The sequence below is a fragment of the Oncorhynchus gorbuscha genome, linkage group LG03 (assembly GCF_021184085.1).
Source record: "Oncorhynchus gorbuscha isolate QuinsamMale2020 ecotype Even-year linkage group LG03, OgorEven_v1.0, whole genome shotgun sequence".
In the NCBI taxonomy this organism is placed as follows: domain Eukaryota; kingdom Metazoa; phylum Chordata; class Actinopteri; order Salmoniformes; family Salmonidae; genus Oncorhynchus; species Oncorhynchus gorbuscha.
The window spans coordinates 13,135,998-13,208,086 of NC_060175.1; the positions used below are offsets into that span (position 1 = coordinate 13,135,998).

General features: G+C 44.0%; 1 protein-coding gene across 2 annotated transcripts; it reads right to left on the reverse strand.

Moving 5' to 3' along the window:
• Positions 1 to 451: 451 nt before the first annotated feature.
• LOC124026069 (nuclear factor of activated T-cells, cytoplasmic 2-like) lies at positions 452 to 32,053 on the reverse strand. Of its 2 annotated transcripts, none has more exons than XM_046339248.1 (10): positions 31,806 to 32,053; positions 26,478 to 27,462; positions 25,368 to 25,539; positions 23,369 to 23,571; positions 23,044 to 23,216; positions 16,221 to 16,361; positions 12,530 to 12,585; positions 10,130 to 10,262; positions 9,207 to 9,896; positions 452 to 2,345 (listed from the first exon to the last, which is right to left on the reverse strand). In XM_046339248.1, exons 1-10 carry the CDS (start codon positions 31,942 to 31,944, stop codon positions 2,296 to 2,298), a joined length of 2,742 nt encoding a protein of 913 aa, XP_046195204.1. In that variant the 5' UTR covers positions 31,945 to 32,053; the 3' UTR covers positions 452 to 2,295. The 2 variants fall into 2 exon arrangements, with proteins under 2 accessions (XP_046195204.1, XP_046195199.1); XM_046339243.1 differs by having other exon boundaries at positions 26,478 to 27,465.
• Between the last annotated feature and the right edge of the window lie 40,036 nt (positions 32,054 to 72,089).

Genomic DNA, 72,089 nt, shown 5'->3' on the forward strand with positions numbered 1-72,089 from the left:
TTTTGAGGATTTTACATTTTGTCGTCGTCATCTTTAAAGTTGTTTCCGCGGGTCACAAAAATCTAAATTAGCATGACACAAACTGAATTAAATGTTAAAAGGCTTTGAAAATAAAATGTTTGGTATACGCTCAGTGGCGTGTATTCATGAATGCCAAGGGAAGCCAGGCTTCCCCAAATATTTGACCAATACATCTTTCTTCTCTCTGTGTTTTCATAATTTTCCTTCAATTCGCAAGTGGCTGAATCTCACCGGAGAAATCTCATCTGAGTGAGGGAAACAGCGCCCCCTCTGTCTCAGTATGTATCGCCCATGTATCTGATGCTGTCTGAACAGGGAAACAGCGCCCCCTCTGTCTCAGTATGTAGCGCCCATGTATCTGATGCTGTCTGAACAGGGAAACAGCGCCCCCTCTGTCTCAGTATGTATCACCCATGTATCTGATGCTGTCTGAACAGGGAAACAGCGCCCCTCTGTCTCAGTATGTATCGCCTATGTATCTGATTCTGTCTGAACAGGGAAACAGCGCCCCCTCTGTCTCAGTATGTATCGCCCATGTATCTGATGCTGTCTGGAACAAAAGAGTATTACATGTTGACGCTGTAGCAATTGATTAATTGATACCAGCAAGCATTTGGCCTTCCTCGATTTAAAAAAAATACAATAATTAGCCAATCATCGTTGAGCTAAGCTCAACTGTGGGTTGTCCTGGTGTAGCAAAACACCCCCCCCCCAAGGGAGGCCAGTTTAGATTTGGCTTCACACCAATCAAATCAGATCTTCTGATCTTCTTAATCTTTGTGTTGATGTACTGCAGTAACTAGCTTGCTAAATTGGCCCTTTCCTAAGCAATGGATGGAGATGTGGATTTAGACTTGTGGTTTTGACTTAATTCTCTGTACAGGCCAATGACGGCGATTCTGATCTAACCATAAATAAATATGTTGTACCACTAGCCTGAGATGATTGAAGTTCAATATGTAGCCTAGATGTAGTCTAGTAGGCTCAAATTAACTAGCTAGCTAACTTAGCTGTTTCATTGTTGCCCAAGCGAGGAAGTTAGGCTAGCAAGCATTTTAGCTAGGTAGCCTATGACAACAAAACTAAAAGTGTACTGTATGGCAGAGCCCTAGACCGTTGTGCCAACATGAAAGCGAGGAGGATGGCATTGGCGTTCAACTAGTCTACCAGTAGGTGGAGTCCACATTTTTTGTTTTACTTGCATGCGCACACACACATACATACATACAGACTGACAGAAATCAATACCATGGACATGATATTTAGCAACATTGATTGGACTAAATCGTTTTTGGTATCTTTAAGTTTGTTCAGTGTATTAAACTAAGCATACTGTGTATAGCCTTGTTGATTTGATGATGTTTAAATGTTTAAGTTGAAATGGTGCTGAAATAGCTTTTTTTGTCTTTGTGCTGACTTGTGGTAACTCTCTGCTTCTAAATCAGTAGAAAACATTAACTTGCTTGACGATACTGCAGGTGATATAACTGTTTGTTGCATGCAATATTTTCTTTGTGGACTTCACTAGACAGATGTTGCTCTCCGGTTTTGTGAAACAAACTTATGTGTAACTGAATATATTCCACCACTGTGTGACTATTTGTCTTTTTGTTGTCACGGGCCTTATTGTATATCACGGTGGCGTATGAACGAATGGGTTATAGAGCAAACAACGCAATTTTCAAAACGTAGGTTGTAATATGACTTTTTGACCTTCTTGGCTTGCTCAGTGATTTTACCCACTCACGGCTCCTGGTACACACTCAGTGAAATAAAAAAATAACAGTAAATTCAAATGAAACTGAAAAGCATATACTAAAATATGAAAATACAATATGTCTTCTCAAAATCGATATCCATCTTACCTCTAAATTGTTTTTTTTTGTCCCAATGGGAAAGTGAGCCTGTCAGGTAGCCAATAGCCCAGAGTCCAGCCTAGCCAAACCAATGCAATTTTCCTAATTTTATAACTTTTGAGATGTTTTTCTCTGGCGTCCATTGATTTAGTCACCGTAATTCTGACCATCCTTCAAGGGTAAAAACTCCAATAACTTGTGAACAAATTATGATAAAGACATGAAGTTTGGACCATTTGTTTTCTTAGAGGATTATCTACACAATTAACATATTAGTCTACCCATTTGTCAAAAGATGCGACTTTGACTTAAATAACACCCTATATACAGTACATATGAAGGGGGGCAATCAGACAGTAGAATGACGTCATGGCATTTCTGGAGCCCGTGTGATTGATGGTCACAATATAGATGATTTTTACTGCTCGTTACTGCGGACAGTCAGATCATTCCTTATGATGTCATTCACTGAAGAACAAGAAAGTGTGAGATAATGGTTAGGACAGTGTGTAACACATAGGCCTGTTGTGTACTAATGGTGTACTGCCAGTTTACAAATCGCATTGACACTTATGCTCCACAAGGTGTCATATCACTGTTTTTTCCTAGCAACCACAGGCAGAGATCATCTTTGCAACAGGTACTCACTTTATTTGGTAGTGCTTCCTGTGTCTGTACTACATAAGATCAAATGGAAACTTTTCTCTAGAGTGTACAGGGGTGTATATGTGTTTTCTGACACCTACAGTATAAGCTAACCAAGGGCATTGTTTCCATGTTAAACCACATTCTGTAGCAAACTAACTATTATAATGTATCAGCCCTGGGTTCAAATACACATGTATATGAGTATCTGGTATTTAAAATACTTTTTTTCTGTGTATTTGAGCAGTCCAAAACAAGTACTCTTCTTTGAGTATTGGAATGGTAATTTGTAAAAACGAAATAGTCTACCAATTTGTATTTGAGAGTATTTTCAAATGTTTTTTTTTCAAATACCTGGGTTAAATGCATGGGAGTGTATTTGGGTCAGTATATTTATTTTCAAATAAGTGAAAGTGTATTTCCAAAAACATTGACAGAATTTTTATTTTTATTGGTTTCTTTTTAATGAATTTTAATGGTTATATATTGTCCTTGATCTGTTAATAAAACAGAATTAATAAATTATACTGTAATGTACTATACTGTAATGTACTATACTGTAATGTATTATACTGTAATGTACTATACTGTAATGTACTATACTGTAATGTATTATACTGTAATGTACTATACTGTAATGTATTATACTGTAATGTATTATACTGTAATGTATTATACTGTAATGTACTATACTGTAATGTACTATACTGTAATGTATTATACTGTAATGTACTATACTGTAATGTACTATACTGTAATGTACTATACTGTAATGTATTATACTGTAATGTACTATACTGTAATGTACTATACTGTAATGTATTATACTCTAACATATGGCCTTTTTCTCTTTCCCTAACACAGTCCTCACCATATTTGAACAGTAAAGCTAACATTTTAATACTAACAATTAATACTTTTTTACTCTCCAGCATTTTGGATTTGAGATGAAATTATGAATATGAGGTCACAGTACACGTTTGTACTTGGTATAGTGATTGCGTGCAATGGATATGGGATCAAATATACTTCTGACTAATTATTTAAGTGAATTTGAATTTGTGGAGAACTAGATACATGAAGTGCTTTTACTTCTAAACGGTAAATCAGATATTTATGAAAATTGCCTCAAATAAAAGGTGACACTCTGTACTCTTGATCTCAAATCCAAAATACTGGAGTATAGAGACAAAATGTAAAATGTTAGTTTCACTGTCCAAATATATATGGTGAGAACTGCATGTCAATTCTGTCCAGATCACATGCTCAACTTCATTTTATTTACCTCTGAAAAGCAATGAATCATAAATGAACACACAAGGTAACAAGCCTCTGCAATAATCAACACAATACATGAATAACTAGATGTAATGGCAGACTTCGACACAACATGTAGAGAGAGTTCAGTCATGACGAAGGCTTACTAAATCGTCATTATTTGGATGCCAAAGCACATTTAGCGACTAGGGGAGTCTAATTGTATCCATTCTGAAATGATCGATAGCTTGTACTCTCACTGACCTTGCCAGGCTTAGTGTCGGTTCACACATAGATAAACAACTTCAGCTGGCTTTTAGCTGGGGACTATTTAAAACTTTGACCCACATAGCTGGACAAGCAAGGAAAGGGAGCATCCACAAAAAAAGTGTTACTCTGAATCCCACATCAACCCCTACACCCTTCCACCCTGCCTCCTGGGTCATATGTGTCAAACTCATTAGGCCGAGTGTCTTCTGGTTTTCGCTCCACCCTTATACTTGACACGCTAATTAGTGTTTACAGGTTTCGGTTTTTCTATTTTCGAGGTAGCACATTAGCATGTAGGGAGCACTGATTTGTGTCACCTTGTTAGTAAGAATGTGTTACACATGTGCTGGCTTGTCCATCTCGTTAGCCGGAAGGTGTTTCACCTGTGCTGGTTTGTCCATCTCGTTAGCCGGAAGGTGTTTCACCTGTCCTGGCTTGTCCATCTTGTTAGTGGGATCCTGTTTCACCTGTGCTGGCTTGTCCATCTCGTTAGTCAGAAGGTGTTTCACCTGTGCTGGTTTGTCCATCTCAAACACTTGTCCATCTCAAACGCTTGTCCATCTCCACTTAAACGCTTGAGAGATGTTGGGAAAGCTACACAAAGGTACACTTCACGGCAGCTGAGGTGCAGTTTCGAGCTCAATCGTTTAAGTTTGAAAGAAGGCAGATTTTTGTTATTATCTCTGTTTGTTTCGCTCCATATTCTTTTTACTCCCTGTCCTAAGTTGTTGTGGGTTTTTCCTCTTCGTTTGTCTTTTCGAGAGTCAAACCTAGTGGCCATGGGTGTCTTTTAGAACCCCTTACTAGTGGCTTTGCCAACATTCAGTGGGCACCCACATGGGTGCCTTTTCAGAACCCCTTTTGAACCCCTTTCTGTTTTGTTTTGGTTGTCAAAATGTATTTTTCTTTGTTTAGTTCCCTTTGTTGTGAGCGACACTGAGTTTGTCTTGTGGGAACGTAACATTAGTAAGGAACCCCAGTCTAGGTACTTGTAGATTTGAGAGAACTGAATAGGTGTATGCATCACCCTGGTAACTCCCTCTTGCCCTCTACTAAGTGGAATTGTCGCCATATTACTAGCTAGGTTTCCATCCAATTGGAAACAGATTTTCATGTGAATATCAAAAATATGCATAAAGAAAATATGCGCATTTTCCCACCAGTGGTTTGTTCCCACCAAGAGGATTTGTTGTGTATAAAAATCAGTGTGTGGTGACATAGTACATAGTAAAAATGTACTTTTTCGCTAAAGTCTTCAAGTACCAAATAGAAATCTGAAGTTCAATGTTTCCATCACATTCTGTCACAAACTATTGTGTTAAATAGCAAATGTGTCTACTACTTTGGCACGTGCTCTCTAGCCAACAGCTCACAGATGCAGTGTGGGTAGGCTAGTCTACATGATGAGACTAAAATGGATAATTATGGAATTTTTTATTTGTCAAATGGCAGTCAAGCATCGAATATGTCATCAGAATCAAAGCCTTGATATTTATTGGAAAGGAGCATCAAGGTCACCGTGCACTTTTACCACCCTGTGAAGTTCATCATAACTTGATTAATACAGTGGCTTGTGAAAGTATTCACCCCCTTGGCATTTTACCTATTTTGATGTCTTACAACCTGGAATTAAAAATATATTTTTTTGGGGGGGGGGCTTCTATCATTTGATTTACACAACATGCTTACCACTTTGAAGATGCAATATATATTTTTACTGTGAAACAAACAAGAAATAAGACAAAAAAAACAGAGAACTTGAGCGTGCATAACTATTCACCCTCCCAAAGTCAATACTTTGTAGAGCCACCTTTTGCAGCAATTACAGCTGCAAGTCTCTTGGGGTATGCCTCTATACGCTTGGCACATCTAGCCACTGGGATTTTTGCCCATTCTTCAAGGCAAAACTGCTCTAGGTTGGATGGGTTCCGCTGGTGTACAGCTATCTTTAAGTCACACCACAGATTCTCAATTGGATTGAGGTCTGGGCTTTGACTAGGCCAATCCAAGACATTTAAATGTTTCCCCTTAAACCACTCGAGTGTTGCTTTAGCAGTATGCTTATGGTCATTGTCCTGCTGGAAGGTGAACCTCTTTCCCAGTCTCAAATCTCTGGAAGACTGAAACAGGTTTCTATCACAAATTTCCCTGTATTTTAGTGCCATCCATCATTCCTTCAGTTCTGACCAGTTTCCCAGTAGCACCATTGAAAAACATCCCCACAGCATGATGCTGTGGGGATGGTGTTCTCGGGGTGATGAAAGGTGTTGGGTTTGCACCAGACATAGCGTGTTTGCTTATTTTATTCTTTAAGCAATGGCTTTTTTCTGGACACTCTTCTGTAAAGCTGAGCTCTGTGGAGTGTACGGCTTAAAGTGGTCCTATGGCAGGATACTCCAATCTCCGCTGTGGAGCTTTTCTCTCCTTAAGGGTTATCTTTGGTCTCTTTGTTGCCTCTCTGATTAATGCCCTCCTTGCCTGGTTCGTGAGTTTTGGTGGGCGGCCCTCTCTTGGCAGGTTTGTTGTGGTGACATATTCTTTCCATTTTTTAATAATGGATTTCATGATGCTTTGTGGGATGTTCAAAGTTTCTGATCTTTTTTATAACCCAACCCTGATCTGTACTTCTCCACCACTTTGTCCCTGACTTGTTTGGAGAGCTCCTTGGTCTTCATGGTGTCGCTTGCTTGGTGGTGCCCCTTGCTTAGTGGTGTTGCTGACTCTGGGGCCTTTCAGAACAGGTGTATATATACTGAGATCATGTGACAGATCGTGTGACACTTGGATTGCACACAGTTGGACTTTATTTAACTAATTATGTGACTTCTGAAGGTAATTGGTTGCACCAGATCTTATTTAGGGGCTTCATTGCAAAGGGGTGAATACATATGCAGGCCACACTTTTCCATTTTTGAATTCTTTGAAACAAGTCATTTTTTTCATTTCACTTCACCAATTTGGACTATTTTGTGTATGTCCATTACATGAAATCCAAATAAAATCTATTTAAATTACAGGTTGTAATGCAACAGAATAGTAAAAATGCCAAGTGGGATAAATACTTTTGCAAAGCACTGTATGTAGCCTAATAAACTGCATAGTTTCCCGAGTCGTAGTGGGAGGACCACACACCAAATCATTGCATGACTCCAAGTTTACTTCGATATGATGGTTATTATATCACTATTTAGCATGAAGGCGTTTCCACCACCATTTCTTGCATAATACATTTTACCGAAACAAAAAGATCACACCATGTCGAACAAACTAATGATCTCTCTGCATTTCAAAAATGAATGAAATGAAACTTCCTGTTTCCATCACAGCTGTCATGATTTTTTTTATACTTGTGACTTTACTCACATACGAACTGTGGATGGAAATGTGGTTACTCATAGCTATCCAATCCTTCAAAGGGATACTTGGGGATTTTGGCAATGAGGCCATTTATCTACTTCCCCTGAGTCAGATGAACTCATGGATACCATTATGTCTCTGTGTCCAGTATGAAGGAAGTTAGAGACCGTTAACTAAATGACTGGAAGTCTATGGGTATCTATGCTAACACAACTTCAAACTTGTACGCAAAGACATACAAATGGTATACATAAGTTCATCTGACTCTTAGGAAGTAGATAAAGGGCCTCATTGCCAAAACCCAGAATCTAGTGTTGGGTCTAAGAATTGATTTGAGGGATTCAGAGTAGAAGAGGCCCAAATGCTAGGGCAGTTTATAATGGGAGGCTACTGCTGGTACACATTCACATACTTGTCATGTTTTGTCTTATATCATCTTGTCATTTTGCTTTTCCCTCTTCGTTTTCCCCCTGCTGGTCTTTTTAGGTTCGTTCCCCTTGTTCTCTCTCCCTTCCTCTCTCTCTTCTCTCTATCGTTCCGTTCCTGCTCCCAGCTGTTCCTATTCCCCTAATCAATCATTTAGTCTTCCCACACCTGTTCCTTATCTTTTCCCCTGATTAGAGTCCCTATTTCTTTCCTTGGTTTCCGTTCCTGCCCTGTCGGATCCTTGTCTATTGTTCACCGTGCTGTGTCTATGTATCGCCCTGTCGTGTCGTGTTTCCCTCAGATGCTGCGTGGTGAGCAGGTGTCTGAGTCTGCTAAGTTCAAGTGCCTTCCCGAGGCAACCTGCAGTTCAAGATCAAGTCTCCAGTCGGTTCTCGTCATTACGAGTGGAAATTGTTTTATTTGATTGTATTTTTACTTTACTGGATTAAAGACTCTGTTTTCGCCAAGTTGCTTTTGGGTCCTCATTCACCTGCATAACAATACTGACTGTTTTCACATGTGCTCTACACACAAAGAAATTAAGGTTCCTCAAGGGTTCTTTGGGAAGGGTGATGGTTATATGTGGAACACTTGTTGCACTTCAATGGTTCTTTAAAGTTCATAAAAGGATTGTTTGCTCTTTTAGTGATAATGTATGGGAGGTGGCTTACTTGAATATTTTGTTGCATGGTTTGCTCACAGCTCTTTTTGTGCAACCTCGAATGAGAGTGTCCAGTTTACCTAAAGTGTTGTGTTATGCCATTGCATATTATATATGACTGCGGCCAGTGATGGTGTCTTGTGGTTATTTATAGATCCATTCTCCATAAAGGTTCTATAAATAACCATAGAAAAGGGTTGTAATCATTGCAAAACCCTTTTTTGCTACTATATGGAACCTTTTTAAATGGTTCATTATAGAACCTTAGGAAAACGTTTTATTTTTACAGGACCATACAGGTTCCATTTGGAACCTTATGAGCATGGTTCTTTATTGAACCTTAAAAACAGGCTTCCGCTATGGTTACAAGACAACGAACCCATATCTGGTACTATTTAGAATGTTTGTTTGTGTGTGTATATGTTCTGTTTCTGTTTGTTCATCATCAAATCAAAATCAAATCAAATTTATCTGTATCTCTTTTGTACAAACTGTAGTCAAGCTTAGGGATACGACTAAATAAGTTTCCTCTTAAAAACATATCAGAGTCTCTTTGAAGATGTTGCTGTGCACTGTGTATCAGTATAGTCCATCTCAAGTTCCAGCATCAATAACCATTTAACCATACACATTGTAACGAATTCAAAACAAGTTAGAGGAGCCTGGGGTACAGTACGTTTCTGCAGTATCCAATATGTTTTGTACTAACTCACCATCATCCAGATAGGCTTGGTTCAGGTTTTCTTGCTTTGCTGTCACTTTCCCAGGGACTGGCCCACTCTGGCTCCCTGTAGCGGCTGGACCTCTCTGGGTCAGGATGTGGCTGTGTCGTGGTGGAGACCTGCTCAAGACAGGCACCACCGTGTGCATGAAGCCCTGGTACTGGCCTTCTGAGGGACAGACCTCTGGCGAGTCACCAACCTTCCATAATGAAGCTGCAGCCCGGTACCCATCACCCACCATCGTGGCATGCTGGTGTTGGTCCAATGGGACAGCTACGTTGACAACTCGCTGATTGGTGGCCGAGCGAGAGGGGTGGAATGGTTGGGACACTTGGCTGGAGTAATGCTGGGTATAGGACATCTGAGATGGGGAACCACGGTGGATCATCACTGGGTGGTGGTTCATATCTTGATACTGGACAGGGGTGCTACCCAGGCTTCGGCTTTTACTGGGGTAATAGACAGATGGGTCCTGTGGTTGATAGGCATTGGGATCGTGATGGCTTGCACGCTGGAAGGATGCCAAGGATGTCATGCCAGCCACTATGTGGCTATTGGGGTTGAGATGGCTGCTGGGGGTGTGGTGGTAGGACTTGGATGACATTCCTAGGATTTGGGAGACAGCGCAGCCCAGCTGGCCAAACTGGAAGTCATCTATGGGTTCCGTTTTAATGGCGGGAACTGAAAAGGACATGAAATCTAAATCAAATTTTGGATTATAATTAACAGTTGGTGCTCAAAACAAGTTAAAGGGATAGTTCACACACGTTTTAAAAAATGACACTTGTCAATATGTAACTATTCCTTCAACTAGTAATCAATGGGATAGTGATGAAATTGTCAATGTAAGGTGTGGCCGTATTCAGTTCTAATGATGACTAAAAGATGTAAGGGTAGAGCAAGGATGGACTCACCGGTTAAAGGAGTGTAGGTGAAGTGCTGCGCCTGACTGCGTTTTCTCCTCCCGTTGATCACATAGAAGTTGACTTTAACCGCGTGATGAATGGTGGGATCTCGATACGGAGGGATCTCCACAAACAGCATGTTCTAGATATAACATATGGTGCAGATGAACGTCAATCAGTCATTTGTCATAGAGAGTATCACTGGCCGACGGTGTGGACATATCTATACTGAGACTGTATGACATCATGTAGAAGAACATTGACAAGGAAAAGTACACTGTTAAAATGAAGTGCTTTGTAACATCACAACTAGTGGCAACTGAGCTACCAAGAAGGAGACAAAACCATATCAAAAACACATCATCCTGAGATGTTCTGAAACATTACATGGTGTGTTGTAACACCACTTAATCAAGTGTTGTGCAACACCTTGCCAGGGACTGGCAGCACTAACAGAAAACATTGAAAACACTATTTTGGTGTTTCGAGTCCTGTTTAGTACAGAATTAGATATCTTCTATTTTGGTGTTGTTTCCACTCTCTAAAAGCTTCTAAACACCATTATGATATTTTAAGTCCCATTTAGGGCAGAATTAGATCCCTTTTTATGAAGTGTCTTAAAGCTTACATTTTTGGCCGGCATTGTCAAGTACAGTGTTCAAACAACCAGCACTAGCTGGAGGTTGAACTGCAAGAATATAATGTCAATTTGACTGACGGTTTTGATATGCGTTCATTATGATCCATTACACCTCATGGCACAACAAGCTTCATACTAATATACTTTTTTTTCTTCAAACATGCATACAACATTGTTTGAAAGAATCAAAAAGTCAACTTTTTTTTTATTACACACAATCACGTGGCAAGATAGGAAAAGCAAGGTGATTAAAACCAAAGACTTCCAATGAGTTCAATCCCTCAATTTTCTCTCTCAGTCTCTTTGGTTATCCTCATGAAAGAAATTGAGCAACTGTCATGATGTTCGGCAGCGTTCGGCGTTCAATGTCACTGGCCTTCTAGCCATCGCCGATCCACTTTTCATTTTCCATTTGTTTTGTCTTTGTTTTACACGCCTGGTTTCAATTCCCCAATTACACGTTCATTATTTAACCCTGTATTTTCCCCATGGTTTTTGTGCATGTTTGTTTATTGTAAGTTCGGTGTGATGTTTGTGGGCTTGGTGTTACTTCATGTATTTTGAATTTTTGAGTAAAATTCCTTTTGTTACTCATCTCTGCTGTCCTGCACCTGACTCCTCTGCACCAGCTACACCCAGATCCTTACAGCAACATATTCATTTCGATATATTCTAACATTATTTTGGTAAAATTAAATTAACAAAATCATTGAAATTAATGAAAAAAGTGAAAACATATTTAACACTTCATTGAGGCAGTTATGAAATGACAGAGGGGATACAGATAGGTGGGAGAAACAGAGTGAAGGGTTGTAGCAGGGAATTTAACCCCGGTCTTCAGTGTGGAAACGGGTGATGTGTCTATGCCAGAGGTGTTACCGCTAGACCACAGGCTCTGCACCACTTGGTCCATTTAAATTCACCCCAGAATAATTTCTTACATTGTGGCTGTGGTTGATTGAGTAAATGTACCATCTTTACTGCCCCTCCTGTTTATAATCTGTCTAATTAAAGCGTTGAACAAATAAAGGTGGAATTTCACAAAAAAAATATTGATATTTAGGCTATAAACTAGTAGCATTTGTAAACCATTGATCGTATGAGAAAACACAGTTTTTGTGTTTTGATGCTGACTTTTACATGCACTGAAACCCTAAAAAGTGTTTTCACAACACTCTCTTAAAAACACCAATATTCAGGTTGAAGGACCACTTTGAGTGTTTCAGAGTACTTCATTTATGTTTTAAAGGTGCAATATGCAGAAATTGCGCCGCCATTTCCTGGTTGCTAAAATTCAAATTGTTTGCCTAATTTCAGTTTAAGTGACAAAACAAGCAATGCATAGTGTAGAGAATCATTGTAACATCTAAACTGCTGAGAAATATATTTTCAATAACCACAAATATTGTATTTACAGCTGTTTGAAGCTGGTGTACAAAAACTTAAGAATGGGAAGCATAGAAATAGCTCACATAGAACAGATCTACTGTTCCTTAGAGTTGCGTTCAATGAGAATGATAGATCTTTAACTCACATTTCTATGTGAATTTGGTCGGGTCACCCCAGAAAGTTACATATTACAGCGTTAAAACACGATCATAACTCTTATATTGGGTTTAGATTGAAACACCCTCCAAACACCAGATTTCAGCTTAGGTGCACTACTTCTCATGGTTTCACTACACAGTCATGGTGTTGTGAGACTTTCTATTTTTACAGTGTATGAGTTAGCTAGTACAGTTGGTAAAGGTGATAGGACAGTAACTCACTTTCTGGCTCTTGTCTCGGTCTACTGTAGCTTCTGCTTCCCAGATTTGCACCCCGTCTGAAAGAAACACAATGCAGTGTACCTTAATCAGGAGGGGAGCAGAGATTGATATGAACAAACCATACAATAAGTAGAGAGGAATATGAAGGCAGGAATGTGAAGAAGGGAGTTTGAAGGCAGGAATGTGAAGGCAGGAATGTGAAGGAGGGAGTGTGAATGCAGGAATGTGAAGGCAGGTATGTGAAGGAAGGAATGTGAAGGCAGGAGTGTGAAGGCAGGAATGTGAAGGAGGGAGTGTGAAGGCAGGAATGTGAAGGCAGGAATGTGAAGGCAGGAATGTGAAGGAAGGAATGTGAAGACAGAAATGTGAAGGCAGGAGTGTGAAGCCAGGAATGTGAAGGCAGGAATGTGAAGGAGGGTGTGTGAAGGCAGGAATGTGAAGGCAGGTATGTGAAGGAAGGAGTGTGAAGACAGAAATGTGAAGGCAGGAGTGTGAAGGGAATGTGAAGGCAGGAATGTGAAGGCAGGAATGTGAAGGCAGGTATGTGAAGGAGGGAATGTGAAGGCAGGAGTGTGAAGGCAGGAATGTGAAGGCAGGTATGTGAAGGCAGCTAGAAACTAGAAATACAATTTATTGTTATTATTAAAAATATAAGTATATAAAACAAGTTAGCTGGTGTATTTACAGTCAAATAGAAGCTTTAACATCCCACAAACACTCACCAACAAACACAGGTCTGTGTTGGTAGCATCACATTTAGCAATTACAAAAACAATTGTCACAATGTTAAGCAAGCATCTGTAAACCTATAATGGTGATGAGGATTTATATGAAAACCCCATATCCACACCCACGTTCCTCTCAGAAACTGGTACGTAGGCAGTATCAGTAATGATTGCCATTGATCTCTGTTTTAGTATATTCCCATCTCAACGTTTACCTCCTGTTTAGAGACCACGTTTTGAGTAAAGTGAGATAGAAACGTCTGTCTGCTTGGAGATGGTATCGATGTTTGTCTAACCACATCCTCTCGCACTAAACCACATGCTAAACAAGAGAGCAGTTTACAAGCTCATAACAGTGCCTTTATTCTGCACCCAGGCCTTGTTAGCTAACACCTCTATGTTAGAAGACCCAGACCTTGTTACCTAACACCTCTATGTTAGAATACCCAGACCTTGTTACCTAACACCTTTATGTTAGAAGACCCAGATGTTGTTACCTAACACCTCTATGTTAGAAGACCCAGACCTTGTTACCTAACACCTCTATGTTAGAAGACCCAGACCTTGTTACCTAACACCTCTATGTTAGAAGACCCAGACCTTGTTACCTAACACCTCTATGTTAGAAGACCCAGACCTTGTTACCTAACACCTCTATGTTAGAATACCCAGACCTTGTTACCTAACACCTTTATGTTAGAAGACCCAGATGTTGTTACCTAACACCTCTATGTTAGAAGACCCAGACCTTGTTACCTAACACCTCTATGTTAGAAGACCCAGGTGTTGTTACCTAACAGCTCTATGTTAGAAGACCCAGGTGTTGTTACCTAACACATCTATGTTAGAAGACCCAGGTGTTGTTACCTAACACCTCTATGTTAGAAGACCCAGACCTTGTTACCTAACACCTCTATGTTAGAAGACCCAGGTGTTGTTACCTAACACCTCTATGTTAGAAGACCCAGACCTTGTTACTTAACACCTCTATGTTAGAAGACCCAGGTGTTGTTACCTAACACCTCTATGTTAGAAGACCCAGACCTTGTTACTTAACACCTCTATGTTAGAAGACCCAGGTAGTGCATCACTGTAAAACGATTATCTAGTTTCCCTTCCTGTATTGCAGTCAGGATGTTATTACGACGGAACTAGACATATCACTGCCCTGTACTATGGCTCCAGTGCTAACAGTTGCCTTGGCAATATGCAAACTGGATGGGAATACAAATAAACAAACTAGATGATAATAATCATATCCATGTTGGGCTAGTAGTGGTGGTCTGAAATAAATCTTTGTATTATACAGCCATGGTGATGATTGAGAGCTTGGAGTCCATTGAAACCAGTCCATTGAGAACAGTAATCTATACAAATCTAAGCAGGTCAAAGCGGAGCAGGTTGGTTTCAGAACATGCAGTACATTAATTCTGGATCACAACAGAGTAGAATTGCGAGAGAAAGAGCGAGCCAAAGGTTAAAAAAAATAATTCATAAATAAATAATGTTCTGGAAATTGTCCTCTCAATAGGACAACTATTAATAATGATCCATTAGAGCTGTAGGAACTCAGAGGCCTTGTGGTTTGAGTGTTTGCCCTGAGATCGGAAGGGTGGGAGTTTGATAGTCGTAAGAATCCGACCCGGTGCATCTCTACTTGGCACTCAGCATAAAGGAGATAGATTTGGAGTAGGGTTGAATATTTTACAAATGTTCCACCCCGAGAGTAAATCCCTTTTCTCTCAGGTAACCCAGTATTTCCCGCCAAAAGATACAGAGATTATACACTTATGAATAACCCATCCTTCAATAGATAAATGGCTAATACTGGATGAATGTATTGTCTGAAAGGGGTAAGCTAGGACATCTATATGAAACAAATGATCCCCTTACAAAAAAGATAGCAGTTAGAGTGCAGTATAACTGCAGTCGGAGTGCAGTGTAACTGTAGTATGCTGCAAATACTGCATCCACAATAACACTGTTTTTTTTTACCGCAGTAATTTTGTAGTGTAAGTGCAGTTAGAGTGTTGAAATAACACTGCAGTTATTATGCAATTACTGGGTCCAAAATACCACAGTAATTTACTGTACATTTACTGCGGTTTTAAAACTTTTTTTGTAAGGGTCTATTTGTTTTGGCTGGAATTTGAATGGAATTGTTGGAGAGAGCAAGACAGTGCTCCCGTATGCACTGATTTAAAACAACTAAAATACGGTACACTAAAAAACATATGGTGGCCCCCGAAAGCCAGACGGAGATGTGTAAATTAGATGCACATTCAGCCCTTATGTTACTGCAGCATAGGCAATTCTGGAGCAAATGTTGGGTCTACCTGTCACAAGAAAAAAAATGACCATGTTGAGATTAAACATGCGCTGTCTGTCCCCAGTGTTGATCATTGATCATGTAGATAGCAGAGTGAAGGGCATTGAGAAGAACATATTTAGACATCTCATATAATTTAACAGTTCCAATTCACGTCATACTGTTCATATAAATTATTTATTATCATTTACAGTTTGCTTGCAGTTATTTATCCCGGGAATAGGGAGTGGTTTTGGGAGGGAAATCTCGGTATATCTCGGTAACCCGTTTCCCGGCATTCAACCTACATTTGGGGTAAGGCCCTGCGATAGATTATAGATAGACTATAGCATCCTGTTCAGGGAGTGTACTTGTACATCAAGCTGCCTCACACTATGCTCCGGGCTCACACAACCCAAGGCTAATTACTAACTGCTCTATGAAGAAAAGACTTAAAGGCTTAGGCCATTTCTATAATTTACTACCATGATGCTGAACTAAAGGTAGTGTACAGTATGCCATTATTAGATTCAATTACTTTTGCCCTTCTGTTTGCTCTTAGGAGTCTAGGCAAGGCTACTGTAAAGTACAACTGTTGATATAAAAGGGCTTCATAAATATATTTGATTGATTGATTGATTGATTGTAAAGTCCTCACCAGGTGTCTTTTCTGTGAACACCACCTTGGAATCAGAGGTGAAGTTCTGTCCTGTCAGTATCACCTGCTGTCCCCCTAGAACCGAGCAGCGCTCCACGTCCTGGCGCTCTACAGTGGGAAGCTCGTGGGCCGACCTCTGGGCTGTGGAACGACAGTAGAACGTCTTTAGGAGAACATTAGAACAACCATATGAGAACATGAGTCACATTCTAAGGGCAACGTTTTGCACAAGCTGTGAGTAAAATAAGTGTCATTACCAGATTCAGCTGAGGTTTAGAACTTGAATTTGAACCACAATGCTCTTTTAGAGATGTTCAGGACCAGTTTATTACTGGCTACCCATTCCAAAACAGACTGCAACTCTTTGTTAAGAGTTTCAGTGACTTCATTAACTGTGGTTGCTGATGCGTATATGGTTGAATCATCAGCATACATGGACACACATGCTTTGTTTAATGCCTGTGGCAGGACATTGGTAAAAATAGAAAAGAGTAGAGGGCCTAGAGAGCTGCCCTGAGGTAGACCACACTTTACATGTTTGACATTAGAGAAGCTTAGATTAAGGAAACCCTTTGAGTTCAATTAGATAGATAGTGTCATGTTTTGTCTTATTTTGTCTTGTCATTTTGCTTTTCCCCTCTGTTCGTTTTCCCCCTGCTGGTCTTTTAGGTTCGTTCCCCTCTTTCTCTCTTCCTCCCTCTCTCTCTTCTCTCTATCGCTCCGTTCCTGCTCCCAGCTGTTCCTATTCCCCTAATCAATCATTTAGTCTTCCCACACCTGTTCCCTATCTTTCCCCCTGATTAGAGTCCCTATTTCTCCCCTTGTTTTCCGTTTCTGCCCTGTCGGATCCTTGTCTATTGTTCACCGTGCTGTGTCTGTGTATCGCCCTGTCGTGTCGTGTTTCCCTCAGATGCTGCGTGGTGAGCAGGTGTCTGAGTCTGCTACGTTCAAGTGCCTTCCCGAGGCAACCTGCAGTTATGATCGAGTCTCCAGTCGGTTCTCGTCATTACGAGTGGAATTATGCTTTATGATTGTAGATTTACTTTACTGGATTAAAGACTCTGTTTTCCAAGTCGCTTTTGGGTCCTCATTCACCTGCATAACAGAAGGATCCGACCAAGAATGGACCCAGCGACTATGGATTCTCTCTACTCTACTCTCGAGTTCCAGGGAGCGATGCTCGGCAGACACGAGCAGGAATTGTCTGCTGCTCGGCATGCCGTTGAGACCCTGGCCGCTCAGGTCTCCGACCTCTCAGGACAGTATCAGAGTCTTCGTCTCGTGTCACCAGCTACTTCCGGTTCTTCCGAGCCTCCGGAACCTAGGGTTAATAACCCACCATGTTATTCTGGGCAGCCCACTGAGTGCCGCTCCTTTCTCACCCAGTGTGATATAGTGTTCTCTCTCCAACCCAACACATACTCAAGAGAGAGAGCTCGGATTGCTTACGTCATATCACTCCTTACTGGTCGGGCTCGGCAGTGGGGCACAGCTATCTGGGAGGCAAGCGCTGAGTGTACTAACAATTATCTGAACTTTAAAGAGGAGATGATAAGGGTTTTTGATCGCTCAGTTTTTGGGAAAGAAGCTTCCTGGTCCCTGTCTTCCCTATGTCAAGGTAATCGATCCATAACGGATTACTCTATAGAGTTTCGCACTCTTGCTGCCTCCAGTAACTGGAACGAGCAGGCGTTGCTCGCTCGTTTTCTGGAGGGACTCCACGCTAAGGTTAAGGATGAGATTCTCTCTCGGGAGGTTCCATCCAGCGTGATTCTTTGATTGAACTCGCTATTCGCATTGAACGACGGGTAGATCTTCGTCACCGAGCTCATAGAAGAGAGCTCGCGTTAACTGTGTCTCCCCTCTCTCCGACACTACCGTCTTTCCCCACTGACTCAGGTGTTGAGCCCATGCAGCTGGGGGTATTCGCATCTCGACTAAGGAGAGGGAACGGAGAATCACCAACCGCCTCTGTCTCTATTGCGGTTCCGCTGGTCATTTTGTCATTTCATGTCCAGTTAAAGGCCAGAGCTCATCAGTAAGCGGAGGGTGACTGATAAGCGCTACTAGACGGTCCTCTCCGTCAAGTACCTGTACTACCTTACCGGTCCATCTACGCTGGACCGGATCGGCAGCTTCCTGCAGTGCATTAATAGACTCTGGGGCAGAGGGCTGTTTTATGGACGAAGCCTGGGCGCTCATGACATTCCTCTCAGACAGTTAGGGAGCCCACGGTCATGTTTGCCTTGGATGGTAGTCCTCTCCCCAGTATATTATATGAAACACTACCTTTAACCCTCACTGTATCTGGTAACCATAGTGAGACCATTTCTTTTTTGATTTTTTGTTCACCTTTTACACCTGTTGTTTTGGGTCATCCCTGGCTAGTGTGTCATAATCCTTCTTTTGATTGGTCTAGTGATTCTATCCTTTCCTGGAACGTTTCTTGTCATGTGACGTGTTTGGTGTCTGCTATTTCTCCTGTTTGTTCTGTCCCCTCTTCTCAGGAGGAGCCTGGTGATTTGACAGGAGTGCCGGAGGAATATCATGGTCTGCGCACGGTCTTCAGTCGGTCCAGAACCAACTCCCTTCCTCCTCACCGGTCGTATGATTGTTGTTCTGATCTCTTCAAGAAGCTTTTTGCATCCGCTCCTATCCTTGTTGCACCTGACGTCACTAAACAGTTTATTGTTGAGGTTGACGCGTCGGGGTGGGCGTGGGAGCCATTCTGTCCCAGCGCTCCGATACTGACGATGGGGTCCACCCTTGTGCGTATTTTTCTCATCGCCTGTCACCGTCGGAACGTAACTATGATGTGGCTAACCGCGAACTGCTCGCCATCCGTTTAGCCCTAGGCAAATGGCGACAGTGGTTGGAGGGGGCGACCGTTCTTTTGTCGTTTGGACTGACCAAAAGAACCTTGAGTACATCCGTTATGCCAAACGACTGAATGCGCGTCATGCTCGTTGGGCGTTGTTTTTCGCTCGTTTCGAGTTCGTTATTTCTTATTGCCCGGGTACTAAGAACACCAAGCCTCATGCTTTATCCCGTCTCTTTAGTTCTTCTGTGGCTTCTACCGATCCCGAGGGATCCTTCCTGTTGGGCGTGTTGTCGGGTTGACTGTCTGGGGAATTGAGAGACAGGTTAAGCAAGCACTCACGCACACTGCGTCGCCGCGCGCTTGTCCTAGTAACCTTCTTTTCGTTCCTGTTTCTACTCGTCTGGCTGTTCTTCAGTGGGCTCACTCTGCCAAGTTAGCTGGCCATCCCGGCGTTCGGGGTACGCTTGCTTCTATTCGCCAGCGGTTTTGGTGGCCTACTCAGGAGCGTGACACGCGCCGTTTCGTGGCTGCGTGTTCAGACTGCGCGCAGAAGAAGTCTGGTAATTTTTTTCTGCTTCTGCTCCTGGTCTTGCTGGGTCTCAGTCTGTTCCCTGCCATCGATCTCTCCTGTTCTTGTTCCTGCCCTTGCTGTGTCTCAGTCTGTCCCTAGTTGTTACTCTCCTGGCCTGTTTGGTCCTGTTTGCTCTAAAGCTTTCAGTTCTCTACCCGTGTCTCATTTTTTTTTTTTTTTTTAGAGTAGTACCCTAGTTTCCTTTTTATCGTTTTTCGCTACGGTCCTGAGGAGAGGAGTTGGGTTCACGTGCTGGACCGTTTGTGATCTATGATTTCCTCCGTTGCCGCCAGTGTTCCTCCTCGAGAGCGCCAGGAGGCGCTCGGTGAGTGGGGGTACTGTCATGTTTTGTCTTATTTTGTCTTGTCATTTTGCTTTTCCCTCTGTTCGTTTTCCCCTGCTGGTCTTTTTAGGTTCGTTCCCCTCTTTCTCTCTTCCTCCCTCTCTCTCTTCTCTCTATCGCTCCGTTCCTGCTCCCAGCTGTTCCTATTCCCCTAATCAATCATTTAGTCTTCCCACACCTGTTCCCTATCTTTCCCCCTGATTAGAGTCCCTATTTCTCCCCTTGTTTTCCGTTTCTGCCCTGTCGGATCCTTGTCTATTGTTCACCGTGCTGTGTCTGTGTATCGCCCTGTCGTGTCGTGTTTCCCTCAGATGCTGCGTGGTGAGCAGGTGTCTGAGTCTGCTACGTTCAAGTGCCTTCCCGAGGCAACCTGCAGTTATGATCGAGTCTCCAGTCGGTTCTCGTCATTACGAGTGGAATTATGCTTTATGATTGTAGATTTACTTTACTGGATTAAAGACTCTGTTTTCGCCAAGTCGCTTTTGGGTCCTCATTCACCTGCATAACAGATAGCTCTGAATCCAAGATATGGCAGAGGTTGAAAAGTTTTTCAACAACAGGTTATAATCAATAATATCAAAGGCTGCAGTGAAATCTAACAGTACAGCTCCCGCAATCTTATTATTATCAATTTCCTTCAACCAATCATCAGTAATTTGTGTCAGTGCAGTACATGTTGAGTGCCCTTCTCTATAAGCATGCTGAAAATCTATTGTTAATTTGTTTACAGAGAAATAGCATAGTATTTGGTTGAACACAATTTTTTCCAAAAGTTTGCTAAGAGCTGGCAGCAAGCTTATAGGTATGCAGTTAGAACCAGTAAAGGCAGCTTTACCACTCTTGGGTAGCATAGACTTTCCTCTAGGCTCAGATTAAAGATATGACGGATAGGAGTGGCTATAGATTCAGCTGTCATCCTCAGTAGCTTTCCATCTAAGATGTCAATGTCAGGAGGTTTGTCATTATTGATCAATAACAATAATTCTTCCACCTCTCCCACACCAACTTTACAACAGTCAATCTTGCAATGCTTTTCTTGCATTATTATTATAATATCCAGCGTCTGGATGCACCTTATTAATCACATCAGACCAACAAATATTTGTAACATCATCCACATAATAGTCACAGCTAAATATTTTGTATGATCTCCAATACACTATTTTAGGCCCAGCTTTTGGAACTTTGGCTTTCCTGGATATAGCCACTATACTGTGATCACTGCATCCAATGGGTACGGATACAGTTTAAGAACAAAGTTCTACAGTATTAGTAAAAATGTGATTGATACATGTAGATGATCTTGTTCATGTAGTGTTTGTAAACACCCTGGTAGGTTGATGGGGGAGGTGTTGCTTAATTGATTAATGACCTGAACCAGATAACAGGCACTGGTTACAAAAATAAGCTTCCTCTTGAGCAGACAGCTTGATGAAAATCAGTCAATATTCAGGTCCCCAAGAAATTAGACCTCTCTGTTCACATCACATACACTATTATTTAGATACTGACTGTTAGCACTTGGTGGCCTATAGCAACACCCCAAAAGAAAAGGCATTAGATGTGCCAGGTGAACCTGCAGCCACAACACTTCAATAACACTAGACATGAGATTTTCTCCAAGCATTACAGAGATATGGCTCTGAATATATATACTGTATATATACAGCAACACCTTCCCCATAAGCATTTCTGTGTCTTCTATAGATGGTATATCGTTATATTGCTACTGCTGTATCATCAAATGAATTATCTAAGTCTCAGAAATGGCTAATATAGCAAGTTATTGGTTTCATTAACCTTATTTCTAAGGCTACATATATTAATATGGGCTCTTTTCAGCCATTTCCTGTGTAGCTTATCAGAGATTTGAAAAATAGCAAACAAAGCAAGAGAAAAAATATATACATTGAGCAGTCCATTAATCAATTAGTATGTGTGTGCTGGCTTCCGTCTGGCCTGATTGGTGGAGTGCTGCAGAGATGGTTGTCCTTTTGGAAGGTTCTCCCATCTCCACAGAGGATCTCTGGAGCTCTGTCAGAGTGACCATTGTGTCCTTGGTCAGGGAGCTCTAGGAAGAGTTTTGGTGGTTCCAAACTTCTTCCTTTTAAGAATAATGGAAGCGACTGTAGACCTTCAAGAAAGGTTTTGGTAGCCTTCCCCAGATCTGTGCATTGACACAACCCTCTCTCTGAGCTTTCCGGATATTTCCTTCGACCTCATGGCTTGGTTTTTGCTCTGACATGCACTGTCAACTGTGGGACCTTATATACTGTAGGTGTGTGCATTTCCAAATCATGTCCAATCAATTGAATTTACCACAGGTGGACTGCAAGAAAGTTGTGGGATGATCAAAGGAAACAGGATGTGCCTGAGCCCAGTTCCGAGGCTCATAGCAAAGGGTCTAAATTCTTATGTAAATAAGGAATTTCTGTTTAAAATTTTTAATGAATGTGCAAAAAAATCTGAAAACCAGTTTTCACTTTGTTATTATGGGTTATTGTGATGTCACTATGGGTATTTTGTGTTAATTGATGAGGAAAAAATTATTGGATCAATTTTAGAATTCGGTTATAACATAACAAAATGTGGAAAAGGGGAAGGGGTCTGAATACTTTCCGAAAAAGGGATGGGGTCTGAATACCTTCCGAATGCACTGTATCTGTATAATCACATAGTGTTGCCCTATTATGTGGTCTGAACGTAGTGAAAAGTGGATCTTTTATTTAGGAAAATTAGAAACCAGAAGTTGTGCCGCTTGAGCAGTCAGCATATATATATTATAAATATTAATATTTATATATAAACTCAATACATTAATGACTTAAATTCAAAGATAACCTACCTACAGCACTAGACTACGCTTTACTTGCGTCCTCCTTGTGGTATTGAGAGATAATCATGGTAATGCCTTCACTGATTGCACATAAAGGAAGATAGTTCCCACATGCTTGCTTTGATATCCAACTGATCTTGTGTCCTTTCTGTCATCCTGTGAACCCCGTTCATTGCTGCTCGCAGCTATATTTATTATTATTATTTGTAGTAGTAATAGAATTTGGGGTTTCAGGAACAAAAGTTCACTTACAACACTCGATGGGAAGGGAGGCCACTTGAAGAGAGACATACTGTCCTCCTGGTTGAGGAATATGGACACGAAAGACAAGGCGCACACAGGTGTTTTTGCGTCCCATGTCTGTCTCGCCTGTCCTGAGCTCGATGTCAGCATTTCTCAGCTTTAGTATCCCAGCACAGTCAATCCTTTACAAGGGAAGTAAAACAATGTTTTATTCATTATTTTATACCCTAGCTCTGAAAACATATGTGTGTGTGCGCATGTATATGTACGTTTGTGTGTGTGTGTGCGTGCGTGCTTGTGTGTGTACTGTCTCTAACTTGACTGCTCTCCTTACACTGCTCTCATGTTGTTCTTGGGCTCCAGAGGGATCTCCAGGACCTTGGTGCCATGGACCTTTCTCTCTTGGCTTGGTGTGGTGACCGTTTTCCCAGTGATGCGGTGCACCTGGTAGAAGGCATGGGGTTTGAGGACCCTCTCGTCAGCCGTTCCGATGAACACCAGCAGACCCAGTGGAGCAGTGCCTCTGTACCCATGAAGCTGTCGAGAGATACAACCAAACAAACCGTTTTACCTTTAAGGGGACGTTACACTCCAAAAAACAACGTTTTCAGACCTCAATAGTGGTCTTGTGTTGAGATATGTCCACATCCCAAGACATCTATTGTGTAGAATCACCTATGTGCCAAAACTCCAAATGAATGGAAAAGATAAACACCATGTAATATACAAATCTTATTGGCTGCTTATCTTTTCCATTCATTTGTGGTTGAGGCAGAGCTGACTCTACGCAATCAATGACATTGGATGTGGGGTCTAAAAACAACTGACACACTTCGATCTTGGAGTGTATCCATTTAACATGTTTTGATACCGTTGAATTCGACACTGTGTCCTCTGTACTGCAGAGCTACACTAATCTTACAGCTTTTAAACATGACAGTAAATCATCATATCTCTAACTAAAAGTGTTACTTTTGAACTGTGCACCTCCTTCTAATATGTAATCCACGGGACCATAATTCATTCTACACTCTTAGAACAAGAAGGTGCTATCTAGAATCTTAAAGGGTTCTTCGGCTGTCCCCATAGGAGAACCCTTTTTCTTGGAACCCTTTTTTCTAAATGTACTTATCAAAATATGAACTGATAAAACTGTTGAACGTCCATAATTACTTTGAGAACATCAAGGGTTAACTACCTTCAACAATATCACAGTTGAATTCTGTTACATAATGAGGAAAATGACTTGATAGGTTACGAAAGGCCAACTCCCGACATAATTATTTGCATATGTAGCGTGTGGCTAATGGTTAGCAGAAGGATAGCATCACTACTGTTGCCCTGGACCCAGAAATGGCTTTCACATCCTGAGATGAGAAGACAGCTCACTGCGTTAGTAACTATACATTAAAACCAGTATGGCTTAGTCAATATGTCCCTGAACTTTATACTTCATATGGGTGGATCTTCCATCATTTAAAATACACTCGAAAGTTAACCTCCATCCCAGGCTTAATTGGTAAAGAGCCGGGAGCGTTTGGTACCCTGGTCCGCTCTATGTAGCGTGTGTGAAACACAAAAGTACCCTGGAACCCTGCGTCAGTAGCAGTTCCAGGATTCAGGACTGGCGTGTCAGGTATTGGGTTAATCGCGTGGAACTGTTTTCACCCTTGTAAACAAGCTAGCTTGCTAATGTCATGTTGAATTTGCGTCTCGCAAATCATACCCTGAATCGGTTATTATCAGGTCATGTGAAACCAAAATGTAATTCTCACAAATGCTCCAGGAAACTAAACCAGCGTACCGATTTTCATATGAAAACGTCCTATGGTGGTTTAACTGTGCTGGTTTTGTGGTTGAATGGGTTTAGTCATAATAATGCAGGCTGATACATTTGTTCATTTACATATTGTTGCTGGGCACCTGAGACAGACATGGTGATGTAATGACAAGGAAATACCACCACAGACACATTCATACACACAAGAGTAAAAGCTGCACTGTACACTGAGTATAACAAATTTGGGTCAGCAACAAGGTGTCGAAAGCATTCCACTTGTCAACACCCATACATACATACATGCATACATACATACATACATGCATACATGCACACACACACACACACACACACACACACACACACACACACACACACACACACACACACACACACACACACACACACACACACACACACACACACACACACACACACACACACACACACACACACACACACACACACACACACACACACACACACACACACACACACACACACACACACAAAGGTTAAACAAACACACACTCCCCCATCCCACACCCAGTACCTGAACCACAGTGTGACCTCCATTGGCCGCTTTGACTGCTCCCCTGCTGCCCTCTGTCTCGTAGTGGGCCCGGTGGTGCTGTTTAGGCTGCTGCTCCAAACAGAGCTCATACTGGTCGGAGTGACTGGGCAAGTGCCACTCTAGAGGGGGCATAGATGGCACAGGGATGCCACTGATGAGCGAGAGAGAGAGGGAGAGTGGGAGAGATAGAGAGAGATGAGTAAGACATAGAGAGAAAGGGTGTGGGAGAGAGAGGGTTTAACATTTCCTGCCATAACACACAAAATACACATCAGTACATTACATCACAATTTCAAATGAAATTCCTCTAAGGTTTTCTTAATACTACTTCTTTACCTGCCATTACAGATTCATGTGACTGTCATTACTTCTTTACCTGTCATTACAGATTCATGTGACTGTCATTACTTCTTTACCCGTCATTACAGATTCATGTGACTGTCATTACTTCTTTACCCGTCATTACAGATTCATGTGACTGTCATTACTTCCTGTCATTACAGATTCATGTGTCATTACAGATTCATGTGACTGTCATTACTTCTTTACCTGTCATTACAGATTCATGTGACTGTCATTACTTCTTTACCTGTCATTACAGATTCATGACTTCATTACAGATTCATGACTGTCATTACTTCTTTACCCGTCATTACAGATTCATGTGACTGTCATTACTTCTTTACCTGTCATTACAGAGTCATGTGACTGTCATTACTTCTTTACCCGTCATTACAGATTCATGTGACTGTCATTACTTCTTTACCTGTCATTACAGATTCATGTGACTGTCATTACTTCTTTACCTGTCATTACAGATTCATGTGACTGTCATTACTTCTTTACCTGTCATTACAGATTTATGTGACTGTCATTACTTCTTTACCTGTCATTACAGATTCATGTGACTGTCATTACTTCTTTACCTGTCATTACAGATTCATGTGACTGTCATTACTTCTTTACCTGTCATTACAGATTCATGTGACTATCATTACTTCTTTACCTGTCATTACAGATTCATGTGACTGTCATTACTTTTCATTCTTATGAGGGATCATCATTATCATAGCCCATTGCACACTATACCTGAAGGCTCCATGGGCTAGTGAAGCCGGCCAGAAAGATGTGGGGAGGATGTAGAAGGTCTCAGCCCCAGCTCTGCCTCTCCGCACATGCTCCACCTGGCTCTCTCCATAAGTATAGCACTCAACACTGGGCCGCACCATCTTGGAGGGGACCGACCTGGACATGCTGGAGCTGAGGCTGGAGCTGAGGCTGGAGTTGAGGCTACTCAACACCTCTTCAACGCTGGGCATCTGCTGAGGGGCATTGCCCTGTGGGTCAGCTTGGGCCAAGGGTCGTTCTTGGGGGTGGTGAGGCGAGGGGCTGGGGCTTGGGCTCCGGGAGCGCTGCTGCTGGCTGGTGGTCCCCAGATTGGGGCCGCTGTACTGGTCGTAGGTGCGTTTTCCCTGAGGAGAGGCGGAGCGAGAGCGTGGGTAATCGTGGGAATGTGGCGAGGAAGACCGCTGACTCTGCGGTACCAGGAAAGTCTCCTCTGTGATGCTGGTTCGCGGGGAGGTCCCAGGGGAGGAGTGGGCCGAGGACGTATGGATGCCCTGGAGGCCCGGGAGGAGGTCCAAGGCGGTCAAGCCAACCATGCCCCCACCACCACTGGGAGATACACAAGGCGAGACCCAGGGCGAATAGGCCTCAGACAGCCAACCCGTGGAGGAGTTGCTGCTGGCAGGGCTCTGGGGCTCTCGGTAGGCCGTGTTCTCATAGCCAGGCACAGTCAGGGCCGTGGTTCTGGGGCTGGCGTCCAGGGGATGAGTCTGGTGAGGGTCCCCTGATGGGGTGATCTCAATCCTGGGGCTGGGAGAGGGAGCACCCCTTGGCCTGGAGGGGAGATCCAGTGAGTTAAACCCAGGCCCAGACAGGCTGTCAGGGACAGGCCCATGGTGGTAAGAGGACTGGCTGGAGGTTGTAGGGGCGTTACTGGAGCTTCCGTCACAAGGGTAGTTCACCACAGATGAGGGGTTGTGATCTCCGCGAGGGGGAACCCCTGAGTTGTCTGCTAAGAATATGGCAGGATGAAGGGAGTACTCATTTAGGCATTATGTATTGCAACATTTCAGGATCAGAATGGTGATTTCTTCTAAACTCACACCTGCCATTTCATTGACTATATATTTTGTTCTTAGAGATTTTGTTACCAAGTAGTTTTTAATGAACATCAGGCAATTACCAGCAATAATAGGAAACTTGGTCTTAAAACAGCAGGCATGTGAAATAGACATAGAGTTACACTGGGTCGAGGGTTTTACAACATAAGCGTTTGACAGGTGAGTGGGCTGTTCCTCTATTATTGAATAGTCCATAAGTCAACAGGGGTTCAAAATGGCTAAGGGACACATCAACATTTACTGGTGGAGGGGCTGGTCCAACTCAAGGTATCATAAACAAAATGCATCCCCCATCCCAAAGTCCAAAATATTTTCACATGACCCTCCCCTTGTACTTTAAATACATTGAACACCCTCACCCCACATAGAATTAACTCACAGAGTAATGTTTACGACCACAAATAACGGTAACTGTAGTGACCCTGTGTTTATAAACGTGGATATCGACTTAACTACTTCAGTATGCTTTTGTGGCACAGTCGATGCGACGTAGGCCTACGGGCCAAAGGTTGAGGGTTTGCCGACCACCACAGACGAGCTCACTCTCACTGCCTGTTTCGTTACACTAAAATCAGAACCGGCTGCAGACAATGATCAGCTAGTGTCTGTATCAGACTTTCAACATTTTGATGCCATATTTATAATTTTATTAAATACAGTATATGCTACACATTTCCCACCAACAGGTTTCTGTGCCAATGCAACATACAACCAATAAACAAAACATACCAACTTCAATATCATGGTTTTCATTTTCAACACCACAATAATAGTCTACTGTATGTCAATCCCTCCCTACCTTGTAGGCTGACCCAGTAACACAGGCTTAGCTCGTCAATCTCTCCCTACCTTGTATGCTGACCCAGTAACACAGGCTTAGCTCGTCAATCTCTCCCTACCTTGTATGCTGACCCAGTAACACAGGCATAGCTTGACAATCCCTCCCTGCCTTGTATGCTGACCCAGTAACACAGGCTTAGCTTGACACTCTCTCCCTACCTTGTATGCTGACCCAGTAACACAGGCCTAGCTCGTCAATCTCTCCCTACCTTGTATGCTGACCCAGTAACACAGGCTTAGCTCGTCAATCTCTCCCTACCTTGTATGCTGACCCAGTAACACAGGCTTAGCTCGTCAATCTCTCCCTGCCTTTTATGCTGACCCAGTAACACAGGCATAGCTTGACACTCTCCCCCTACCTTGTATGCTGACCCAGTAACACAGGCTTAGCTCGTCAATCTCTCCCTGCCTTGTATGCTGACCCAGTAACACAGGCTTAGCTTGACAATCTCTCCATACCTTGTATGCTGACCCAGTAACACAGGCTTAGCTCGTCAATCTCTCCCTGCCTTGTATGCTGACCCAGTAACACAGGCTTAGCTCGTCAATCTCTCCCTACCTTGTATGCTGACCCAGTAACACAGGCTTAGTTTGACAATCTCCGAATGTTATTAAACTTTTTGGTGTTTTGTAACAGATGTCGATTTCAATTCCTCAATTAGCCGCTGCATACTTTAGATTGATCAATTAATTGATTTTATTTGTCTGTTAAAAAAAAATATATATATATATACACAAAGATGTTTTCAAGTGACCGGGATTCCACAATAAAGTCGGGGAATTATTTCCATTGTGGTCCCTATTTTTTAAACATAAATACATATACAATTCCATAGATACAGACACATTACAGACACATTACAGACACATTACAGAGATACAGACACATTACAGAGATACAGACACATTACATAGATACAGACACATTACAGACACATTACAGACACATTACAGACACATTACAGAGATACACATTACAGACACATTACAGAGATACAGACATTACAGATACAGACACATTATACAGAGGTACAGACACATTACAGACACATTATATAGATACAGACACATTACAGACACATTAGAGATACAGACACATTACAGACAGACATTACATAGATACAGACACATTACATAGATACAGACACATTATATAGATACAGACACATTACAGATTACAGAGATACAGACACATTACATAGATACAGACACATTACAGAGATACAGATTACAGACACATTACATAGATACAGACACATTATATAGATACAGACACATTACATAGATACAGACACATTACATAGATACAGACACATTACAGACACATTACAGACACATTAGATACAGACACATTACATAGATACAGATTATATAGATACAGACAAACAGACACATTACATTACAGAGATACAGACCAGATGAGTTTGAGGGGGACACATTACATAGATACAGACACATTACATAGATAGAGAGTTTAAGTACAGTTCTTACAAGCTGATTTGGCTGATATTTGGGGCTGCTTGTGAACCATGAGATGCAAGATAATCAAAGAGACACTGAACTAGTGCACTTGCCAGAGTCTTTAGGGGGTCTATAGGTTTCCATCCAATTGGCGACAGATTTTCACGTGAATATTCTAAAATCTTCCAAAAAGAATATGCCATTTCAGAGTTTCCTTTCGGAAAATTTGGAGGCGGACAACATGACAGCGAAGATTTTAAATTACCGAACATTTGAAAAATGTACATCCATATGCATTCAGATCCACCCTGGGGCAGCCAGCACCATCAATAAACAATATGTGTCCTTAAAAACAGCCTATAACAAATTACAAAACACACTATTGCTTGTGTTTCAATGTGTAGCATATGCAAAACTTTATAGCCTATTTTTCTATTTTGTTTTTGGTTACTCTCCTAAAACAATAATTGTCCACCTCACGGTTCAGCTGTCAGGGGCATTGCATGCATAGGCCTATAGGGTTAGGTGTCGTCCACTGTATGATATTAACATTTTAATAAATGAATAAATATATAAAGGAAGAGAAGTTTAGGCCTAACCCCAGACAGAAGGAGAGAGAGAGATGTTGGTAACATGCTACGACACACGACATACCACGCATTTCTTTATGTCAGATTGTCTACTGTGTCTGCTATACAGACATAGATGTACAGAAAGAGGGTAATTGGTTCATTTTCTATCAGAAATATTTTTCTATAGATAGGCATTATATTGTTCGATTATAGGAGAATCTCTGGTTGACCTGAAACTGTCTTCCCTCACCTCAAATTCAACTGTTGGAGTCAGTTGGCGCACCAGGGCTCACTGCCTTCATATCACAGGCCTGCAGTAGCTAAAGCTTAATAATAGCCACCAAACCTACCAAACCTTCACAAACTATTCTAAACTTTATTAGGGTAGAATCAAAATATTGACATGCCATTAACCTTACAATAACCTGATCCTAGCCATTGTTTTTAGGGAAAATATGAGCAGAAGAGCGAATAAACTTGGGACAAACACACTTGCCCCCCCCCCCCCCCAAAGAATCACACAACCCTCCCCCATTTTGGACCACCCCTCACAGTAAATTATGATCTGTCCCTAAATATAAACTAAATCAGAAAGCTGTGCATGAATTTGAACAGTGGAGACCACAGACCAGCATGTCAAAGCTATTGAAATGTATTCTATCACATTTCAGTTTGTGACTGTAGCCTTTTCTGACTAGGCTAGTGTACACGATATGATTATGTGATATGGTATGCTACCTTTGTTTTTTAAATCTCGAATAAACATCGAATTGTTGTAAACTCCAATTTAAACATAAATTATTGATTGCTCTTTACGGCACGCCAGGAAGATGCTCTGCACAGTTGGATTGATCGATTGATTGATTTGTCTGTCAGTTAAAAAAATATATACATATATATTGGGTCTGGGACTTATTGGGTCTGGGACTTATTTCCATTGTGGTCCCTATTTTTTACATATATACGCTTACAATTACATAGATATAGATACGTTACAGAGATAGAGACGAAGAAAATGCTCAAACTCCAGATAAGTACTTTAACTACAATTCTTAAAAGCTTCATTGGCTGAAAGTTTTCTTTTCTTTTTAGATGTTTGGGGCTCCTGGTAAACCATGATGTGCAGGCATAATCAACGAGACGCTGGACTACCTGAGTCTTTAGGCGACAGTTTTTCACGTGCATATTCTAAACTTCCATCTTTTCTGAGTAGGCTAGTGTACAAAATCTGATTATGTGATTAGGCTACCTTGGTTATTTTTGTTATCCTGAATAAACATCTAATTGTTGTAAACTCCTATTTAAACATACGTTATTGATTGATTGCCATTGACGGAACTTCGGGAAGATGCTCTTACCTTCAATCACGCGAAAGTCGTCAGATGGGTTGTACAAAAACAGGTAAGAAAAGTCCAACTCCTCTTGACTGTTATCTTGACCAAGATCTTCCACAAGCTCCAAAGAATGTTGGTCATTGTCTTTGTAGATGGAAGTCATCTTAAACACGAAAATGATTTATCAAAATGAAAAGAGAGACAAAACAACAGCTGATACTTTAGGATTTTCACGACGATTCTGTATTAACTTCAGGCAATTGCAACAACGGAAGTCTAATGGTTCAAATGAAATATGACAGCCACATAAAAAGAAGGCTGTCGATATTGCTTCCTGTTTCTATTCTGTTGCAAAGCCTAGTGAGGCGGGTGATTCTGTGGTGATGATGTAACTGTGTCTGTCGGGTAATTTTGTATCAAATGTTTTGAGGCTGAAAATGTAGATGATATATTTGGATTGTTGCTCAATAAAGTAACAGAGACAGGAAACAGAAATGAGAACAAAAACAGAAAAGGCCACTGCATTTTGTTTTTAAGGTGCAACAAAGCCATACTTCACTGTTATAAGGCTAACGAGTGGCGCAGCGGTCTAAGGCACTGCATCTAGGGCGTCACTACAGTTAAAAAGTTAGTTAAATAAAGGTTAGTTAAATTAAGGTTCAAAAATTAAATACAGACACCCTGGTTCGATTCCAGGATGTATCACAACCGGTCGTGATTGGGAGTCCCATAGGGCTGCGCACAATTTTCCCAGGGTCGTCCGGGTTTGCCATCATTGTAAATAAAAATAATTGTAGAATTGACTGAGCCGGATAAACAATGTATAATTTTGGAAGCATGTTAACATAATATAGTATAAGTGACTTGGCTGATTTCTGTCACAAGTGGAATGAATAGGCCACTAATCCATTGGGTGGTGCTAGCCTACCCAACAGCCAAAATGTATTGAGTGGAATCTGTCATTTGGGGCAAAAGATGCTTTGAATGTTAAATCCAAATTGTATTATGGGGCAGCAGCGTCGCCTAGTGGTGAGAGCGTTGGACTAGTGGCCGGAAGGTTGAGAGTTCAAACCCTCGAGCTGACAAGGTACAAATCTGTCGTTCTGCCCCTGAACAGGCACCAGCTGTTCCCAGGCCATCATTGAAAATAAGAATGTGTTCTTAACTGACTTGCCTGGTTAAATAAAGGTAAAATTAAATTAATTCATGAAGCATCACATAATAGGGGTGCTGATCTGGGATCAGGTCCCCGTTGCCCATCTAATCTTGTGCTAAAAAGGCAAATCTTTATGACATTTTATGAATACCGCCCGGCACAGGCTAGCAGCCATGTAACCAGTAGGAGGCATAATGTCTCAAACTTCACTCTGAGACATTTTATGAATACGGCCCTGCATGGGTAGCAGCCCTTTAACCAGTAGGAGGCATAATGACGCTAGTTTTGTAGATCAGCCCCCAAACTTCACTCTGAGACAATTTATGAATACGACCCTGCATGGGTAGCAGCCCTTTAACCAGTAGGAGGCATAATGACTCAAAGTTTCAGACGACATGAGAAGCAATTATCACATGACAAGATACCCTGACAGGGATCATCAGATGACAAACACACACACACACACACACACCAGGACCCACCACAGAGTAGATTCATGTCTTCACCAGGACCCACCACAGAGTAGATTCATGTCTTCACCAGGACCCACCAGTGTAGATTCATGTCTTCACCTGGACCCACCACAGTGTATACTAGATTCATGTCTTCACCAGGACCCACCACAGTGTATACTAGATTAATGTCTTCACCAGGACCCACCACAGTGTAGATTAATGTTTTCACCAGGACCCACCACAGTGTAGATGAATGTCTTTACCAGGACCCACCACAGTGTAGATTCATATCTTCACCAGGACCCACCACAGTATATATTCATGTTTTCACCAGGACCCACCACAGTGTAGATTAATATCTTCACCAGGACCCACTACAGTGTAGATTCATATCTTCACCAGGACCCACTACAGTGTAGATTCATATCTTCACCAGGACCCACTACAGTGTAGATTCATGTTTTCACCAGGACCCACCACAGTGTAGATTCATATCTTCACCAGGACCCACTACAGTGTAGATTCATATCTTCACCAGGACCCACCACAGTATATATTCATATCTTCACCAGGACCCACTACAGTGTAGATTCATATCTTCACCAGGACCCACTACAGTGTAGATTCATGTTTTCACCAGGACCCACCACAGTGTAGATTCATATCTTCACCAGGACCCACTACAGTGTAGATTCATATCTTCACCAGGACCCACTACAGTGTAGATTCATATCTTCACCAGGACCCACTACAGTGTAGATTCATATCTTCACCAGGACCCACTACAGTGTAGATTGCACAAAAACTGACCCATTTGTCATGCCATTAACCTTACAATACCCGGATCCTATCAAGGTGACCAATTAAGATGTCAAAACTCAAATATCCCACCCTGGGTTTGTTTTGCAGGTATGTGTCATCCATGGTCGCTGCGGAATAACAAGTTTATGGCTACAAAGTCTAAATAGTAATACAGTACACAAAATAGGTTCAAGAGACAGTGTCCTTGCTGCCGTGATTACGCAGCGAGCAGTTAACCATCAGCGATGATTACACATCAATGTGTAATACCTATAGGAGGTCAGTCACTCCATGGCCCCACTGCCCCCTGGGACGGTAGCCAGCTACACGGGTGGCCAGTTGGACATGGGATGGTCATTTGAGCCTCTTCTGTAAACTCAGAGATCAACCCTGCTATAAATCAAATCATATTGTATTGGTCACATACGCATATTTAGCAGATGTTATTTAGCAGGCTGTGGCGAAATGCTTGTGTTCCTGGCTCCAACAGTTCTGTAGTATCCAACAATTGACAGAAATACACACAAATCTAAAAGTAAAATAATGAAATTAAGAAATATGTAAAGCAATGACAAAAATACAGTAGAACAGTTGAAGTCAGAAGTTTACATAGACCTTAGCCAAATATAGTTAAACTCAGTTTTTCACAATTTTTGACATTTAATCCCAGTAAAAATTCCATGTGGTCAGTTAAGATCACCACCTTATTTTAAGAATGTGAAATGTCAGAATAATAGTAGTATTCTGCCCTTGAGTTGCGTTCCCATGCAAAACTAGACAGATAGCTAACAACTAAGTCTTCAATAAAACTCCCAAGGCGTGACTTTTCTTGAATGAATATATTGAAACGTTTATGTTGTGAAACTGCAAAATACAGAAAAGAATATACTTTAGTGTTCAATTCACACCGACATACTGTAGATGTACATTAAACATTTGAAGTTGCATAAATACAAAGCACGCGCTAAGGTACCATGCATCCGGCATGATGCCAAACCATATAGCTAATTGTTAACCATATGGTAATTGCTCCTTTCATTACTCTAATAATGTATAACCATCTATGTAGAATAACAAAGCATATTACACTAAAAACAGTAACAAAACTACAGTATTGTATATTTTACAATTCGTTTGCATGACGCATGAGCAAAGTAATACAGCTAACGACATACACAAAAGGCATTGCAATTTGTGAGTAAATGCAACCAACATTGATATGTAAGAAACTCTATCAATAACAAGATTATCATCATTAGCTAAATGCTTGAATCGAACTTACAAACAAATATTTTTCCAAGGCTGAAGCGTGACAAGAAATAACTACATTGAAAGACCTGCACCGTAGCGTTGTTTGTAGCTGCTTCTTTGCGTGCAAAACCAATTCTGAACTTCCCGTTTGCGTTGTCTTTCTAAGTACCAGAAAGCGCCACTAGGGGGCAAATAACACCATTGAACACAATGAAAATCCAATTTAACCATTGTAATAAAATAATCTGTTATCTTCTAACAGGATGGCAGCACAATCCCCGCCTGGTATAATGAAATTGTGCCACTATTAAATAAAACATATCAAGAAACAAATGTCCTTTCTATTTTTATATTTTGTCTCTAGGATGCTTCAGAAAGAAGAACAACAATCTCTGAGATTGGTCTCAGAAACACCTTAGCAGCTCCTTGCTTGACAATTTTTAGTTCTACTTTCCTAACCTTTTTGTCAGTACTGGGAAAGGTTTTTACCACAAGCCCGACTGGCCAGTCATTTCTGTGTGCCTGACTGTCTTTCAATAAGACAACATCTCCCACTTTTACATTTGACTTTTCTGCTGTCCATTTTTTGCGTCTCTGCAGCGTTGTCAGGTACTCCTGTCTCCACCTTTTCCAAAAGGTGTCAGCGAGACACTGGACTTGCTTCCACTGTTTCCATTTCTCTTCTTTTTCTGTTGTAAGAGTGACATCCCACTCACTCTGATCAGAAGAGAGTTCTCTGATTAAGGCTTTACCTTGCATTGTTATTGGAGCCACGAACCCAAGGGGGTCATAAAGACTATTCACTGTGGACAGGATGCCTCTCCGAGTAAAAGGCTTCTCATTGTGGGACACCTGGAATGAGAAGCTGTCTGTTTCCAGGTTCCAGGAAAGTCCCAGACTCCGTTGAAAGGGGAGAGGATCCACACCTAGGTCCAGATCTTTTAAGTCTTTCGCACGGTCCTCCATAGGGAAAGCTTCCATAACTGTTTTGCTATTGGATGCAATCTTGTGTAGTTTCATGTTGGACTCCGCCAACATTGCTTGTGTTTTTCTTAGAATGTTGACAGCTTCTTCTGTAGTAGCTACTGATGTCAGACCATCATCGACGTAGAAGTTCCTCACTACATATTGCTTGGGTTCTGACCCGTGTTCCTTCTCACCCTGTAGCGCTGCTCGTCTCATGCAGTAGATGGCTACGGCTGGTGAAAGGCTGTTCCCAAATACATGGACTTTCATCCTGTACTCAGTTATGTTTCTATCTGGGTTGTTGTCTTCATACCAGAGAAACCTTAAGTAATCTCTGTGATCCTCACGTACACCAAAACAGTAAAACATTTGTTGCACATCTGCTGTTAGTGCAATGCAATCCTTGCGGAAACGCATTAGGACACCCAAGAGTGTGTTGTTTAAGTCTGGACCACTGAGCAGAACATCATTAAGTGACACGCCTTGACACTTAGCACTGGAGTCAAATACTACTCGTATTTGTTCAGGCTTTTGTGGATGGTAAACACCAAATATGGGCAGATACCAACGTTCTTTGTCTCCCTCTAGTGGCTGTGAAGGTTCGGCTTGGTCGTTATCCAGCATCTTTTGCATGAAGTCAATAAAATGACGCTTCATGTCAGGCTTTTTGTCTAAAGTCCTGCGAAGTGATGTGAGACGGTTCATGGCCTGCTCCCTGTTATTAGGAAGGCGACGTCTATTGGGGCGAAAGGGTAGTGGAGCCACCCAGTTGTTTCCATCATCCTGGAAAACCTGTTTGTCCATAATGTCCAAGAAGGCTTTGTCCTCCACTGATGGTGCTGGTTTATCATCGTCTTGTGTTTTGTCGAACACGGAACATCCCAGGCTGTCTGTGTTCACAGTTGTGATTGGATCTCTCGAGTGCACTGTAGAGGGAGAGATGTGTTTCTGAGCTACGCTGTTGTAGTTCTCTTTTACCTGGATGATGTCAGGGCAAGGGCTCAGATAGGATGTGCGACCATTTTGAAGTATGTTTGTCCTGAACACGTTAACATTGGCTGGTCGGTGAGCCGTTCCCAGACAGACCTCACCCACAATGACCCACCCGAGGTCGAGTCGATGTGCATAAGGAGTGTCGTGGGGCCCATTGATTTGCTCTCGTACCTTGTGTACCCTTAAGATGTCTCGTCCTAAGAGCAGGAGGATGGGAGCGTCTGGGTCCACAGCTGGAATTCTGTCCATAACTGGTTGCAGATGGGGATGATGATACGCAATGTCGGGGGAGGGAATCTCCATCCTATCGTCTGGCATCATATCACACTCTATCAGAGTAGGGAGAGTGAGCTGCATGTGTCCATCTATAGACTCCACCATGAAGTTGACGGCTCTCCTGCCTGAAGTCTCTGTTACCCCAGAACACGTCTTCATGGTGTATGGAACAGAGTTGTCATTGATGTTGAAGAGACTGAAAAACTCTGTCTTGGCCAGAGATTTGTTACTTTGTTCATCAAGCACTACATACATTTTGACAGCTTTCTCTCTTTTCCCAGCCGGATAAGCTTTGACTAAGCATATTTTTGAACATGTTCTTGGATTGACTGCCTCACCACAGATCTCTGTACACTTTGAGGTGACAGATAGAAGAGCATCGTCACCTTGCTCCCCACCATTATCTGTCTCTGCTGTAGCGGTGTATGTATTTGTAGGGGCCTGGATGCAGAGCAGCAAGATGCCTGTCGCTGTCGCACTCAGAGCACTTGATTGAAACCTTACAGCCTTTAGCTCTGTGCTGAGTTGACCCACAACATCGGAAACAAATGCCATTGTCTTTGAGATATGATTTGCGCTCATCTAGAGTTTTGTATCTAAACCCACAACACTTTTTAAGAGGATGAGGCTTGTTATGTATTGGGCAGTGACGGTTAGGGTTTTCAACTTTTGTCTTACTGGGTTTGGTTTGGTGGTCTGAAGCCTCAGATGACACATCTGTCTTGTATACAGTCACAGGTGTCTTGCTGCTGTACCTGGCAGGTTTCTCACTTTTCATGGACACCTGGTTAGTTGAGGTGTAGAGGGTGAAGCTGGGGTCATTTCTAATTTTCGCCTGGTTCCTGATGAATCTCGAGAAGAACGAGAATGGTGGGAATGCTACCCGATAGTCCTCCTTATATTTGGATCCCTGTGCTATCCATTTTTCTTGTAAACTGAATGGAAGTTTCTCTACAATAGGGTTTACCCCCCGAGATGTGTCCAGATAAGCGAGGCCTGGAAGGTACCCTTCTACTTTAGCACACTCCAGTTCGAGAAGAATGTCACCTAGTTCTCTTAGTTTGTGATTGTCTTTGTTAGCAAGTTTTGGAAAATCATCCATTTTCTTCAACAGTGCATTCTCGATCACTTCGGGTGTACCATAGCACTCTTCTAGTCGTTGCCAGACCATGTTAAGCCCTGCTGTTGCGTTGAAAATATGGACAGATCTAATTCTGTTTGCTTGCTCAGACGACTCTGCCCCTAGCCACTTGGTAATTAGATCTAACTCTTCCCTGGCTGATAAATTCAAGTCTCTGGTCGCATTGAGAAAGGATGATTTCCATGCCCAATAATTTTCAGGGCGATCATCAAACTTCAGGAGTCCTGAACTCACCATCTCACGTCGTAGGAGGTACTTGGTGAGGTCTGGTGCCACTTGTGACTCAAGGAAGTTGTGTGTGTGTGTGACTGGAAGTGGGCTTGCTTTCCATTTCCACCATGCTGCCAATCATTTCTTTTCAACGGAGAGTCTCTGCTCATGTTCTGTTGTTTGCTACTTTCTGGATTATGGCATGTAGCTGGGTCAACACTAAGCTCTTGTTTCTCCACTTCAAATGGAAGTTCAGCAAAGTAGGGCCTAGCATGTTGTTGTACGTACTCACATGTACGTTGGACTGGACTTAAGGGCTGTGTCCCGGTGTCTAGTTCTTTGCGAAGCTCTCTGCGTTCTGATCCTACAACTTCTTCAAAGGCTGCAGCTTCAGCCATTGCAGCAGCAGCTGTTTTCTCAACTTGGAGAACATATAAACTTGCCTCGAGGTCAGCTTTTTGCTTCTCTGTTTCTGCCTTTTGCTTCAACAAGCTGGCCTCTATTTCTGCCTTTTGCTTCAACAAACTGGCCTCTATTTCTGTCTTTTGCTTCAACAAGCTGGCCTTTTGCTTCATCACAGAAGCTTCCTTCTCAGCATAAGAGACTTGTGCGCGTGCTGCCTCCGCCTTGGCGCGTGCTTTGACGGCTGCAGAACTCGCCGTTGAGGATCTGCTTGACTGTTTTGATGACCTTGATCTTGTAGATTGAGACTTGGTCCCAATGTGCTGAAGAGGCTCTTCGATCTCTCTCTGTTGAACACCTGTCTCTGGTTGCTGCATCGTAGACTGCTGGTCTTCCCTAGGATAAGAGGCTTTGTTGGCTGATGAACGTAGAAACATAACCACCGTGTGCAGTTATTCTTGTGCTTGAGCGCGCTGTGATGATGTTTTTTCACTATTCTGCCCTTGAGTTGCGTTCCCATGCAAAACTAGACAGATAGCTAACAACTAAGTCTTCAATAAAACTCCCAAGGCGTGACTTTTCTTGAATGAATATATTGAAACGTTTATGTTGTGAAACTGCAAAATACAGAAAAGAATATACTTTAGTGTTCAATTCACACTGACATTTTTTTTTTTGACCTTTATTTAACCAGGCAAGTCAGTTAAGAACATATTCTTATTTTGGGTTAACTGCCTGTTCAGGGGCAGAACGACAGATTTGTACCTTGTCAACTCGGGGGTTTGAACTCGCAACCTTCCGGTTACTAGTCCAACGCTCTAACCACTAGGCTACGCTGCCGCCCCGACATACTACCGACATACTGTAGATGTACATTAAACATTTGAAGTTGCATAAATACAAAGCACGCGCTAAGGTACCATGCATCTGGCATGATGCCAAACCAAATAGCTAATTGTTAACCATATGGTAATTGCTCCTTTCATTACTCTAATAATGTATAACCATCTATGTAGAATAACAAAGCATATTACACTAAAAACAGTAACAAAACTACAGTATTGTATATTTTACAATTCGTTTGCATGACGCATGAGCAAAGTAATACAGCTAACGACATACACAAAAGGCATTGCAATTTGTGAGTAAATGCAACCAACATTGATATGTAAGAAACTCTATCAATAACAAGATTATCATCATTAGCTAAATGCTTGAATCAAACTTACAAACAAATATTTTTCCAAGGCTGAAGCGTGACAAGAAATAACTACATTGAAAGACCTGCACCGTAGCGTTGTTTGTAGCTGCTTCTTTGCGTGCAAAACAAATTCTGAACTTCCCATTTGCGTTGTCTTTCTAAGTACCAGAAAGCGCCACTAGGGGGCAAATAACACCATTGAACACAATGAAAATCCAATTTAACCATTGTAATAAAATTATCTGTTATCTTCTAACAGGATGGCAGCACAAGTAGAGAGATTGATTTATTTCAGCTTAAAACGATTTAATCACATTCCCAGTTTGTCAGAAGTTTACATACACTCAATTAGTATTTGGTAGATGCTAGATGAGTAAAGCAGTATGTAAACATTATTAAAGTGACTAGTATTCAAGTATTATAGTGGTAGGTGATTCCAATTCTATGTGTATAGCACAGCATCCTCTAAGGTGCAGGATTGCGTAACTGGGTGGAAGTCAGCTAGTGATGGCTATTTAACAGGCTGATGGCCTTGAGATAGAAGCTGTTTTTCAGTCTCTCGGTCCCGGCTTTTATGCACCTGTACTGACCTCGCCTTCTGGATGATCGCGGGGTGAACAGGCAGTGGCTCGGGTGGTTGTTGTACTTGATCTTTTTGGCCTTCTCGGCTGCTGTAGGTGTCATGGAGGGCAGGTAGTTTGTTCCCGGTTATGCATTGGGAAGACCGCACTACTCTCTGGAGAGCCCTGCGATTGCGGGCGGTGCTGTTGCCGTACCAGGCGGTGATACAGCCCAACAGCATGTTTTCAATTGTTCATCTGTAAATGTTTGTGAGGGTTTTAGGGGCCAAGCCAAATTATTCAGCCTCTTGAGGTTGAAGAGGCACTGTTGCACCTTCTTCGCCAGACTGTCTGTCTGGGTGGATCTTTTCAGATCATCAGTGATGTGTATGTCGAGGAACTTGAAGCTTTCCGCCTTCTCCGTTGCGGTCCTGTTGATGTGGATAGGGGCATGCTCCCTCTGCTGTTTCCTGAAGTCCACGATCAGCTCCTTTGTTTTGTTGACGTTGAGTAAGAGGTTGTTTTCCTTGCACCACTCTCCCAGGGCACCCTGTATGTTGTCTCGTCATTGTTGGTAATTAGGCCTACTACTGTTGTGTCGTCTGAAAACTTGATGATTAAGTTGGAGGCGTGCATGGCCACGCTGTCATGAGTGAACAGGGAGCACAGGAGGGGGCTGAGCACGCACCCTTGTGGGGCCTCTGTGTTTAGGATCAGCAAATTGGAGGTGTTGCTTCCTACCTTCACCACCTGGGGGCGGCCTCTCAGGAAGTCCAGGACCCAGTTGCACAGGTGGGGTTCAGACCCAGGGCCCCAAGCTTAATGATGAGTTTGGAGGGTACTATGGTGTTGAATGCTGAGCTATAGTCAATGAACAGCATTCTTACATAGGTATTCCTCTTGTCCAGATGTGACTGGGCAGTGTGCAGTGCAATGGCGATTGCATCGTCTGTGGTTCTGTTGGGGCAGTAAGGTAATTGAAGTGGGTCTAGGGTGGCAGGTAAGGTAGAGCTGATATGATCCTCCTTAACTAACCTCTCAGAGCACTTCATGATGACAGAAGTGAGTGCTACGGGGTGATAGTCATTTAGTTCAGTTACCTTTGCTCTCTTGGGTACAGGAACAATGGTGGACATTTTGAAGCAAGTGGAGACAGCAGACTGGGATAGGGAGAGATTGAATATGCCGTCTGGGCCGGCAGCCTTGCGTGGGTTATACTCATCTATCTTGTTCACGTCCTGCACCCATCCATCTCTTACCGGCCTTTCAGATTGCTGCTACTTAAATCCACAAGATTATAGTATATAAATAAAAACATTTGTTTATCCGTGGACAGTATAATAACAAACTGAGAATTATCGAAAACTGTATTTTTGTTTTTGTTATGCAGGTGAATGAGGACCCAAAAGCGACTTGGCGAAAACAGAGTCTTTAATCCAGAAAAGGAAATATGCAATACTCCTAGACAAATCGGAGCGGTAAATAAAGCATAACAAACAATTCCACTCGTAATGACGAGAACAGACTGGAGACTCGATCATAAACTGTAGGTTGCCTCGGGAAGGCACTTGACCGTAGCAGACTCAGACACCTGCTCACCACGCAGCATCTGAGGGAAACACGACACGACAGGGCGATACAAAGACACAGCACGGTGAACAATATACAAGGATCCGACAGGACAGAAACGGAAAACAAGGGGAGAAATAGGGACTCTAATCAGGGGAAAGGATAGGGGACAGGTGTGGAAAGACTAAATGATTGATTAGGGGAATAGGAACAGCTGGGAGCAGGAACGGAACGATAGAGAGAAGAGAGAGAGAAGGGAGAGAGAAAAAAGGGAACGAACCTAAAAAGACCAGCAGGGGGAAAACGAACAGAAGGAAAAGCAAAATGACAAGACAATATAAGACAAAACATGACAGTACCCCCCCACTCACCGAGCGCCTCCTGGCGCACTCGAGGAGGAATCCTGGCGGCAACGGAGGAAATCATCAATCAGTGAACGGTCCAACACGTCCCGAGACGGAACCCAACTCCTCTCCTCAGGACCGTAACCCTCCCAATCCACTAAGTATTGGTGACCCCGTCCCCGAGAACGCATGTCCATGATCCTACGTACCTTGTAAATAGGTGCGCTCTCGACAAGGACGGGAGGGGGGAGGGAAGACGAACGGGGGTGCGAAGAAAGGGCTTGACACAGGAGACATGGAAGACAGGATGGACGCGACGAAGATGTCGCGGAAGAAGCAGTCGCACAGCGACAGGATTGACGACCTGGGAGACACGGAACGGACCAATGAACCGCGGAGTCAACTTACGAGAAGCTGCCGTAAGAGGAAGGTTGCGAGTGGAAAGCCACACTCTCTGGCCGCAACAATACCTTGGACTCTTAATCCTACGTTTATTGGCGGCTCTCACAGTCTGTGCCCTGTAACGGCAAAGTGCAGACCTCACCCTCCTCCAGGTGCGCTCACAACGTTGGACAAACGCTTGAGCGGAGGGAACGCTGGACTCGGCAAGCTGGGATGAGAACAGAGGAGGCTGGTAACCCAGACTACTCTGAAACGGAGATAACCCGGTAGCAGACGAAGGAAGCGAGTTGTGAGCGTATTCTGCCCAGGGGAGCTGTTCTGCCCAAGACGCAGGGTTTCTGAAAGAAAGGCTGCGTAGTATGCGACCAATCGTCTGATTGGCCTTCTCTGCTTGACCGTTAGACTGGGGATGAAACCCGGAAGAGAGACTGACGGACGCACCAATCAAACGACAGAACTCCCTCCAAAACTGTGACGTGAATTGCGGGCCTCTGTCTGAAACGGCGTCTAACGGGAGGCCATGAATTCTGAACACATTCTCGATGATGATTTGTGCCGTCTCCTTAGCGGAAGGAAGTTTAGCGAGGGGAATGAAATGTGCCGCCTTAGAGAACCTATCGACAACCGTAAGAATCACAGTCTTCCCCGCAGACAAAGGCAGACCGGTAATGAAGTCTAGGGCGATGTGAGACCATGGTCGAGAAGGAATGGGAAGCGGTCTGAGACGACCGGCAGGAGGAGAGTTACCTGACTTAGTCTGCGCGCAGTCCGAACAAGCAGCCACGAAACGGCGTGTGTCACGCTCCTGAGTCGGCCACCAAAAGCGCTGGCGAATAGAAGCAAGAGTGCCTCGAACGCCGGGATGACCAGCTAACTTGGCAGAGTCAGCCCACTGAAGAACAGCCAGACGAGTAGAAACAGGAACGAAAAGATGGTTACTAGGACAAGCGCGCGGCGACGCAGTGTGCGTGAGTGCTTGCTTAACCTGTCTTTCAATTCCCCAGACTGTCAACCCGACAACACGCCCATAAGGAAGAATCCCCTCGGGATCAGTAGAAGCCACAGAAGAACTAAAAAGACGGGATAAGGCATCAGGCTTGGTGTTCTTACTACCCGGACGGTAAGAAATCACAAACTCGAAACGAGCGAAAAACAACGCCCAACGAGCTTGACGAGCATTAAGTCGTTTGGCAGAACGGATGTACTCAAGGTTCTTATGGTCTGTCCAAACGACAAAAGGAACGGTCGCCCCCTCCAACCACTGTCGCCATTCGCCTAGGGCTAAGCGGATGGCGAGCAGTTCGCGGTTACCCACATCATAGTTGCGTTCAGCTGGCGACAGGCGATGAGAAAAATAAGCGCAAGGATGAACCTTATCGTCAGACTGGAAGCGCTGGGATAGAATGGCTCCCACGCCTACCTCTGAAGCGTCAACCTCGACAATGAATTGTCTAGTGACGTCAGGAGTAACGAGGATAGGAGCGGACGTAAAACATTCTTTTAGAAGATCAAAAGCTCCCTGGGCGGAACCGGACCACTTAAAACACGTCTTGACAGAAGTAAGAGCTGTGAGAGGGGCAGCAACTTGACCGAAATTACGAATGAAACGCCGATAGAAATTAGCGAAACCTAGAAAGCGCTGCAACTCGACACGTGACCTTGGAACGGGCCAATCACTGACAGCTTGGACCTTAGCGGAATCCATCTGAATGCCTTCAGCGGAAATAACGGAACCGAGAAAAGTAACGGAGGAGACATGAAAAGAGCACTTCTCAGCCTTCACGTAGAGACAATTCTCTAAAAGGCGCTGGAGAACACGTCGAACGTGCTGAACATGAATCTCGAGTGACGGTGAAAAAATCAGGATATCGTCAAGGTAGACAAAAACAAAGATGTTCAGCATGTCTCTCAGAACATCATTAACTAATGCCTGAAAAACAGCTGGCGCATTGGCGAGACCAAACGGCAGAACCCGGTACTCAAAATGCCCTAACGGAGTGTTAAACGCCGTTTTCCACTCGTCCCCCTCTCTGATGCGCACGAGATGGTAAGCGTTACGAAGGTCCAACTTAGTAAAGCACCTGGCTCCCTGCAGAATCTCGAAGGCTGATGACATAAGGGGAAGCGGATAACGATTCTTAACCGTTATGTCATTCAGCCCTCGATAATCACGCAGGGGCGCAGAGTACCGTCCTTTTTCTTAACAAAAAAACCCCGCCCCGGCCGGAGAGGAAGAAGGCACTATGGTACCGGCGTCAAGAGACACAGACAAATAATCCTCGAGAGCCTTACGTTCGGGAGCCGACAGAGAGTATAGTCTACCCCGAGGAGGAGTGGTCCCCGGAAGGAGATCAATACTACAATCATACGACCGGTGAGGAGGAAGGGAGTTGGCTCGGGACCGACTGAAGACCGTGCGCAGATCATGATATTCCTCCGGCACTCCTGTCAAATCGCCAGGTTCCTCCTGAGAAGTGGGGACAGAAGAAACGGGAGGGATGGCAGACATTAAACACTTCACATGACAAGAAACGTTCCAGGATAGGATAGAATTACTAGACCAATTAATAGAAGGATTATGACATACTAGCCAGGGATGACCCAAAACAACAGGTGTAAAAGGTGAACGAAAAATCAAAAAAGAAATAGTCTCACTGTGGTTACCAGATACTGTGAGGGTTAAAGGTAGTGTCTCAAATCTGATACTGGGAAGATGACTACCATCTAAGGCGAACATGGGCGTAGGCTTGTCTAACTGTCTGAAAGGAATGTCATGTTTCCGAGCCCATGCTTCGTCCATGAAACAACCCTCAGCCCCAGAGTCTATCAAGGCACTGCATGTAGCACCCGAACCCGACATAGTAGTACAGGATCTAGATGGAGAGACCTGAGTAGTAGCGCTCACCAGTAGCCCTCCGCTTACTGATGAGCTCTGGCTTTTACTGGACATGAATTGACAAAATGTCCAGCAAGTCCGCAATAGAGGCACAGGCGGTTGGTGATCCTCCGTTCCCTCTCCTTAGTCGAGATGCGAATACCTTCCAGCTGCATGGGCTCAGTCTCTGAGCCAGAGGAGGGAGATGGTTGCGATGCGGAGCAGGGAAACACCGTTAACGCGAGCTCTCTTCCACGAGCTTGGTGACGAAGATCTACCCGTCGTTCTATGCGGATGGCGAGAGCAATCAAAGAGTCCACACTGGAAGGAACCTCCCGGGAGAGAATCTCATCTTTAACCACTGCGTGGAGTCCCTCCAGAAAACGAGCGAGCAGCGCCGGCTCGTTCCAGTCACTAGAGGCAGCAAGAGTGCGAAACTCTATAGAGTACTCCGTTATGGATCGATCACCTTGGCATAGGGAAGCCAGGGCCCTAGAAGCCTCCCTACCAAAAACTGAACGGTCAAAAACCCGAATCATCTCCTCTTTAAAGTTCTGGTAATTGTTAGAACAATCAGCCCTTGCCTCCCAGATAGCTGTGCCCCACTCTCGAGCCCGGCCAGTAAGGAGTGATATGACGTAAGCAACCCGAGCTCTCTCTCTAGAGTATGTGTTGGGTTGGAGAGAGAACACAATATCACACTGGGTGAGAAAGGAGCGGCACTCCGTGGGCTGCCCGGAGTAACAAGGTGGGTTATTAACCCTAGGTTCCGGAGGCTCGGCAGACCAGGAAGTAACAGGTGGCACGAGACGAAACTCTGGAACTGTCCAGAGAGGTCGGAAACCTGAGCGGCCAGGTTCTCCACGGCATGACGAGCAGCAGACAATTCCTGCTCGTGTCTGCCGAGCATGGCTCCTTGGATCTCGACGGCAGTGTTACGAGCGTCTGTAGTCGCTGGGTCCATTCTTTGGTCGGATCCTTCTGTTATGCAGGTGAATGATGACCCAAAAGCGACTTGGCGAAAACAGAGTCTTTAATCCAGAAAAGGAAATATGCAATACTCCTAGACAAATCGGAGCGGTAAATAAAGCATAACAAACAATTCCACTCGTAATGACGAGAACAGACTGGAGACTCGATCATAAACTGTAGGTTGCCTCGGGAAGGCACTTGACCGTAGCAGACTCAGACACCTGCTCACCACGCAGCATCTGAGGGAAACACGACACGACAGGGCGATACAAAGACACAGCACGGTGAACAATATACAAGGATCCGACAGGACAGAAACGGAAAACAAGGGGAGAAATAGGGACTCTAATCAGGGGAAAGGATAGGGGACAGGTGTGGAAAGACTAAATGATTGATTAGGGGAATAGGAACAGCTGGGAGCAGGAACGGAACGATAGAGAGAAGAGAGAGAGGAAGGGAGAGAGAAAAAAGGGAACGAACCTAAAAAGACCAGCAGGGGGAAAACGAACAGAAGGAAAAGCAAAAAAAATGACAAGACAATATAAGACAAAACATGACAGTTTTATTCCACATGGCAATGAGAAAGATATTACAGAAGAAATTAAATTGTGTAATATTAAAGGAATAGTTCACCCAATGGAGCCATTACAATAAAACCAATTAACATAAGCTTTCAGTAAGATGTTATTATTATAATCAGTCATCTTCACGATTTTTCACTTGTCAAAGTGTTTAAGCTAGTTTGACCCATATGGTCTATATGGGCAGCAGCTTTCCTAGCGGTTAAGTGCGTTGGGCCAGTAACCAAAAGAGCATTGGTTCAAATCCCCGAGCCAACTAGGTGAATAATCGGCCAATGTGCCGTTAAGCAAGGCATTTAATCCTAATTGTTTCTGTAAGTCGCTCTGGATAAGAGCGTCTGCTAAAATATGGTTTGACATATTGTCAATGCAAGCAAATGAACTTCTTATTAGGTAGCTTAGTTCAAATCACATTTGTTGAAGAGTTGTTCTGAATTCAAATTCACTCAAATACATTTATGTGGTAGTTATGACTTCATCGACTGGTAGAGACGAAATCCCATGAACCATCTGAACACACCATTAGCCTAGTTAACTATCCTTAGCCTAGATCAGAGGGTCTCAAACTACCGGCCTGCGGTCACAATGCTTGTTTTATTAAATGAGACAGTATTTTCCAAAGTTAACCCTGTTCTGGTTTGATATTTGATAACTAGTGATAGTCTAGCTAGTTAGCAATTGACACAAATGACGCATAACAACACTTTCCTATTGGGGAACACAGAGGATGACTACGCTCTTAGAAAAAAGGTGCTATGTAGAACCTGATACCATGGTTCTTCGGCTGTCCCAATAGGGTAGGTAACCCTTTGAAGAACCCTTTTCGGTTCCAGGCAGAACCCTTTTTGGATCCAGGTAGAACCTTTTGAGTTCCATGTAGAACCCTTTACACAGAGGGGTCTACATGTAATGCAAAAGTGTTCTACCTGGAAGCAAAAACGGTTATCCTATGACAGGGATCTTCAACTAAATTCAGCAAAAAAAGAAATATCACTTTTTCAGGACCCTGTCTTTCAAAGATCATTCGTAAAATTCAAAATAACTTCACAGATCTTCATTGTAAAGGGTTTAAACACTGTTTCCCATGCTTATTCAATGAACCATGAACAATTAATGAACATGCACCTGTGGAGCGGTCGTTAAGACACTTACAGCTTACAGACGGTAGGCAATTAAGGTCACAGTTATGAAAAGTTAGGACACTAAAGAGGCCTTCCTACTGACTCTGAAAAACACCCCGGGTCCCTGCACATTTGCGTGAACGTGCCTTAGGCATGCTGCAAGTGTTACGGTTTTCTTCCGTCGAAGGAGAGTCGGAGAGTCCATGCAGACTGGCAGCTCTGGCTGCTCCATGCAGACGGGCAGCTCTGGCTGCTCTATGCAGACTGGCAGCTCCATGCAGACTGCAACTCTGGCTGCTCTATGCAGACTGGCAGCTCTGGCTGCTCCATGCAAACTGGCAGCTCAGGCTGCTCCATGCAGACTGGCAGCTCTGGCTGCGGTGAACAGGCAGGAGACTCCAGCAGCGCTGTAGAGGAGGAAGGCTCTGGCAGCGCTGAACAGGCGGGAGACTCCGGCAGCACAAGAGAGGAGGAAGGCTCTGGCTGCGCTAAACAGGCGGGAAACTCCAGCAGCGCTGTAGAGGAGGAAGGCTCTGGCTGCGCTGAACAGGCGGGAGGCTCCGGCAGCGCTGTAGAGGAGGAAGGCTCTGGCTACTCTAAACAGGTGGGATTCTCCAGCAGCGCTGTAGAGGAGGAAGGCTCTGGCTGCGCTGAACAGGCGGGAGACTCCGGCAGCGCTGGAGAGGAGGAAGGCTCTGATAGCGCTAGACAGGCGAGGCGCACTGAAGGCCTGGTGCGTGGTGCTGGCACTGGTGGTACTGGGCCGAGGACATGCACAGGAAGCCTGGTGCGGGGAGCTGCCACCGGAGGACTGGTGTGTGGAGGTGGCACTGGATAGACCGGACCGTGCAGGTGCACTAAAGCTCTTGAGCACCGAGCCTGCCCAACCTTACCTGGCTCGATGCCCACTCTAGCCCGGCCAATACGAAGAGCTGGTATGTACTGCACCGGGCTATCCACCCGCACTGGAGACACCGTGCGCTCCATAGCATAACACGGTGCCTGCCCGGTCTCTTTAGCCCCCCGGTAAGCACAGGAAGTTTGCGCAGGTCTCCTACCTGGCGTAGCCATACTCCCTGTGAGCCCCCCCCAATACATTTTTGGGGCTGACTCTCGGGCTTCCATCCGCGTCGCCGTGCTGCCTCTTCATAACAGCGCCTCTCCGCTTTCGTCGCCTCCAGATAATCACCAGGCTGTGCCCAGGGTCCTTTTCCGTCCAATATCTCCTCCCAAGTCCAGAAGTCCTGTGATCGCTGCTCCTCACGATAAACAGGGGGAGTTGGCTCAGGTCTGAACCCTGAGTCTGCCACACTCTCCCTGAGCCACCCCCCAGGACATTTTTGGGTCTGACTTTCGGGCTTCCTTGCCAACCGTGTTCCCTCGTATCATCGGCTCCTCTCTCCGGCTGCCTCTGCTCTCCTAAGTGCCTCCACCTGTTCCCTTGGGAGGCGATCTCTTCCAGCCAGTATCTCCTCCCAAGTGTAACAACCCTTGCCATCCAAAACGTCTTCCCATGTCCATTCCTCCTTTCGCTGCTTCTGCTGTTGCTGCCTGTCACCACGCTGCTTGGTCCTGGTGTGGTGGGTGATTCTGTTACGGTTGTCTTCCGTCGAAGGAGAGTCGGACCAAAATGCAGCGTGGTTAGTTCGATACATCTTTAATGGAAAAAAAACACGAACAATACAAAAACAACAAACGGAACGTGAAAACCTATACAGCCTATCTGGTGACTACAAACACAGAGACAGGAACAATCACCCACGAAATACTCAAAGAATATGGCTGCCTAAATATGGTTCCCAATCAGAGACAACGATAATCACCTGACTCTGATTGAGAACCGCCTCAGGCAGCCATAGACTATGCTAGACACCCCACAAAAACCCCATGACAAAAACGCACCACAATAACCCATGTCACACCCTGGCCTGACCAAATAAATGAAGACAAACATACATTACTTCGACCAGGGCGTGACAGCAAGGAGGCATGAGGACTGCAGATGTGGCCAGGGCAATACATTGCATTGTCCGTACTGTGAGAAGCCTAAGACAGCGCTACAGGGAGACAGGACAGACAGCTGATCATCCTCGCAGTGGCAGACCACATGTAACAACACCTGCACAGTTTCGGTACATCCAAACATCACACCTGCGAGACAGGTACAGGATGGCAACAACAACTGCCTGAGTTACACCAGGAATTTATAATCCGTCCATCAGTGCTCAGACTGTCTGCATTGGTCTGAGAGAGGCTGGACTGAGGACTTGTAGGCCTGTTGTAAGGCAGGTCCTCACCAGACATCTCCGGCAACAATGTCGCCTATGGGCACAAACTCACTGTCGCTGGACCAGACAGAACTGGCAAAAAGTGCTCTTCACTGACGAGTCGCAGTTTTGTCTCACCAGGGCTGATGGTCGGATTCGCGTTTATCATCAAAGGAATGAGCATTACACCGAGGCCTGTACTCTGGAGCGGGATCGATTTGGAGGTGGAGGGTCTGTCACAGTCTGGGGCGGTGTGTCACAGTGTCATCGGACTGAGCTTGTTGTCATTGCAGGCAATCGCAACGCTGTGCGTTACAGGGGAGACATCCTCCTCCCTCATGTGCCACCCTTCCTGCAGGTTCATCCTGACATGACCCTCAAGCATGACAATGCCACCAGCCATACTGCTCGTTCTGTGTGTGATTTCCTGCAAGACAGGAATGTCAGTATTCTGCCATGGCCAGCGCAGAGCCCGGATCCCAATCCCATTGAGCACGTCTGGGACCTGTTGGATCGGAGGGTGAGGGCTAGGGCCATTCCCCCCAGAAATGTCCGGAAACTTGCAGATGCCTTGGTGGAAGAGTAGGGTAACATCTCACAGCAAGAACGGGCAAATCTGGTGCAGTCCATGAGGAGGAGATGCACTGCAGTACTTAATGCAGATGGTGGCCACACCAGAAACGGACTGTTACTTTTGATTTTGACCCCCCTTTGTTCAGGAACACATTATTCCATTTCTGTTAGTCACATGTCTATGGAACTTGTTCAGTTTATCTCCCAGTTGTTGAATCTTGTTATGTTCATACAAATATTTACATATGTTTAGTTTGCTGAAAATAAACGCAGTTGACAGTGAGAGTTTGGATTCAGCCGCAGGACAATTTTTTCTTGAGCGGATGGTCATAATTTGTACACTGCAAATATAGAATATTTGACTAAAACATAATCATCAAAACCTTGCTTACATTTATATACGATTACATAAATCTCTTTATTATGCGTGAGAATACTTTGAAACAGATTTTCAGAATTAGAATAACTTTTTTTTTTTTGCTCAGAAAACTTAGGGGGACATATTTGTTGTGCATGATGCCGATGGGGAAACTTGTCCTATGGGCACAGCCAAAGAACCCTTTTGGAACCCTTTTTTCAAAGGGTGTACTACTGCTCTGGATCTAGAATACATCTGGCACCACCTCACCCTCCCTTATCGGATTGCTCCTGAACTAGGGGCACTGTGCTGGCGCCCACCCAGCCACACACTCATCACTGTCACACACAGGACCTAATAACAAAGTAGTGTCTCCATTACCTCCCTCCCCAAACTCAAATGCGGGTCCCAGACGTGCTCAATGGGATTGGGATCCAGATTTGATTTGATTTGATTTGCATGTGTAGAGTTGAGCAGAGGTGGCCTGTCAGAGGTAGCCTATAAAACAAGCAACTAGGTCACGGCTAGCTAGTGTCACTAAAAAAGCATAAAATCGCATTTTGATCTGATCAACAGAATGACCTGAGGGCTTGCTATGTCAACACAGCCTTGGCATCACCTATTCTCTGGCACCAAAGTCAGACAGATGTTGTAACCAACCTGTGCTGTGAGTGGTCACAGAGGAGATTGTAAAAGGAGATTGCAGACACACAGGGAGAATTAAAGAAAAACAGGTGTGTGTTTATGCTAACAAAGTAGCCACCCTTTGCCTTGATGACAGCTTTGCACACTCTTGGCATTCTCTCAACCAGCTTCACCTGGAATGCTTTCCAATAGTCTTGAAGGAGTTCCCACATAGTCTGAGCACTTGTTGGCTGCTTTTCCTTCACTCTGTGGTGCAACTCACACCAAACCATCTCAATTGGGTTGAGGTTGGGTGATTGTGGGTCACCAGGTCATCTGATTTAGCACTCTGGGTCTTCCTTTCCTGTGGTGGTCCTCTTACATTTTCCAGATTGACTGACCTTCATGTCTTAAAGTAATGATGGACTGTCATTTCTCTTTGCTTATTCGAGCTGTTCTTGCCATAATATGGATGTGGTCTTTTACCAAATAGGGTTCTGTTTCCCCGCCCTAATTTGTCACAACACCACGGATTGTCTCAAACGCATTAAGAAATAAATAAATTACACAAATTAACTTTTTACGTGGCACACCTGTTTATTGAAATGCATTCCAGGTGACTACCTCATGAAGCTGGTTGAGAGAATGCCAAGTGTGTGCAAAGCTTTGAATATTTTTTTTTTGGTTATTACATGATTCCATTGTCAGGCCTTGGTCATTGTATTTTGTGTTTTTGTTATATGTTTGGGTAGGCCAGGGTGTGACATGGGTTTATATGTTGTATTTGTATTGGGGTTTGTATTATTTGGGATTGCGGCTGATTAGGGGTGTGTCTAGTTAGGCTTGGCTGCCTGAGGCGATTCTCAATCAGAGTCAGGTGCTTGTCGTTGTCTCTGATTGAGAACCGTATTTAGATAGCCTGACTTTCGCTTTGTATTTTGTGGGTGTTTGTACCTATCTCTGTGTAGTAGTCACCAGATAGGCTGTAATTAGTTTCACGTTCCGTTCTGTTGTTTTTATATTTAATTCAGTTATTTCATGTACTGTTTTCATTCATTAAAGTCATGAGTAACCTACACGCTGCATTTCGGTCTGACTCTCTTCATTCAACAGACAAACGCCTTTACAGAAACACCCACCACCGCTCACGGACCGAGCAGCGTGTGAACTGGCAGGAGCTAAAGGAGGACGTTATGGACAGCAGAAGCATGGAGTATACGACGTGGGAAGAAATCGACAGGTGGGCGGCCGACCCAGAGAGAGTGCAGGTGCCCGACTGGGATTCGCTTCAGCAGTGCGAAGAGGGCTACAGGCTAATGGAGTCAAAAATGAAAATACGGCGATGCAGAGCGAAAACCGAAAGTAACGGGGGAGAGCGCAGAGAGAGAGTGGCTGAGTCAGGAGTCAGACCTGAGCCTACTCTCCCTGTTAATTGTGAAGAGCAGTTGCAGTGGGAGAGGCTGCACCACTTGGAGATTTGGACATGGGAGGAGGAATTAGACGGTAAAGGACCCTGGGCGCAGCCGGGAGAATATCGCCGTCCCAAGGAAGAAATAGAAGCGGCTAAAGCGGAGAGGTGCAGGTATGAGGAGGCAGCACGGCGACGCGGTTGGAAGCCGGAAAAACAGCCCAAAAAATTATTGGGGGGGGGGCTAGAAGGGAGAATAGTTATGCCAGGTAGGAGACCTGCGCAAACTCCCTGTGCTCACCGTTGGGCTAGAGAGACCGGGCAGGCATCGTGTTATGCTATGGAGAGCACGGTGTTTCCAGTGCGGGTGCAGAGCCAGGTGCGGCACATACCAGCCCTTCCTATTGGCTGGGCTAGAGTGGGCATCAAGCCAGGTAAGCTTGGCCAGGTAAGCTTGGGCAGGCTCGGTGCTCAAGAGCTCCAGTGCGCCTGCACGGTCCGGTCTATCCAGAGCCACCTCTACACACCAGTCCTCCGGTAGCAGCTCCCCGCACCAGGCTTCCTGTGCGTGTCCTCGATCCAGTACCACCAGTTCCAGCACCACGCACCAGGCCTCCAGTGCGCCTCGCCTGTTCAGCGCAGCCAGCGCTTTTCTCCCCTCCTGCGCTGCCGGAGTCTCCCGCCTGTTTAGCGCAGCCAGAGCTTTTCTCCCCTCCTACGCTGCTGGAGTCTCCCGCCTGTTTAGCGCAGCCAGAGCTTTTCGCCCCTCCTGCGCTGCCGGAGTCTCCCGCCTGTTTAGAGCAGCCAGAGCTTTTCTCCTCTCCTGCGCTGCCAGAGTCTCCCGCCTGTATATCGCAGCCAGAGCCTTTCTCCTCTCCTGCGCTGCCGGAGTCTCCTGTCTGGTTAAATAAAGGTGAAATCAAATAAAAACATAAATAAAAAGGTGCCCGTTTAATTTTTTTCCTCCTGAGTGAGTCTGACACCAAGTCAGAGACTACTATGATGACACACCAACTGTGTTTGATGGATCCTTTTTGTCTCCTTCTAATGATGCGCGAAAAATGCACATTTTGGTACCAGGACGTGAATGGGATTTGTGCCACAAATTCTAAAGTCTTAGCATATGGAACCAGTGTCAGGGAAACTAAACCAAAGCATTGATTGCTGTCATACCTTGTCCATAAACTGCTTACAGGGTAAGGTAACAATGTGTAATGTTGTAATTTGGGTGAACTATCACTTTAAGGGTAGTAATTTAAAAGTAACAGAAAGTAATCAGATTATATTATATTACTGAATTTGGGTAATCACACACACACACACACACACACACACACACACACACACACACACACACACACACACACACACACACACACACACACACACACACACACACACACCAGGACCCACCACAGTGTAGATTCATGTCTTCACCTGGACCCACCACAGTGTAGATTCATGTCTTCACCAGGACCCACCACAGAGTAGATTCATGTTTTCACCAGGACCCACCACAGTGTATACTAGATTCATGTCTTCATCAGGACCCACCACAGTGTATACTAGATTCATGTCTTCATCAGGACCCACCACAGTGTATACTAGATTCATGTCTTCATCAGGACCCACCACAGTGTACACTAGATTCATGTCTTCACCAGGACCCACCACACTGTATACTAGATTCATGTCTTCACCAGGACCCACCACAAAGTAGATTCATGTCTTCCCCAGGACCCAGCACAGTGTATACTAGATTCTTGTCTTCACCAGGACCCACCACAGTGTATACTAGATTCATGTCTTCACCAGGACCCACCACAGTGTATACTAGATTCATGTCTTCACCAGGACCCACCACATTGTATACTAGATTCATGTCTTCAGCAGGACCCACCACAGTGTATACTAGATTCATGTTTTCACCAGGACCCACCACAGCGTAGATTCATGTCTTCACCAGGACCCACCACAGTGTAGATTCATGTCTTCACCAGGACCCACCACAGTATAGATTAATGTCTTCTACTGGACCCATCACAGTGTAGATTCATGTTTTCACCAGGACTCACCACAGTGTAGATTCATGTTTTCACCAGGACTCACCACAGTGTAGATTCATGTTTTCACCAGGACCCACCACAGTGTATATTCATGTCTTCTACTGGGCCTACCACAGTATATATTCATCTCTTCTACTGGGCAAACCACAGTGTAGATTCATATCTTCACCAGGACCCACTACAGTGTAGATTCATGTTTTCACCAGGACCCACCACAGTGTAGATTCATATCTTCACCAGGACCCACTACAGTGTAGATTCATATCTTCACCAGGACCCACTACAGTATAGATTCATATCTTGACCAGGACCCACTACAGTGTAGATGAATGTCTTTACCAGGACCCACCACAGTGTAGATTCATATCTTCACCAGGACCCACTACAGTGTAGATTCATATCTTCACCAGGACCCACCACAGTATATATTCATATCTTCACCAGGACCCACTACAGTGTAGATTCATATCTTCACCAGGACCCACTACAGTGTAGATTCATATCTTCACCAGGACCCACTACAGTGTAGATTCATATCTTCACCAGGACCCACCACAGTGTAGATTCATATCTTCACCAGGACCCACTACAGTGTAGATTCATATCTTCACCAGGACCCACTACAGTGTAGATTCATATCTTCACCAGGACCCACTACAGTGTAGATTCATATCTTCACCAGGACCCACTACAGTGTAGATTCATATCTTCACCAGGACCCACTACAGTGTAGATTCATATCTTCACCAGGACCCACTACAGTGTAGATTCATATCTTCACCAGGACCCACTACAGTGTAGATTCATATCTTCACCAGGACCCACCACAGTGTAGATTCATATCTTCACCAGGACCCACTACAGTGTAGATTCATATCTTCACCAGGACCCACTACAGTGTAGATTCATATCTTCACCAGGACCCACCACAGTGTAGATTCATATCTTCACCAGGACCCACTACAGTGTAGATTGCACAAAAACTGACCCATTTGTCATGCCATTAACCTTACAATACCCGGATCCTATCAAGGTGACCAATTAAGATGTCAAAACTCAAATATCCCACCCTGGGTTTGTTTTGCAGGTATGTGTCATCCATGGTCGCTGCGGAATAACAAGTTTATGGCTACAAAGTCTAAATAGTAATACAGTACACAAAATAGGTTCAAGAGACTGTGTCCTTGCTGCCGTGATTACGCAGCGAGCAGTTAACCATCAGCGATGATTACACATCAATGTGTAATTTTGTAGCACGCGCTCCAGCAGGTGTATCTCACTGATCATCCCTAAAGCCAACACCTCATTCGGCCGCCTTTCGTTCCAGTACTCTGCTGCCTGTGACTGGAACGAATTGCAAAAATCGCTGAAGTTGGAAACTTTTATCTCCCTCACCAACTTCAAACATCAGCTATCTGAGCAGCTAACCGATCGCTGCAGCTGTACATAGTCTATTGGTAAATAGCCCACCCATTTTCACCTACCTCATCCCCACAGTTTTTATTTATTTACTTTTCTGCTCTTTTGCACACCAATATCTCTACCTGTACATGACCATCTGATCATTTATCACTCCAGTGTTAATCTGCAAAATTGTAATTATTCGCCTACCTCCTCATGCCCTTTGCACACATTGTATATAGACTCCCCTTTTTTTTCTACTGTGTTATTGACTTGTTAATTGTTTACTCCATGTGTAACTCTGTGTTGTCTGTTCACACTGCTATGCTTTATCTTGGCCAGGTCGCAGTTGCAAATGAGAACTTGTTCTCAACTAGCCTACCTGGTTAAATAAAGGTGAAATTTAAAAATAATAATAATATATAATAATACCTATAGGAGGTCAGTCACTCCATGGCCCCACTGCCCCCTGGGAGGGTAGCCAGCTACACGGGTGGCCAGTTGGACATGGGATGGTCATTTGAGCCTCTTCTGTAAACTCAGAGATCAACCCTGCTATAAATCAAATCATATTGTATTGGTCACATACGCGTATTTAGCAGATGTTATTTAGCAGGCTGTAGCGAAATGCTTGTGTTCCTGGCTCCAACAGTTCTGTAGTATCCAACAATTGACAGAAATACACACAAATCTAAAAGTAAAATAATGAAATTAAGAAATATGTAAAGCAATGACAAAAATACAGTAGAAAAGAATACAGTATATACAGTTGAAGTCAGAAGTTTACATAGACCTTAGCCAAATATAGTTAAACACAGTTTTTCACAATTTTTTACATTTAATCCCAGTAAAAATTCCATGTGGTCAGTTAAGATCACCACCTTATTTTAAGAATGTGAAATGTCAGAATAATAGTAGAGAGAATGATTTATTTCAGCTTAAGACTATTTAATCACATTCCCAGTTTGTCAGAAGTTTACATACACTCAATTAGTATTTGGTAGATGCTAGATGAGTAAAGCAGTATGTAAACATTATTAAAGTGACTAGTATTCAAGTATTATAGTGGTAGGTGATTCCAATTCTATGTGTATAGCACAGCAGCCTCTAAGGTGCAGGTTGCGTAACTGGGTGAAAGTCGGCTAGTGATGGCTATTTAACAGGCTGATGGCCTTGAGATAGAAGCTGTTTTTCAGTCTCTCGGTACCGGCTTTTATGCACCTGTACTGACCTCGCCTTCTGGATGATAGCGGGGTGAACAGGCAGTGGCTCGGGTGGTTGTTGTACTTTATCTTTTTGGCCTTCCTGTGACATCGGCTGCTGTAGGTGTCATGGAGGGCTGGTAGTTTGTTCCCGGTTATGCATTGGGAAGACCGCACTACTCTCTGGAGAGCCCTGCGATTGCGGGCGGTGCTGTTGCCGTACCAGGCGGTGATACAGCCCAACAGCATGTTTTCAATTGTTCATTTGTAAATGTTTGTGAGGGTTTTAGGGGCCAAGCCAAATTATTCAGCCTCCTGAGGTTAAAGAGGCACTGTTGCACCTTCTTCACCAGACTGTCTGTCTGGGTGGACCTTTTCAGATCATCAGTGATGTGTATGTCGAGGAACTTGAAGCTTTCCACCTTCTCCGTTGCGGTCCTGTTGATGTGGATAGGGGCATGCTCCCTCTGCTATTTCCTGAAGTCCACGATCAGCTCCTTTGTTTTGTTGACGTTGAGTAAGAGGTTGTTTTCCTTGCACCACTCTCCCAGGGCACCCTGTAGGTTGTCTCGTCATTGTTGGTAATTAGGCCTACTACTGTTGTGTCGTCTGCAAACTTGATGATTGAGTTGGAGGCGTGCATGGCCACGCAGTCATGAGTGAACAGGGAGCACAGGAGGGGGCTGAGCACGCACCCTTGTGGGGCCTCTGTGTTTAGGATCAGCAAAGTGGAGGTGTTGCTTCCTACCTTCACCACCTGGGGGCGGCCCCTCGGGAAGTCCAGGACCCAGTTGCACAGGTGGGGTTCAGACCCAGGGCCCCAAGCTTAATGATGAGTTTGGAGGGTACTATTGTGTTGAATGCTGAGCTATAGTCAATGAACAGCATTCTTACATAGGTATTCCTCTTGTCCAGATGTGACTGGGCAGTGTGCAGTGCAATGGCGATTGCATCGTTTGTGGATCTTTTGGGGCAGTAAGGTAATTGAAGTTGGTCTAGGTTGGCAGGTAAGGTAGAGCTGATATGATCCTCCTTAACTAACCTCTCAGAGCACTTCATGATGACAGAAGTGAGTGCTACGGGGTGATAGTCATTTAGTTCAGTTACCTTTGCTTTCTTGGGTACAGGAACAATGGTGGACATTTTGAAGCATGTGGGGACAGCAGACTGGGATAGGGAGAGATTGAATATGCCGTCTGGGCCGGCAGCCTTGCGTGGGTTATACTCATCTATCTTGTTCACGTCCTGCACCCATCCACCTCTTACCGGCCATTCAGATTGCTGCTACTTAAATCCACAAGATTATAGTATATAAATGAAAACATTTGTTTATCCGTGGACAGTATAATAACAAACTGAGAATTATCGAAAACTGTATTTTTGTTTTATTCCACATGGCAATGAGAAAGATATTACAGAAGAAATTAAATGTGTAATATTAAAGGAATAGTTCACCCAATGGAGCCATTACAATAAAACCAATTAACATAAGCTTTCAGTAAGATGTTATTATTATAATCAGTCATCTTCACGATTTTTCACTTGTCAAAATGTTTAAGCTAGTTTGACCCATATGGTCTATATGGGCAGCAGCTTTCCTAGCGGTTAAGTGCGTTGGGCCAGTAACCAAAAGAGCATTGGTTCAAATCCCCGAGCCAACTAGGTGAATAATCGGCCAATGTGCCGTTAAGCAAGGCATTTAACCCTAATTGTTTCTGTAAGTCGCTCTGGATAAGAGCGTCTGCTAAAATATGGTTTGACATATTGTCAATGCAAGCAAATGAACTTCTTATTAGGTAGCTTAGTTCAAATCACATTTGTTGAAGAGTTGTTCTGAATTCAAATTCACTCAAATACATTTATGTGGTAGTTATGACTTCATCGACTGGTAGAGACGAAATCCCATGAACCATCTGAACACACCATTAGCCTAGTTAACTATCCTTAGCCTAGATCTGAGGGTCTCAAACTACCGGCCTGCGGTCCCAATGCATGTTTTATTAAATGAGACAATATTTTCCAAAGTTAACCCTGTTCTGGTTTGATATTTGATAACTAGTGATAGTCTAGCTAGTTAGCAATTGACACAAATGACGCATAACAACACTTTCCTATTGGGGAACACAGAGGATGACTACGCTCTTAGAAAAAAAGGTGCTATGTAGAACCTGATACCATGGTTCTTCGGCTGTCCCAATAGGGTAGGTAACCCTTTGAAGAACCCTTTTCGGTTCCAGGCAGAACCCTTTTGGATCCAGGTAGAACCTTTTGAGTTCCATGTAGAACCCTTTACACAGAGGCGTCTACATGTAATGCAAAAGTGTTCTACCTGGAAGCAAAAACGGTTATCCTATGACAGGGATCTTCAACTAAATTCAGCAAAAAAAGAAATATCACTTTTTCAGGACCCTGTCTTTCAAAGATCATTCGTAAAATTCAAAATAACTTCACAGATCTTCATTGTAAAGGGTTTAAACACTGTTTCCCATGCTTGTTCAATGAACCATGAACAATTAATGAACAAGCACCTGTGGAGTGGTCGTTAAGACACGTACAGCTTACAGACGGTAGGCAATTAAGGTCATAGTTATGAAAAGTTAGGACACTAAAGAGGCCTTCCTACTGACTCTGAAAAACACCCTGGGTCCCTGCACATTTGCGTGAATAGGGCCTTAGGCATGCTGCAACTGTTACGGTTTTGTACCACACCGGGCTATGCACCCGCACTGGAGACACCATGCGCTCCATAGCATAACACGGTGCCTGCCCGGTCTCTTTAGCCCCCCAGTAAGCACAGGAAGTTTGCGCAGGTCTCCTACCTGGCGTAGCCATACTCCCTGTGAGCCTCCCCCAATACATTTTTGGGGCTGACTCTCGGGCTTCCATCCGTGTCGCCGTGCTGCCTCTTCATACCAGCGCCTCTCCGCTTTCATCGGCTCCAGTTCTTCTTTGGGGCGTCGATATTCACCAGGCTGTGCCCAGGGTCCTTTTCAGTCCAATATCTCCTCCCAAGTCCAGAAGTCCTGTGATCGCTGCTCCTCACGATAAACAGGGGGAGTTGGCTCAGGTCTGAACCCTGACTCTGAAACACTCTCCCTGAGCCCCCCCCCCCCCCCCCCCCCCAAGACATTTTTGGGGCTGACTTTCGGGCTTCCTTGCCAACCGTGTTCCCTCGTATCGTCGGCTCCTCTCTCCGGCTGCCTCTGCTCTCCTAAGTGCCTCCACCTGTTCCCTTGGGAGGCGATCTCTTCCAGCCAGTATCTCCAACCCTTGCCATCCAAAACGTCTTCCCATGTCCATTCCTCCTTTCGTTGCTTCTGCTGTCGCTGCCTGTCACCACGCTGCTTGGTCCTGGTGTGGTGGGTGATTCTGTTACGGTTTTCTTCCGTCGAAGGAGAGTCGGACCAAAATGCAGCGTGGTTAGTTCGATACATCTTTAATGACAAATCAAATCACATCAAAATCAAATCAAATTTATTTATATAGCCCTTCGTACATCAGCTGATATCTCAAAGTGCTGTACAGAAACCCAGCCTAAAACCCCAAACAGCAAACAATGCAGGTGTAAAAGCACGGTGGCTAGGAAAAACTCCCTAGAAAGGCCAAAACCTAGGAAGAAACCTAGAGAGGAACCGGGCTATGTGGGGTGGCCAGTCCTCTTCTGGCTGTGCCGGGTAGAGATTATAACAGAACATGACCAAGATGTTCAAATGTTCATAAATGACCAGCATGGTCAAATAATAATAAGGCAGAACAGTTGAAACTGGAGCAGCAGCACAGTCAGGTGGACTGGGGACAGCAAGGAGCCATCATGTCAGGTAGTCCTGGGGCACGGTCCTAGGGCTCAGGTCCTCCGAGAGAGAGAAAGAAAGAGAGAATTAGAGAGAGCATATGTGGGGTGGCCAGTCCTCTTCTGGCTGTGCCGGGTGGAGATTATAACAGAACGTGGCCAAGATGTTCAAATGTTCATAAATGACCAGCATGGTTGAATAATAGTAAGGCAGAACAGTTGAAACTGGAGCAGGAGCATGGCCAGGTGGACTGGGGACAGCAAGGAGTCCTCATGTCAGGTAGTCCTGGGGCATGGTCCTAGGGCTCAGGTCCTCCGAGAGAGAGAAAGAAAGAGAGAAGGAGAGAATTAGAGAACGCACACTTAGATTCACACAGGACACCGAATAGGACAGGAGAAGTACTCCAGATAAACAAACTGACCCTAGCCCCCGACACATAAACTACTGCAGCATAAATACTGGAGGCTGAGACAGGAGGGGTCAGGAGACACTGTGGCCCCATCCGAGGACACCCCGGACAGGGCCAAACAGGAAGGATATAACCCCACCCACTTTGCCAAAGCACAGCCCCCACACCACTAGAGGGAAATCTTCAACCACCAACTTACCATCCTGAGACAAGGCCGAGTATAGCCCACAAAGATCTCCGACACGGTACAACCCAAAGGGGGAACCCAGACAGGCCGACCACAACAGTGAATCAACCCACCCAGGTGACGCACCCCCCAGGGACGGCACGAGAGAGCCCCAGCAAGCCAGTGACTCAGCCCCCATAACAGGGTTAGAGGCAGAGAATCCCAGTGGAAAGAGGGGAACCGGCCAGGCAGAGACAGCAAGGGCGGTTCGTTGCTCCAGAGCCTTTCCGTTCACCTTCCCACTCCTGGGCCAGACTACACTCAATCATATGACCCACTGAAGAGATGAGTCTTCAGTAAAGACTTAAAGGTTGAGACCGAGTTTGCGTCTCTGACATGTGTAGGCAGACCGTTCCATAAAAATGGAGCTCTATAGGAGAAAGCCCTGCCTCCAGCTGTTTGCTTAGAAATTCTAGGGACAATTAGGAGGCCTGCGTCTTGTGACCGTAGCGTACGTGTAGGTATGTACGGCAGGACCAAATCAGAGAGGTAGGTAGGAGCAAGCCCATGTAATGCTTTGTAGGTTAGCAGTAAAACCTTGAAATCAGCCCTTGCTTTGACAGGAAGCCAGTGTAGAGAGGCTAGCACTGGAGTAATATGATCAAATTTTTTGGTTCTAGTCAGGATTCTAGCAGCCGTATTTAGCACTAACTGAAGTTTATTTAGTGCTTTATCCGGGTAGCCGGAAAATAGAGCATTGCAGTAGTCTAACCTAGAAGTGACAAAAGCATGGATTAATTTTTCTGCATCATTTTTGGACAGAAAGTTTCTGATTTTTGCAATGTTACGTAGATGGAAAAGAGCTGTCCACGAAATGGTCTTGATATGTTCTTCAAAAGAGAGATCAGGGTCCAGAGTAACGCCGAGGTCCTTCACAGTTTTATTTGAGACGACTGTACAACCATTAAGATTAATTGTCAGATTCAACAGAAGATCTCTTTGTTTCTTGGGACCTAGAACAAGCATCTCTGTTTTGTCCGAGTTTAATAGTAGAAAGTTTGCAGCCATCCACTTCCTTATGTCTGAAACACATGCTTCTAGCGAGGGCAATTTTGGGGCTTCACCATGTTTCATTGAAATGTACAGCTGTGTGTCATCCGCATAGCAGTGAAAGTTTACATTATGTTTTCGAATAACATCCCCAAGAGGTAAAATATATAGTGAAAACAATAGTGGTCCTAAAACAGAACCTTGAGGAACACCGAAATGTACAGTTGATTTGTCAGAGGACAAACCATTCACAGAGACAAACTGATATCTTTCCGACAGATAAGACCTAAACCAGGCCAGAACATGTCCGTGTAGACCAATTTGGGTTTCCAATCTCTCCAAAAGAATGTGGTGATCGATGGTATCAAAAGCAGCACTAAGGTCTAGGAGCACGAGGACAGATGCAGAGCCTCGGTCCGATGCCATCAAAATGTCATTTACCACCTTCACAAGTGCTGTCTCAGTGCTATGATGGGGTCTAAAACCAGACTGAAGCATTTCGTATACATTGTTTGTCTTCAGGAAGGCAGTGATTCTGAAAATCTTCAGCCTTCTCTAAAATCTTTGAGAGGAATGGAAGATTCGATATAGGCCGATAGTTTTTTATATTTTCTGGGTCAAGGTTTGGCTTTTTCAAGAGAGGCTTTATTACTGCCACTTTTAGTGAGTTTGGTACACATCCAGTGGATAGAGAGCCGTTTATTATGTTCAACATAGGAGGGCCAAGCACAGGAAGCAGCTCTTTCAGTAGTTTAGTTGGAATAGGGTCCAGTATACAGCTTGAAGGTTTAGAGGCCATGATTATTTTCATCATTGTGTCAAGAGATATAGTACTAAAACACTTGAGCGTCTCTCTTGATCCTAGGTCCTGGCAGAGTTGTGCAGACTCAGGACAACTGAGGTTTGGAGGAATACGCAGGTTTAAAGAGGAGTCCGTAATTTGCTTTCTAATAATCATAATCTTTTCCTCAAAGAAGTTCATGAATTTATCACTGCTAAAGTGCAAGTCATCCTCTCTTGGGGAATGCTGCTTTTTAGTTAGCTTTGCCACAGTATCAAAAAGGAATTTCGGATTGTTCTTATTTTCCTCAATTAAGTTAGAAAAATAGGACGATCGAGCAGCAGTAAGGGCTCTTCGGTACTGCACGGTACCATCCTTCCAAGCTAGTCGGAAGACTTCCAGTTTGGTGTGGCGCCATTTCCGTTCCAATTTTCTGGAAGCTTGCTTCAGAGCTCGGGTATTTTCTGTGTACCAGGGAGCTAGTTTCTTATGAGACATTTTTTTAGTTTTTAGGGGTGCAACTGCATCTAGGGTATTGCGCAAGGTTAAATTGAGATCCTCAGTTAGGTGGTTAACGGATTTTTGTCCTCTGGCGTCCTTGGGTAGGCAGAGGGAGTCTGGAAGGGCATCAAGGAATCTTTGTGTTGTCTGTGAATTTATAGCACGACTTTTGATGTTCCTTGGTTGGGGTCTGAGCAGATTATTTGTTGCAATTGCAAACGTAATAAAATGGTGGTCCGATAGTCCAGGATTATGAGGAAAAACATTAAGATCCACAACATTTATTCCATGGGACAAAACTAGGTCCAGCGTATGACTGTGAGAGTGAGTGGGTCCAGAGACATGTTGGACAAAACCCACTGAGTCGATGATGGCTCCAAAAGCCTTTTGGAGTGGGTCTGTGGACTTTTCCATGTGAATATTAAAGTCACCAAAGATTAGAATATTATCTGCAATGACTACAAGGTCTGATAGGAATTCAGGGAACTCAGTGAGAAACGCTGTATATGGCCCAGGAGGCCTGTAAACAGTAGCTATAAAAAGTGATTGAGTAGGCTGCATAGATTTCATGACTAGAAGCTCAAAAGACAAACGTCATTTTTTTTTTTTGTAAATTGAAATTTGCTATCATAAATGTTAGCAACACCTCCGCCTTTGCGGGATGCGCGGGGGATATGGTCACTAGTGTAGCCAGGAGGTGAGGCCTCATTTAACACAGTAAATTCATCAGGCTTAAGCCATGTTTCAGTCAGGCCAATCACATCAAGATTATGATCAGTGATTAGTTCATTGACTATAATTGCCTTTGAAGTAAGGGATCTAACATTAAGTAGCCCTATTTTGAGATGTGAGGTATCATGATCTCTTTCAGTAATGACAGGAATGGAGGTGGTCTTTATCCTAGTGAGATTGCTAAGGCGAACACCGCCATGTTTAGTTTTGCCCAACCTAGGTCGAGGCACAGACACGGTCTCAATGGTGATAGCTGAGCTGACTACACTAACTATGCTAGTGGCAGACTCCACTATGCTGGCAGGCTGGCTAATAGCCTGCTGCCTGGCCTGCACCCTATTTCATTGTGGAGCTAGAGGAGTTAGAGCCCTGTCTATGTTGGCAGATAAGATGAGAGCACCCCTCCCGCTAGGATGGAGTCCGTCACTCCTCAGCAGGTCAGGCTTGGTCCTGTTTGTGGGTGAGTCCCAGAAAGAGGGCCAATTATCTACAAATTCTATCTTTTGGGAGGGGCAGAAAACAGTTTTCAGCCAGCGATTGAGTTGTGAGACTCTGCTGTAGAGCTCATCACTCCCCCTAACTGGGAGGGGGCCAGTCAGACAAAAAAACACAAACAATACAAAAACAACAAACGGAACGTGAAAACCTATACAGCCTATCTGGTGACTACAAACACAGAGACAGGAACAATCACCCACGAAATACTCAAAGAATATGGCTGCCTAAATATGGTTCCCAATTAGAGACAACGGTAATCACCTGACTCTGACTATGCTAGACACCCCACAAAAACCCCATGACAAAAACGCACCACAATAACCCATGTCACACCCTGGCCTGACCAAATAAATGAAGACAAACATACATTACTTTGACCAGGGCGTGACAGCAAGGAGGCATGAGGACTGCAGATGTGGCCAGGGCAATACGTTGCATTGTCCGTACTGTGAGAAGCCTAAGACAGCGCTACAGGGAGACAGGACAGACAGCTGATCATCCTCGCAGTGGCAGACCACATGTAACAACACCTGCACAGTTTCGGTACATCCAAACATCACACCTGCGAGACAGGTACAGGATGGCAACAACAACTGCCTGAGTTACACCAGGAATTTATAATCCGTCCATCAGTGCTCAGACTGTCTGCAATGGTCTGAGAGAGGCTGGACTGAGGACTTGTAGGCCTGTTGTAAGGCAGGTCCTCACCAGACATCTCCGGCAACAATGTCGCCTATGGGCACAAACTCACTGTCGCTGGACCAGACAGAACTGGCAAAAAGTGCTCTTCACTGACGAGTCGCAGTTTTGTCTCACCAGGGCTGATGGTCGGATTCGCGTTTATCGTCAAAGGAATGAGCATTACACCGAGGTCTGTACTCTGGAGCGGGATCGATTTGGAGGTGGAGGGTCTGTCACAGTCTGGGGCGGTGTGTCACAGTGTCATCGGACTGAGCTTGTTGTCATTGCAGGCAATCGCAACGCTGTGCGTTACAGGGGAGACATCCTCCTCCCTCATGTGCCACCCTTCCTGCAGGTTCATCCTGACATGACCCTCAAGCATGACAATGCCTCCAGCCATACTGCTCGTTCTGTGTGTGATTTCCTGCAAGACAGGAATGTCAGTATTCTGCCATGGCCAGCGCAGAGCCCGGATCCCAATCCCATTGAGCACGTCTGGGACCTGTTGGATCGGAGGGTGAGGGCTAGGGCCATTCCCCCCAGAAATGTCCGGAAACTTGCAGGTGCCTTGGTGGAAGAGTAGGGTAACATCTCACAGCAAGAACGGGCAAATCTGGTGCAGTCCATGAGGAGGAGATGCACTGCAGTACTTAATGCAGATGGTGGCCACACCAGAAACAGACTGTTACTTTTGATTTTGACCCCCCTTTGTTCAGGAACACATTATTCCATTTCTGTTAGTCACATGTCTATGGAACTTGTTCAGTTTATCTCCCAGTTGTTGAATCTTGTTATGATCATACAAATATTTACATATGTTTAGTTTGCTGAAAAGAAACGCAGTTGACAGTGAGAGTTTGGATTCAGCCGCAGGACAATTTTTTCTTGAGCGGATGGTCATAATTTGTACACTGCAAATATATAATATTTGACTAAAACATAATCATCAAAACCTTGCTTACATTTATATACGATTACATATATCTCTTTATTATGCGTGAGAATACTTTGAAACAGATTTTCAGAATTAGAATAATTTTTATTTTTTTTGCTCAGAAAACTTAGGGGGACATATTCGTTGTGCGTGATGCCGATGGGGAACCTTGTCCTATGGACACAGCCAAAGAACCCTTTTGGAACCCTTTTTTCAAAGGGTGGACTCCTGCTCTGGATCTAGAATACATCTGGCACCACCTCACCCTCCCTTATCGGATTGCTCCTGAACTAGGGGCACTGTGCTGGCGCCCACCCAGCCACACACTCATCACCGTCACACACAGGACCTAATAACAAAGTAGTGTCTCCATTACCCCCCTCCCCAAACTCAAATGCGGGTCCCAGACGTGCTCAATGGGATTGGGGATCCAGATTGGATTTGATTTGATTTGAATTTCATTTGATTTGAGTGTGTAGAGTTGAGCAGAGGTGGCCTGTCAGAGGTAGCCTATAAAACAAACAACTAGGTCACGGCTAGCTAGTGTCACTAAAAAAGCATGAAATCGCATTTTGATCTGATCAACAGAATGACCTGAGGGCTTGCTATGTCAACACAGCCTTGGCATCACCTATTCTCTGGCACCAAAGTCAGACAGATGTTGTAACCAACCTGTGCTGTGAGTGGTCACAGAGGAGATTGTAAAAGGAGATTGCAGACACACAGGGAGAATTAAAGAAAAACAGGTGTGTGTTTATGCTAACAAAGTAGCCACCCTTTGCCTTGATGACAGCTTTGCACACTCTTGGCATTCTCTCAACCAGCTTCACCTGGAATGCTTTCCAATAGTCTTGAAGGAGTTCCCAAATAGTCTGAGCACTTGTTGGCTGCTTTTCCTTCACTCTGTGGTGCAACTCACCCCAAACCATCTCAATTGGGTTGAGGTTGGGTGATTGTGGGTCACCAGGTCATCTGATTTAGCACTCTGGGTCTTCCTTTCCTGTGGTGGTCCTCTTACATTTTCCAGATTGACCGACCTTCATGTCTTAAAGTAATGATGGACTGTCATTTCTCTTTGCTTATTCGAGCTGTTCTTGCCATAATATGGACGTGGTCTTTTACCAAATAGGGTTCTGTTTCCCCGCCCTAATTTGTCACAACACCACGGATTGTCTCAAACGCATTAAGAAATAAATAAATTACACAAATTAACTTTTTACGTGGCACACCTGTTAATTGAAATGCATTCCAGGTGACTACCTCATGAAGCTGGTTGAGAGAATGCCAAGTGTGTGGAAAGCTTTGAAGAATTTAAAGTGTCAAATGTATATGGAATTTCTTAACACTGTTTTGGTTATTACATGATTCCATATGTGTTATTTCATAGTTTTGATGTCTTCAGTATTATTTTACAATGTAGAAAATAGTACAAAATAAAGAAAAACCCTTGAATGAGTAGGTGTGTCCAAACTTTTGTCTGGTACTGTATAAGTAAACACACGTACCCTCATAAAGTGTTGGAGAGTAACTGATTACTGATTACTGATTACTCCCCAACCCTGTAATCAGTTACATGTAATCGGACTATCCCCTGAATATAACTGTGATCTGTTACGTTACCAGCAACAACATAAAACTTGATGATTACTTCTAAGATCACTTTTAAATTCAGAAAGAATATTCATGAAAATATACTTTGACGCCTTTCTGTTTCCTCAATGACATTCGATTCAGCATTGAAAAAAGGTGCACACACTCCATTTGCACACACTGTATATAGATTTTTGTATTGTGTTATTGTATGTTTGTTTATTCCATGTGTAACTCTGTGTTGTTTTTTGTTGCACTGCTTTGCTTTATCTTGGCCAGGTCGCAGTTGTATAACTTGTTCTCAACTGGCCTACCTGGTTAAATAAAGGTGTTCTCAACTGGCCTACCTGGTTAAATAAAGGTGTTCTCAACTGGCCTACCTGGTTAAATAAAGGTGTTCTCAACTGGCCTACCTGGTTAAATAAAGGTGTTCTCAACTGGCCTACCTGGTTAAATAAAGGTGTTCTCAACTGGCCTACCTGGTTAAATAAAGGTGTTCTCAACTGGCCTACCTGGTTAAATAAAGGTGTTCTCAACTGGCCTACCTGGTTAAATAAAGGTGTTCTCAACTGGCCTACCTGGTTAAATAAAGGTGTTCTCAACTGGCCTACCTGGTTAAATAAAGGTGTTCTCAACTGGCCTACCTGGTTAAATAAAGGTGTTCTCAACTGGCCTACCTGGTTAAATAAAGGTGTTCTCAACTGGCCTACCTGGTTAAATAAAGGTGTTCTCAACTGGCCTACCTGGTTAAATAAAGGTGTTCTCAACTGGCCTACCTGGTTAAATAAAGGTGTTCTCAACTGGCCTACCTGGTTAAATAAAGGTGTTCTCAACTGGCCTACCTGGTTAAATAAAGGTGTTCTCAACTGGCCTACCTGGTTAAATAAAGGTGTTCTCAACTGGCCTACCTGGTTAAATAAAGGTGTTCTCAACTGGCCTACCTGGTTAAATAAAGGTGTTCTCAACTGGCCTACCTGGTTAAATAAAGGTGTTCTCAACTGGCCTACCTGGTTAAATAAAGGTGTTCTCAACTGGCCTACCTGGTTAAATAAAGGTGTTCTCAACTGGCCTACCTGGTTAAGTAAAGGTGTTCTCAACTGGCCTACCTGGTTAAATAAAGGTGTTCTCAACTGGCCTATCTGGTCATAACACTGGACTAATACACAGTACACCAGTTGGCATAACACTGACTAATCCAGGGACTAATACACAGTACACCAGCTGTTATAACACTGGGACTAATACACAGTACGCCAGTTGTCATAACACTGGGACTAATACACAGTACACCAGTTGTTCTAACACTGGACTAATACACAGTACACCCGTTGTCATAACACTGGGACTAATACACAGTACACCAGATGTCATAACACTGGGACTAATACACAGTACACCAGTTGTCATAACACTGGACTAATACTCAGTATATCCGTTGTCATAACACTGGACTAATACACAGTACACCAGTTGTCATAACACTGGGACTAATACACAGTACACCAGATGTCATAACACTGGACTAATACACAGTACACCAGTTGTCATAACACTGGGAATGTCACACAGTACACCAGTTGTCATAACACTGGGACTAATACACAGTATAACTGTTGTCATAACACTGGACTAATACACAGTACACCAGTTGTCATAACACTGGGACTAATACACAGTACACCAGTTGTCATAACACTGGGACTAATACAAAGTATAACTGTTGTCATAACACTGGGACTAATACACAGTACACCAGATGTCATAACACTGTACTAGTACACAGTACACCAGTTGTCATAACACTGGGACTAATACACAGTACACCCGTTTTCATAACACTGGACTAATACACAGTATAACCGTTGTCATAACACTGGGACTAATACACAGTACACCAGCTGTTATAACACTGGACTAATACACAGTACACCAGTTGTCATAACACTGGACTAATACACAGTACACCAGTTGTCATAACACTGACTAATCCAGGGACTAAT

What these genes read in the sequence shown, in the direction of transcription:
- LOC124026069 (XM_046339243.1), bottom strand. Translation starts at nt 31,944, where the DNA reads ATGACTTCCATCTACAAAGACAATGACCAACATTCTTTGGAGCTTGTG. An exon ending in CGACTTTCGCGTGATTGAAG is followed by an intron (nt 27,466 to 31,805) that starts GTAAGAGCATCT and finishes CCATATTCTTAG; the next exon opens with CAGACAACTCAGGGGTTCCC. An exon ending in GTTCACAGAAAAGACACCTG is followed by an intron (nt 12,586 to 16,220) that starts GTGAGGACTTTA and finishes TGTTTCTTTCAG; the next exon opens with ACGGGGTGCAAATCTGGGAA.